This window comes from Miscanthus floridulus, chromosome 13 (genome assembly GCF_019320115.1).
Source record: "Miscanthus floridulus cultivar M001 chromosome 13, ASM1932011v1, whole genome shotgun sequence".
Classification (NCBI taxonomy): domain Eukaryota; kingdom Viridiplantae; phylum Streptophyta; class Magnoliopsida; order Poales; family Poaceae; genus Miscanthus; species Miscanthus floridulus.
In genome coordinates this window covers 7666565-7725904 of record NC_089592.1, presented here as the reverse complement: position 1 = coordinate 7725904, position 59340 = coordinate 7666565, and the positions used below count along the sequence as shown (strand labels likewise).

Genomic DNA, 59340 nt, shown 5'->3' with positions numbered 1-59340 from the left:
GGGTCTAACCCACTAGGAGACGACGCGTGGTCCGATCAATCTGCTCGGAGTCCCGCGCAAGGAATCAAGGCAGACCTAGAGATCAAGCAAGATCCTGGTCGGTTAGAATAGGAATCCTTATCCGGCCACCTATGGCAATTGTAACTGGCTAGGATTAGTTTCTAGATCTGTAACCCTGCCCCCCAGACTATATAAGGTGGGCAGGGAACCCCTTTAAAAAACATCTCTCATTGACATACAGCAATACAATCAGACACAGGACGTAAGTATTATGCCTTCACGGCGGCCGAACCTGGATAAAACCTTGTCTCTGTCTTGCATCACCATCTTGTTTGTAGCTTGCGCATCTATCTGCCGATAATCTACTACCTTGGGCATACCCCTAGGTAGACTGCCGACCATATTTCGTCGATAGTGGCGCGCCAGGTAGGGGGTGTGCGTACTGCTCCCAGAAGAACAAGATGGTCATCATCCCCGGATCCATGGCTACGCCGAACGGCCTCACGTTCACCGTCGGCCAGATCACCTGGACCACTGGCTCCGACAACTTCATCGCCATCACCTCGGAGCAGGCACAGATCCAATCTGCATCGACCACTGCTTCATCAGCGTCGGGCACGGCTTCGACCACGTTGGATCTAGCTCCGGTCACACCAGCATCGTCTTCAGCCGCGCTGATAACCCGTCGTTCGCTTCCTCACTATAAAGGGAGACAGATCGACAACATCGACCTACTCGACTCCATCGATCGGGTCGGCAACAAGCTTGCTAAAACCCTGGCTCTGGTAGATTCAATTCAACCTACCGAGCAGGTAACCACCACCCACAACAGATCTACCTGACCAGCTCAGGCCAGTCGCCCTGCATGACTCGGTACGGATCTCGTGGTCACGTCTACTCTTGAAGGGCGCTCCGTTCGTCACCGACCAACCCCCACAACGGGTCTCCAGCTCTCCGAGTGTGAAGCTTTGATGGAGAATCACCAGGCTCAGCCCTACGGCCTGCGAAACACTGCTTCCAACTACGCGTACAATATACAACGCTGCTTGGATCTGTGTCTTATACATCGACCTCGGCCAAAGACACGCAACTTCGTCAACATTGTCTGGATTGACGAGTATCAAGAAGGATCGGTCCACACAGTTCAAGAGGGTGGCTCAAGCTCCCCGTCCGGCGTCGCATCTAATGCCTCCGTCCACACCGAGCTCCAGCATCATGACAATGTAGGCGTTGAATACGATCTGGATATCCCAGACCACACCCCGGGTTTCCCACGATTCCCATCCTTCCCACCAAGGCGAGGAGACTTGATCAATGTTGTCAGTAATGACGAACCACCGGCAGTTGGCGAAACAGAACAAGAAAGGCTGGCACGCGAAGCACGCAATATTGATTGGTTTAATCGCCGACAAGTCGAAGCCAAGGCAGAAGAGGAGGCACGACGCATAAGGGTCCAGCCACGTGACCTTAACAATGCCTTTGATAGGGTGGGGGACAAGCAGGTCTTCAGGACTCCAAGCGCCAATGTAGCTGTTGCTATGGCGACAATGCAACGACTACCCAATACACCAGAAGTCCAGGTAGTTCGTGATGGTATACAAGCTTACCTGACGGCTGCTATGGCCCAGACCGCAGAGATTGTAAATCAAGCCCGGGCTCCATCCGTCTCAGTTGAATCAAGCCACAGCCGCTAGTACTCAAGTCGCTCACAGCCACCCAACCAACGTGGCTCGCGCAACAACGACCCATTAGACAACCATCAAGGCGGAAACGGTGGTCATGATGGTGGTCGGGACGACAACCTCCGAGACAACCGCGACAATTGCCGTGATAACCACAATCATAGGGTTAACCAGGGTGGCAATCGGGGTCGCCGTGATGGCAATAACGATCTCTTCCATTCCCTCAGAGAACGCGATCTCCGCGATCGCATTAACCGAAGAGCCAACGATCGTGCATCCCACGAAAGCTATCGCCGTATGGAATATGATACTACCCACGACGCTCCGGGTTTGAAGCAGTTTACTCCACACCTTCGCCAAGTCATATGGCCCAAGAACTTCAAGCTTGAAAAACTTTAGAAGTATGACGGCAAGGAGAACCCTGAATTATGGGTCATGCTCTACGAAACCGCATGTAGATCAGCCATGGCTGATGAGCACATCATGTCTAATTACTTCCCAGTTGCCGTCGGCCATGCAGGCCACCAATGGCTGGTCAGCTTGCCGGCGAACTACTTTGATTCTTGGAAAGAGCTCAAGCAAGCATTCATCAACAACTTCATTGCTACTTGCGAGCAACTCGGCAACAAATATGATCTGCAGCGGATTCGAGATCGCAAAGATGAGCCACTGCGCGAGTACGTCTGACGCTTCTCGGAGATGCGCATCAAGGTCCCGTCAATCTCCGACAATGAGGCAATCGAGGCTTTCATCACTGGTCTCCGCTTCCACGATGCCCTAAGGGACAAGCTCCTCCGCAAGAGACCTGAATCAGTTACAGCGCTCCTAGCCACTGCTAAAAAATATGCGGATGTCGATGATGCTAAAAAGATAATCATCGAAGAAGCAGCAAGGGTTCCACGCTCCGACCACCCCCCACACCGTGACTACTACCGCGGCAACCGTGGTCAGAACGACAATTTTGATCATCGCAATCAGCGCAACGATTCCCGCGACCACTGCGGCCAACGTAATCAGCGGCATAATCGCCGTGACGATTACAAGGGCAAGTGTGCTCGAGAAGATGACGGCAAAGTCAACACGGTTAAAAAAGGTGGCGGATGTCGCAACTACGAAGAAGACTATGCCAAAGCATTGAAAGGACCCTGCCAGCTCCATCCCAAGTCAAACCATACCATGGAGAATTGCTGTATTCTCAAATCTATCTACACGCGCCAACAGGCTCCGGATACATCCGACAAGCCTAACGACGTAGGGGAGCAGCGTAACGAGGACAATGATGATGAAGACGCAGATCCCCGTCCCAAGTACGTTAAGCCAACCGACCGCGTCCACACCATCATTGTGGGTAGAGTGTCCATCGAGACCAAACGAGAACGCAAGCTGCTCGCCCGCGCTTGCTTGAACGTGGCCAATGCCGTCAACCTCATCGCCGATCCGTGCCTTCCTCCTTGGTCTCACCGTGAGATTTCCTTCAGCAGAAAGGACCAATGGGTGGCCATACCTGAGCCAGGGTGTTTTCCTCTGGTCCTCGATCCTTGTATCAACAAGGTTCAGTTTGATAGAGTGCTGATTGACGGCGGCAGTTCCATCGATATACTGTTCAAGAACAGTTTGCCAGCCCTGAAGATAACCTAGGCTGATCTCAAGCCATACGAGGCACAGTTCTGGGGTGTTCTCCCCGGACAGAGCTCTACACCTCCCAGGCAGATCACGCTACCTGTGCAATTTGGTACCCCAGACCACTTCCGCACCGACTATGTCAACTTCGTGGTCGCCGACTTCGAAGGCACCTACCATGTTATCCTTGGCAGACCAGCGCTCACCAAGTTCATGGCCATACCTCACTATAGGTATTTGGTGCTCAAGATGCCTACTGAGAAGGGGGTTCTAACTCTCAGGGGCAATGTATACGCAGCTTACACCTACGAGGATGACAGCTTCAAAATAGCAGAGGCTCATGACCTCTCTATTCGCATGGCCGAGACCACTCTCGACGCCAAGAAGACCCCGGCCGACCACCTAGAGATCCCAGAGCTCGAGGCCCCACGCAAGAACATCAAGTCCAAAGAGCACAAAGTGATCCAGCTGGTCGATGGCGATCCTAGCAAAACAGCCCTTATCAGGGCCAACCTGGATCCTAAATAGGAAGACGCGCTCGTCAGGTTCTTGAGAAGCAACGTGAGTGTGTTCGCATGGAAACCTGCTGACATGCCCGGTGTACCTCGGAACCTGATCGAGCACTCCTTAAATGTCGATGGCAAGGCCAAACCCATCAAACAGAATCTACGACGGTTCGCTCGCGACAAAAAGGAGGCTATTAGGGTAGAAGTTACACGGCTTTTAGCAGCCGGATTTATCAAAGAAGTATATCATCCGGAGTGGTTAGCCAACCCGGTTCTTGTACGCAAAAAGAATAATGAATGGAGAATGTGCGTTGATTATACTGATCTCAACAAACACTACCCTAAAGACCCCTTCGGCTTACCTCGCATAGACGAGGTCGTAGATTCAACCGCCGGTTGTGAGCTGCTTTCCTTTCTCTATTGCTACTCTGGTTATCACGAGATCGCTCTCAAAAACGATGACCCGATCAAGACATCCTTCATCACACCCTTCGGCGCCTACTACTACACGACCATGTCGTTCGGGCTCAAGAATGCTGGAGCTACTTACCAACGCGCCATACAGGCCTGCCTCAAAGATGAGATAAAAGACGACCTCATCGAGGCTTATGTTGATGATGTAGTTGTTAAAACCAAGGAAGCATACACCCTTGTTGACAACCTCGAATGTACCTTTGCAGCTCTTAACACATTCCAATGGAAATTAAACCCAAAGAAGTGTATCTTTGGTGTTCCATCTGGTATATTGCTCGGCAACGTCGTTAGTCACGATGGCATACGCCCTAACCCAGAGAAGGTAAAGGCTGTCTTGGACATGAAGCCGCCCAAAAAGGTGAAGGATGTTCAGAAGCTTACCGGATGCATGGCTGCCCTCAGTCGTTTCATATCAAGATTAGGCGAAAAAGGACTACCGTTTTTCAAGCCGCTCAAAGCATCCGAGAAGTTTGAGTGGTTGGAGGAAGCAGACGCTGCCTTTACATAGCTGAAACAGTTCCTTACATCACCTCCGGTCCTCACTGCCCCCAGAGAAGACGAAACCCTCCTACTTTACATTGCGGCAACTAATCGAGTGGTCTCCACTGCCATGGTGGTCGAGCGCGGTGAGCCCGGCCATGTCTACAAGGTACAGCGACCAATCTATTTCATCAGTGAGGTGCTCAATGAATCCAAGACCAGGTACCCACAGATTCAGAAACTGATCTACGCCATATTGATTACATCCCGAAAGTTGAAACACTACTTCGACGGATATCGTGTGGTGGTCATGACCGAGTACCCTCTGGGAGACATCATTCGCAACAAGGATGCGAACGGGTGCATCGTCAAATGGGCAATGGAGCTATGCCCTTTCTCCTTGGAATTTGCAAGCCGTACTACAATCAAGTCTCAGGCACTTATCGATTTCATCGTCGAGTGGACAGACTTAAGCACACCTGCCTCTCAGGGGCCCACCGACTATTGGAAGATGTACTTCGACGGCTCTCTCAACATTGACAATGCAGGAGCGGGAGTCCTTTTCGTATCGCCATCCAAGGAGCAACTCCGATACGTCCTCAGGATTTATTTCCCGGCTTGTAATAACGCCGCCGAGTACAAAGCATGCCTACATGGTCTGCGCATTGCGGTCGAGCTCGGCGTCAAACGTCTCTATGTCTACGGAGACTCGGCTCTGGTCATCAACCAACTCAACAAGGACTGGGATACGACCAGCGAAAAGATGGACGCATACTGCAAATCGATCAGAAAGCTGGAAGGCAAGTTCTACGGCATCGAATACACACATGTGGTCCGGGACAAAAATCAAGCAGCAGATGCGCTGTCAAAGTTAGGATCATCCCGAGCCAAAGTCCCACATGGCATATTTGTTTAAGACCTGCTCATGCCTTCCATCAAAGAAGAAGATCCCACGGTTGACAAGCCTCCAGACCAGCTGTTGGTGGCTACGGTTCCGGCGTCTAACACCACCGAACCAGCTCCGACCACTAAGGAGCCTGACTGGAGAGTACCATTCATCAAGTACCTGACAGATGGTAGCGGTTACACCGATCAGACAGAAAACGAACGCCTGATGCGTCGCAGTAAGCAATATCTGCTCGTCGATGGCAAATTGTGGCGCAAGAACGCGAAGGAGGAAATCTTGATGAAGTGTATAACCCAGGAGGATGGTGAACATCTCTTGAACCAAATCCACTCTGGCTCCTGCGGCAATCACGCAACCTCAAGAACGCTGGTTGGCAAGGCTTTCTAAGCAGGGTTCTATTGGCCGTCAGCCGCAGCCGATGCAGAGAAGCTAGTCCATCATTGTGAAGGTTGTCAGTTCTTCGCCAAGAGAATCCACGCACCAGCACACGAGATTCAGACAATACCAGCCTCTTGGCCCTTTGCATGCTGGGGACTGGATATGATCGGGCCTTTCAAACCGGCCCCTGGGAAATTTACATGCGTCTTTGTGCTGATCGACAAATTTTCCAAGTGGATAGAGTACATGCCCCTGGTCAAGGCATCTTCAGAAAAGGCTGTCGCGTTCATCGACCAGGTCATCCATCGCTTCGGCATACCCAACAGCATCATCACTGATCTGGGTACTCAGTTCACCGGGAACGCTTTTTGGGACTTCTGCGATGAAAGGAGCATAGTAGTAAAATACGTCTCGGTGGTGCACCCTAGAGCTAATGGGCAGGTTGAGCGGGCAAATGGTATGATATTGGACACACTTAAGAAGAGGATGTACAGAGAAAATGACAAAGCTCCTGAAAGATGGCTCAAAGAGTTACCAGCCGTGGTCTGGGGTCTCAGAACCTAGCCCAGTCGCAATACCGGCGTATCACAATACTTTATGGTTTATGGCGCTGAGGCAATGCTCCTAGCAGATATAGCCTTCAGATCAGCACGGGTAGAGAACTTCGACGAAGACAAGGCCAATGAAGTACGGGTGCTAGAAGTGAATAGTGCAGAAGAGAAGCGGCTCGATTCTTGCATACGTACAGCCAAATACCTTGCTGTTTTACGCAGGTACTACAACAAGAACGTCAAGGAGCGGTTCTTCGTGGTCGGGGACCTGGTCCTGAAGTGGAAGACGAATCAGGCTGGTGTCCACAAACTCGCAACCCCATGGGAAGGACCCTTCTTGATCAAGGAGGTTACACGCCCTACATCTTACAGGTTAGCTCACCTAGATGGTACAGACATGCCCAATTCCTGGCACATCGATAAGCTTAGGCATTTCTATGCTTAGCTACTAAGATATGTACTCCTCTTGTACTTTCGATTTAATTCAATAAAGCTATTATGATTTCTCCGACCACTCTAATGTGTCATTTCAAAGTCTATGGTTATTCTAACTCAACCAGTAAAAACCGACCACCATTCCTTTTTGGGTTTTCGGAGCAGGCCCTGTCTCCGATTCCTCCCAACGCGTTCATGGGATCCTCTCTCTACGCTACGGGTGATCGGCAGGTGCTCTCTGGTTTGACTTGTGTGTTTCTATGTGTGCACAATCTACGCACCTCACACCCCGACCATAAGACAAGCCAGGGCCATACAAACCTTTTAGGATGACATGTCGACTAAACTGGTACAACTAAACAGAACGCTAACACGTTCTAACTTAGTTACACCAACACGATATCCGAGCTTAAACACGTTTTCTACAAAACAAACAAGCTTATGGTGATATACAGTTATGTTATTACAAGCTTGCCTGAAAAGGTCCAAGTTTACAATAACACAACTACATCTTCTTCTACAGCTATAGCCTATACTATTGGCTGGTCGGAGAACACGGCACCTGCTGCTTGCTGGGCCTGATATCGTGCAAGGGTCTCGAGGACTCTGGCATTGACCGAGCTGAAGAAGATGGCCCCGCCGATGCCTGGCTGGTCGAGACCGCAGGCTTCGCCGGTTGGCTTGAAAATGATGCCGCTCCCAGCTAATTTGTTGACGGTGTTCCCTGTACGGATGGTGTCGCACTTCCACATAGGTTAATATCGACAATTATTTTCGCCGACAAGTCCAGCTGGTTCATCCGTAGCTCCTCGGCCTTGTCTGGATCTACCTCCTTTGGGTATCTAGCCTCTAGGAGCTTGAGATCGATCAGGGGTAGTGAGCACGTACCATTCTCAGCACATGTGCGCCCATGTACTCTCCTGCCTCCTTCATGAACTCCTGGAACCATCCCCATGCCCTTTGGCATCTCTCGATGAGGCCTAGCTGCGGCGTCCTTGGCAAGTCCTCTGTTAGCGCCGGATCGATGAGGTTAAGGACTGGCAAAATACCCGTTGCCACCTCCTGGCACCGGTTTTTCCAGGTGTCACGATCCTTGGTGATCTCTTGGCATTGCGCCTTCTAGTCGTCACGATTTTTATCACGGCCTCCAGATGCTTCTTCGCATTGATTTTTATAACTGCAAACCGCACATGCTGTTAAGACGCTATATTACGCCAAACTACGGTAGGCAACAAAAATGAGCAAAGGGGTTTGGAAAACTTACCTTTCAGCTCCTCTATCATCTTGGTCGTGTGATCCCGGAACTACGACTGGTCTTGCGCCAGTTTTCTGTTGTCCTCTTTCAGGCGATCACACTCCATGACCGCACGACTGTTCTCCTCTGGGAGACGGACCACTTCGGCTTCTAAGCCTGCACTACAGCTGTTACTACCAACAACGCAACATCACTTGTCAATAGTCGTTATGATTAAATGGCTACTTACTTGTTCTTTCCCGCTCTTTATTACTGAGCTGGATGACCAGGTTCTGGTTCTAGACTCTTGCACCGTCTTTTCATGATTGGTAGCTTCGAGTCGCTGGCGCAAGCATTCCACCTCTACCGTCAGCTCCTTGTTGCTTGCAGCGATCCCTTCGATCTGGTCGAAGCATTTCTTGCGGTACCTTGCGGTCTTCATTAAGTCCTATGTGCAGATAGCTAAGTAAGACAGCTGTGACTAGACAGCAAGATCAGGGGGTCAAGCGAAGCTTACCTGCACCTCCGTAACCAGTCGTTTCGCCGCCCTTTCAACTTTCTTGGTTTCTTCGACCTCCGGGATTTCCTCATGGACAACCCATTGGTCATTCTGCCAACGCGACACATACACATGTTGTAGTTTGTCCTGCAGATGGCCCAGGACCTCCTCCACTTCATCCTCTTTGGGCTCTTCTTCGGGTCTCGGTGCTGGTCCGGCGTCAGCAGCTTCTGCGATCACCAAAGCCTTCCCACGGGTTTCAGCGTCGGTGAATATGGGCTGTGCTCTCACCTTCGGTTGTTGCTCCTCGGTCTGCTCCATCACCCTCGACGCTGAGGTGTTGCCCTTAGTAGGTCTAGCGCTCGGAGCACTCTTGCTCAGCTTAGTTGGTCCCTCGACCACCTGCTTGGGGACTGTTGTCTGACTGCTCCCTTCCTGAGGCCCCGATGGATCTTCTGCTATGGCTTCCTCGGTGGCTGGCTGCTGGGCAGTCTGCTCTGAACTTATTGGTGGAGCCACGCAACTTCCGGCTAGCTGGTTCGGATTTTCTGTGGATGCCGAACTAGTACATCCGAGAAAAGTTCAGAAGGCAACCATATTCAATGCAAATTGCTAACTTATAATAAGGTTACAAATACTTACATGTTAGAAGCGCGGAATGATGTGGCGAAGGCACGTCTCTTTGGCTGCACTTGCTTCATGTGCTGTGTAGGTGACCCCTGGTCTCCCTCTACATCCAGCACTGTCCCTAGGCTTTGGTGCTCGACCCCTTCGCCGCTTGTCCTTCGCGCTGCAGTGGTCGGTGGTGTGCTCGGTCGGGTTATCGCTTCTGTCGGCGGTCGCGTTCCTTGCCCAGGTACTACCGAGGTCGACTCGGCTGCATCCTTCACCAACGTCGATGATGTGGGTCCCATAGGCGCGGATGAGACACCTTGCCCCATCGACTCCAGTTGTTTCCTCCTCTGTCGAGGGACAAGTCGTAAGGTGTCTGCATCCTCTCCCTCCTCTGCATCATCATCCGACTAGGCAAAAATCACCTATCGATGTTTGCTCGCCGGTCTCTCCTCCAGGCCTCCATTGGGCTCGTTGATATTTAGCACCCCCCGGTGAGCAGGGAGGTTGCTGATCTTTTCTTCGACTGTTTGGGGGCAGTCGGCCGCTTACCAGCAGCTAGGGCTGCTGCCTTCTCTCCAGCTCCGAGCACCGCCCAGTCAACGTCCTCATCCTCGATATCGACGCTGGTCTGGGTGGTGGGACCACCTTTTTGTGGCCACTCCACTCTAGGGGGTGGCGACACAAACATTGTCGCTCTATCCCGACCATTGACCTGGGTAACAAAAATGAGTGCACACAGTAAGTTTTCGTTTTTCCTACCATAATATAAAACTACGGGTACAGGGCAAGACGAGTTACCTTTGGGGGAGGTTGGGCAAGCTTGAAAGCGTGCTCGATGTCGCTCAATCTGGCATAATTTGGATCAGCTAAGTTAAATAGCTCTCCAATTCTAGCTTTGACTTCGATTTTGTCAAGCGCTCCCTGCCTCGTCGTCGTCGGGTCCGCGCTACCTTGATATTCATAGCCAGGATGTACTCTCCTCTGGCAGGGCTGGATCCGTCGGCTGATGAAACTCCCGACCACGCTCGGACCATCCAGTTTTTTCTGCGGGATCATTCCAAAAATTTCTAGAATCTGTTCTAGGTGCTCGGGCTTCTCTGACCAACTTGTCCTCTTCTCCGGAATGTACCCCACGTCGCACAGTGTGATCATGTTCAGCTCTTCGCGAATGTAGAACCATTTCTTGTACCACTCATCGAGCGACGTGTTCCATGGGCAGTGCAGGTACTGGGTTTTCATGCCATCACGGAGGTTGGGGTACACACCCCCGGCTGTCTTCAAACCGCCGCTTCCTTTCTTCCGCAGACAGAAAAGATGGCAGAAAAAATCGAAATGGGGCTGGAAGCCGCCATATGCTTCGCAAAGATGTATGAAAGTGGCGACAAGGAGGATCGAGTTGGGATGCAGATTGCAAATCCCAATCTCATAGTAAAGACAGAGCCCCTGAAGAAAAGGATGTACCGGAACCCCAAATCCCCGTTTAAAGAAGTCTTCGAACACCACGATCTCACCTGGTTGTGGATCAGGGTACCCCTCACCCTCCGACGCACGCCATCCTGCAAGCTCCTTGTTGTGGAGTACCCCCATGGTGACGAGGTCTTCAATGGTCTACTCATTGCTTTTCGATTTCCACCATTCCTTCGCCATGACCCCTGCTTTCTTCTGCACATCACTTTTCGCCATGACTCTGGCCTTGCTGGTGAATGGGAAAATGGCGGCAGATTGATTGGTGGCAATTTCAGATGTATTAGGGTTGGCGAGAGGAAGAAGAAAGGTGCGGTTGCGAATGGCAATGGGATTCAGTAAATAGTAATTTACCTATCCTATACTGTATTTAACCAAAGAGTTATGCTATTTTGTCTGCCCAGGATTCTTGGGAGACATGCGCACGCGCCGTAGACGATTGTTTTCACAGCCTCGAGATCTACGCCAATATATGCGCCTCTTCGTTGCCAGTGTGGGAGGGCCCATGCTGACGCACCTACTAACAGGTGCCACGCAACTGTTTGTTTGACAAGACAAAAAGGCAGTATGATATGTTATACCCATCTACTTTTTTGACCAGACGTGTCAGATTGGACTTGACAGAACAAGTAAATAAATAAATATATAAAATAATAGTACAAGTGACATATGGTTTTTTGCCACACTTTTTGTGCTCGGAGACTGTCCAGACCACCATTGTGCTTGGGAACTGTCTAGACCACTTTTGTGCTCGGAGACTGTCCAGACCACTTTTGTTCTCGGAGACTGTCCAGACCACCATTGTGCTTGGGAACTGTCCAGACCACTCTCGTGCTCGGGGACTGCCTCGACCACTCTCTGATCACAGCTCGGGGACTTCGCGTTTCGACTACATGCGACTGGCGACTCGCATACAGTTGGGATATTTTTTCTTCATTTGACCTTGCTACAAGGCTGATATCTCGCCTTCCAGCAAGCTCGGGGACTACATCGGTACGATGCACCTGCCGGTGCATCTCGTATCGCTTGTACGACGAATAGATTTTCAACTTAATTGGGACTTCTTTTTAGACCCTGGCACTACGTGTCTGCGTCACCTACTACCAGGCTCGGGGACTAAGTGGGTACACTTCAGCTTGCGGTGAATGTGTTTATTTTATCGACCCCTACGCTCTGACTGTTGGCCATAACTGCTATTGTACAAGGGTCACTTACATTTCTTTTCAGAAATACAAGTGGGCACACTTGATCAGGAAAGAAATCTTTTTCTTTTTTCTTTAGAGCACCATGCATTCTTCAGACAACTGGAGTCTTTGGCTATAATCGTAGTCTACTGCTCTCTGTTCTGACCAGAATACCGGCACATTCGCTTGGTCAATGTTTCAACCAGTTGGAGATGACATGAAGACGGATCGCATTAGCCGAAGGAGATCGAACGGTGTGTCGCAGCATAATACATGGAGCTCGGGGACTAGCTGTGGGGGTATTAACCCCTATACCCTTACGGCTAGGCTTGGGTCGGCCCGGACCAGGGGGTCTGGCCCACTAGGAGACGACGCGTGGCCCAGTCAATCTGCTCGGAGTCCCGCGCAAGGAATCAAGGTAGACCTGGAGATCAAGCAAGATCCTGGTCGGTTAGAATAGGAATCCTTATCCGGCCACCTATGGCAATTGTAACTGGCTAGGATTAGTTTCCAGATCTGTAACCCTGCCCCCCAGACTATATAAGGCGGCAGGGGACCCCTCTAAAAAACATCTCTCATTGACATACAACAATACAATCAGACGCAGGACGTAGGTATTATGCCTTCACGGCGGCCGAACCTAGATAAAACCTCGTGTTTGTCTTGCATCGCCATCTTGTTTGTAGCTTGCGCATCTGTCTGCCGATAATCTACTACCTTGGGCATACCCCTAGGTAGACTGCCGACCATATTTCGTCGACAAAGGCGTAGACCCTGACGAAATTTCCGGCTGGCTGTCATTTGCACGCACCTTGGGTGGATTAGGCGATGGATGGGGGTTGCTGCTGGTGTTGCCTCCGAGGTCCGGCGACTTGCAGCGCAGACGTGGCGTTGAGGACTCGAAGCGTGTCATCTTGGGGCATAGATCCGAGTGCGGCGTCCTAGGGTGCATCACCGAACGCGCCTACCTACGTTTCCTGCGGGCCGCCCTTTCCCTGCTTCGCCTGCGGGAGGGATGCCCACAGGGGTCAGGAGCCGGGCGAGCGTGGTCCCTGGAGCCGGGCGGGCGCCGTTCCTCCGAGGCCTGGTGGGCCTGCCTAGGATGCATCACGCTGCCTTGCCCCCCCCCCCCGCTCCAGAGTGCTCCAGCTGGTGTCGCCGGCCCCCAGGAACGGGGCTCTGATGCCGTCGGCTTCCGTGCCTGGACTCCGAATGGTCACGCTCCTGCTCCCGCTCCCTGGGAGCGTGCAACAAGCTGCAGATGAGGTGTGAGCTCCAGTTGTCGCCGTGGCGCTTGTGGCGATCGTCGTCGTCGTCATCGCGGTGGCTGTTGTGGACGTCTGCAGGCGGTGGGTTGGGGCGGTCGTGTGGTACCCTCTCGCCATCGACGACGCCGTATCGCCATGTGTAGTCGCGTGGGGGAGTGCGGCCGTTGCTTCCTGGTTGGTCTTCTACCAAGTCAAGGTGCACCAGGACCCTGAAGGTGAGACCATGGCGACCATGAGCAGGCCGGCCATCATGGAAATCAGCTTTCCTGCATGACAAGGTAAGAGAAAAACATTGTTCGTTCGCTGAAATAGGCTCATAAGACAAGTGAACAGGGCCAAACTAGAAGAGACTAATCCCTTTCCCTTTATCCACAACACCTTGCACAGAAACGTCCACCAGAAGATCAGCCACTTCAACTAGGAACTCCTTCCAATCCAACGATGTCATGTACATGAATCTATTCCATTCATCCTCCACCTGGTTCAGCCAGTCAACCTTTGATGAATGGTTGCCAGCATTCCGAGTCTTTCCAGCTTGGAATTGAACTCCGGTCTTCTCTCGATTGGACAAAGTAAGTTCCAGCCTTGGAGCATGGCTGAAATTGAGAGCAGGAGGGCCGAGGGACTGCACACTCATCCAAATAGTTCCCTAAAAGCATATACTATTTATCATCAACTAGAAAATGATTGTTACTAAGACACATTTGTCCTATTGATAGAAAATTCATGCCAACATTTCTATCTAAAATCTCAGAGATACATATCCAAAGTTGCTTAGCAACCACACACCCAAAAAATAGATGATCAGTAGATTCCTGGTCACAGCAAAAAAGACAGGAGGGGTCACCTTTTTTCCTTCTTCATAAATTATCTCTGGTTAAAACCTTATTCTTAGAAAGCAACCAGAGAAAAAAAGTGAACTCTAGGGGGATTTTGAGACTCCAAACAGCTGACACATGAATAGGTTTCACCCTATTAGTTGAACTCCACCAATAGGCCCAACGGCCTATTGGGACCTTGTCTTTGCGCCCTGATCGGGGGCGCCCAACCCTAATACGGTTGGTGGGCCCCTGTCGCATAGCACACATAAAAAGAAGGTGGAGAACAAGGCTCGGACTATGAGGTTCAACGGATCCACCATGATCCCACCTACACTAACCCTAAACCGATCTAAAGCGTGCTGCCAGCGATGGGATGCCCCACCGACACCGTCGCGCCCCACTACAGCGTCACCACCGTACCACTATGGACTCCACCGAGCCGGAGCTACCGCTACACTGGCGTCCAAGATCCAGTGGCGCCATGGATAGAGCGGTGACCTAGACTAAGGTACACCAACTGTTTTTCCCATATAGTAGATGCTCTACCCCGATCTATGGTCTAGAGGTCCACTGTGACCCTAACAATGGTATCAGAGCCAAGGACGGTATCGGGTAGAGCATAGAAAAGAAAGAACACGGATGCAATCCTTTTCGGATTGTAACCCTAACCCTAACCGGGTAAAAGCAAAGAGAAAAGGGACCGGGCATGGCGACGTCACTGGAACCCCGGTCACCATCGCCACCGCGCGGGGAAAAGATGCCGCACCGCCGTTCTCACCGGCGCACGGCAAGAACAGAATAGATCCAGTTCGGATCTGAGGAAAGAAGAAAAGAAAAGTTCCCCAACCCTAACCCTAACTAGGTGAAGGGGAAGAACAATGAACCCGATTCGGATGAACTAACCCATCCTCATCCCAATCGAAATCAAAACCGTGAAAAGAAATCAAAAGAAAAGTGCAAATCCCAAACCCTAACCCGCGCAAACAGCTCGGGGAAGAAGAAAAGGAAGGGCTCTCGGCACTTGAACCCTAACCCTAAATGGGTTAAAGAAAGGAGGAAAAGAAAAGGTTTCGGCCTTAAGATGAACAGAGCCGACCCCTAAATCCAAAAAGAAAAGAAATCAATTGAAAAGCAAACCCTAACCCTAGATCCCCATTCGGATGAACTCCGAAAAGAAAAGAAAGAAGATTAAAATCGGTTCAATCCGAGCACCAGAGAAGAAAAGAAACGAAAACCAAAGAAAGAAGAAGAAGAACAGTCCAAACCCGGCCCCCATCACCGGTTCGGATAAGAGAAACAAGATCCAAATCGGAGAAGAAAGGGGAAAAAGGGGGACGGACCTACCTCGCCGTGCGTCGGGATGGACCTTCGCCGGCGCGGGAGAAGAAGGGACGAGCTGTGGGTAGCGTTTCGCCGGGCCCGGCCAAGGAGGCGCTGTGGCCAGGCCGCTCGACGGCGGCGTGGTCACCCGTTGGCGAGCACGCGCACCGGCGAGGGGCCGGCGACGGCGCCATGGCTGCCCGCTCTGTCGTCCTTGCTCGCGGCTGCTCGATGGCTGCTGTCATCGCTGTGGCTGAGAAGAGAGAGTGAAGAGAGAGAGGGGAAGGAGGCGAAATGAGATTAGGGTTCGGGAGGACGCGGCCGGGGTCGGTTTTTGCTCGCCTCGAAGACGCCGCGCAGCCGTCCGATGGATCCAACGGCGCCGGATGCACAGGCCAGTGAGCGGCCCAGGCGGGCGAGCACACCGGCGCGGCTTTGCCGGCCTAGGCCCAGGTTGCGGCCTAGGTGCGGCAGCGCGCATGGAGAGTAGCTGGGCCGGACTGTTTTGCTGGCCGGGCCGAAAGAATAGTGATCATTTGAGTCAATTTTTGTTTTTCATTTTCCAGTAAAGGTTTTATTTCCTGGAAATTGATTAATGGCTTAAATAAAATAGAAAAAGTAATTTTTCCCTGTGGGTAAAATTCAAGAAATTGAGTATACGTTTTCCGCTGCTAAAGAAAAAGTATATTCTCCAGTGATTTTGAACCGACGTGATATTTAATTGGAGAAAAAGAAAGTTTTTCCAGTAAATGTTTATTTTCTAAAAATTGATTAATGGATTAAAGAAAATAGAAAAAGCAATTTTCCCTGTGGGTAAAATTCAAGAAAAAGAGAGTTTTTCCACAGCTAAAGAAGTTGTTTATTCTCCAGTTTTTTGAACCAATGTGGTATTTAATTAGAGAAAAGAGTTTTGACATGATTATGATGTTGTTATTTTCTGACCAACGTTGTTAATAACAATATCATAATTTTTATGATTTATGCATCAATTCTACTTCTGCCCAACGGTGATGTAGAATTAGTGTATAAGAAAAGATGTTAATTTTAATGATTTATGCATTAATTCTATTTCTGTCCAACGGTGATGTAGAATTAGTGTGTAAGAACAGTTGTGAAAGTTAAAGATTTATGCATTAATTCTATTTCTGCCCAACGGTGATGTAGAATTAGTGTATAAAAATAGTTGTATGTTTTAATTTTGACCAACGTTGGAATCAAGGCATGCAAATGGTGTAAATTTTATGTTAAGAAAAGTTTTGACCTGGTTTTCATCTTGTCTGAGGTGGACTGGGTAGTCACCTCACCGTATTCCACTGAGTGTGTGGCACCGGTGAGGGAGACAAACAAGAATGATGCCGCTTGGGCAACTAAAGAGAGGGATTTTGAATCCCAAAAGATGTCCTATGACTTTGAGCATAGGAAGTGTGTCACTGCCAACCAGAAATGTTTGGCTATGATAAAGAACACGATTGAGCCTGCAATTGTGGGCTCAATCCCAGAGTGTGACACAGTCACTGAGTACCTCGATAGAATAAAGAGTCAGTTCACTGGCTCTTCAAAGACATATGCTATCCAGCTGATAAAGCAGCTGGTGACAGAGTGTTACTCTGATAATGATGGCATAAGAGAGCTTACGATGCGTCGTCGAAATTATGGCACTGTTGTTTAGGCCATATTTCGAGGGGGAGAATAGAAAGACTAGTTATGAATAATATTCTTCCTCCATTAGAGCTCTCAGATTAAGAACAATGCAGAGAATGCATAAAAGGAAAGTATGTAAAGAAAAGATGACAAACGATGCGCAAGAATTTTACAGATTATTCACACAGACATCTATAGTCAGTTTCCTATAAAGAGTGTGGATGGTTATGATTCATTCATAACATTCACAAATGATTACTCCCATTATGGCTATATTTATCCAATCAAAGAAAGAACAGAAGCATTGGATAAATTTAAGATATTAAAGATTAAGATAGTCAGGTCTGACCGTGGGGGAGTACTATGGTCGGCATACCCTAAAAGAATGGCATAGTAGCCCAGTATTCTACACCGGGTGAACCTCAGCAGAATAGAGTAGCTAAAAGAATCAATCGTACCCTGATGGATATGGTGGGCAGCATGATAAGTTACCCCACCTTACAGTTGAGCCTGTGGATGGAGGCGTTAAAAACCGCCATTCATATTCTCAATAGAGTACCAAGTAAGTCGGTGCCCAAAACACCGTATGAGTTGTGGACAGAAAGAGTACCCTCACTAAAGCACTTGCGTGCATGTGGGGGAGCCCTGCTGAGGCTAAAGTATTTAACCCAAACATTGGGAAGTTAGATCCCAAAACAGTAAGTTGCCATTTGTTTGGCTACCCAGAAAAGTCAAAAGGTTTTTATTTTCTACTGTCCAGAGAGACATACAAAGTTTGTAGAAACGAGACACGCTGTCTTCCTAGAGGATGAATTGATGAGGGGAGCATGGTAGCTCGAGAAATTGACCTTGAAGTGAAGCGGGCGTATGCGCCCACTCCAATGATTCGTGAGCCATTTTTCTCACTACCTGCTGTCGTTGCACCGATAGTGCTAGATACTATGGTGCCAGCACCTGTTGTTATCCCACCTGTGGCAACAATGAATGACGATGAGGAACCTGTTCTTTAGGATCCTATAGAACATATTGCCACACATGAGGGGAGCAACAACAGCCTCAAACAGAAGATGTGCCGAATGTGAAGGCCCCTAGAAGGTCTCAAAGATTTAGAAAATCAGCTATTCCTGCTGATTATGAAGTGTACAACACTAAGGAATTTGAAATGGAGGATGATCCCACCTCATTTGAAGAAGCCATGAGAAGTGATCATTCATCAAAGTGGCTTGAGGCCATGGAAGATGAAATGAAATCAATGAATGCCAATAAAGTTTGGGACTTGGAATTAATTCCTAAAGGAGCCAAAACAGTAGGTTGTAAATGGGTCTACAGAACAAAACTTGGCTCTCAAGGGAATATAGAGAGATATAAAGCGTGACTTATGGCAAAAGACTTTATGCAAAGAGAAGGGATTGATTACAATGAGACCTTTTCTCCAGTCTCATGTAAAGTTTCCTTCAGAATCATAATGGCATTAGTGGCACATTACGATTTAGAATTACATCAGATGGTTGTAAAGACATCATTCCTCAACGGGGACTTAGAGGAAAATGTTTACATGGCACAATCGAAAGGTTTTGTCATGGAAGGAAAAGAACGAATGGGATGCCGCCTAAAGAAATCCATTTATGGATTAAAACAAGCTTCAAGACAGTGATACTTGAAGTTTGATCAGTAAATAAAGAATTTTGGGTTTAAAGAGAATGTAGAGGACAATTGTGTCTATACAAAGTTTAAGAATGGGAAGTTTATCTTCCTTGTCCTGTGTGTGGATAATATCTTACTTGCTAGTAGTGATGTTAGTCTACTACTGGAGACAAAGAAGTTTTTGTCCTCAAAATTTGATATGAAAGATCTTGGTGAAGCCTCGTTCGTTCTAGGGATCGAGATTCACCAAGATAGAAGAAAAGGGGTATTAGGACTGTCACAAAAAGCATACATAGAAAGAATCTTAAAGAAATTCAATATGCACAAATGTAGTCCCTCACCTGCTCCTATAGTCAAGGGCGACATATATGGAGATTTTCAATGCCCTCGGAACCAATACGAGCTCAATCAAAAGAAAGTGGTTCCATATGCTTCAGCTGTCGGAAGCTTGCAATATGCTCAAGTATGTACACGCCCTGACTTGGCATTTGCTACCGGGTTACTTGGCAGATTCCAGAGCAATTCTGGAACAGAACAATGGAAATTGGTGAAGAAAGTCTTGCATTATTTGCAAGGAATGAAAGGCCTCATAATGACGTATAGAAGATCTGATTCACTCCATATAGTGGGATATTCAGATTCTGATTATGCGGGAGATGATAGAAAATCCACGTCTGGATATGTATTCACTCTCGCAAGGGGAGCTATTTCATGGAAAAGCTCAAAGCAAACCGTCATTACATCGTCCACAATGTATGACAGTTTGTAACGTGTTATGAGGTAACGGGCAGGTGAACTGGCTAAAGAAGTTCATACCTGGTTTGTAGGTGGTTGGCGACATCTATAGACCACTTAAGTTATACTGCGATAATAATCCGACAGTACAGTATGCTCACAACATTAAGTCAAGTGGTGCTGCCAAACACATTGATGTAAAGTATAATGTTGTGAAAGATAAAGTCCGGGATCAAGTCATAAGTCTTGAGCATATAAGTACAGAAAAGATCCTCGCGGATCCGCTTACAAAAGGCTTACCACCCAACGTGTTCAGAGAACATGGTATTCAGAGAACATGTAGCTAGCATGGGTTTAAGGGAAAGCCTAAAATTCCTGGACAAAAGAAGGCCCAAAGATAAGTATCTATTTCAGAACAGAGTAGTGTGTTGTAGCTGTTAAATCTATCGGCAATGGACCGTGACGATGAGACATGCTCTATGCGCTAATCTGTAATGGAATGAACAAAAGTAAATGATATGAAATTGAAATATAGTTATGAGATCAAGGGGGACAATGTTAGTTGATCTCCACCAATAGGCCCAATGGCCTATTGGGCCCTTGTCTTTGCGCCCTGATCGGGGGCGCCCAACCCTAATACGGTTGGTGGGCCCCTGTTGCATAGCACACATAAAAGGAAGGTGGAGATCAAGGCTCGGACTGCGAGGTTCAACGGAGCCGCTGTGATCCCACCTACACTAACCCTAAACCGATCTAAAGCGTGCTGCCAGCGACGGGATGCCCCACCGACACCGTCGCGTCCCACTGCAGGGTCACCACCGTACCACTACGGACTCCACCGAGCCGGAGCTGCCGCTACACTGGCGTCCAAGATCCAGCGGCGCCATGGACAGAGCGGTGACCTAGACTAAGGTACACCAACTGTTTTCCCCATATAGTAGATGCTCTACCCCGATCTATGGTCTAGAGGTCCACTGTGACCCTAACACACCCCTCTAAAGTTTATGACTCTATAACGGGATTGAGAAGAATATATGCCACTAGAGTTAAATTCCAAATTAAAGAATCTTCTTCTTCAGAAAAGTCTATAGTAGAAGCCAGCAGAAGGACCTCTTGCCAAAGGTTCATGACCCATGAGTCTATCATCTACTCCTCTTCTAAAATTGCACTTGAGATGCGCTATATATCATCAGTGCCAACTGCCAAGTAGGATCCTCAGCACTTCCTTGAATTTTCCAGCTCCACTTGTTTCTGCAGGTTCACACTACTGTACACAGCGCAAGAAAGTCCCCTCCATACATTTTCGCTTCTATATATATATACAGATAGGCATAGACATATACATGGCACAGTTCGTCGACTCTCAGTAATAAGGAACACCGCAGTGTGTGCGGCTTCATTGATATCTTTTGGTGATCCCTCCTCCTTCATCTCTTCGGTTGGTGCTGCAGCAGCCTGCAGGGAAGCTGACGCATGATCTAGAGGAGAGCTAAGGTAATAAGGATTATATTCCATGCATATGCATCGGCCGGTAACCCAATTAATTAAGCATGAAAAACATGCACTCCTCCATAGATTTACAGCTAGTATATATAGTATTTATCTAGTACGTACTTCGGTACTTGTGTGCGTCAAATTGAAGTATAACCCCTGCTGTTGTTTTGGGTCCTGATCAGCAGGTTGGTCGAATCATATCCCTACATCTAGCGAGTAGCGACTTCATGGTGGAGATGGTGTGTTCAGCACTTGTTCAGGAGACCGTGAGCAGAGGCGTCTCCTTTGCGTTGGGCAGACGCGAGGAGAAGGCGTCCCAAGGGTACTAGATGGAGATGCTCGAGATGGCAGTCAGCGAGCTGGAGTTTGCACTTGAGAGGGCCATGGAGCTGCCCATCAGACACCTCTCCTTGCTCCAGCGGAGGAAGATGATCAAGCGTGCCTATGTCGAGGCAATGGAGCTGCTCGACAAGCACAAGCAGCAAGCGATGCCTCCCGGCCAGCCGGCCAGGAATAGCTCCCGCAAGCGATGGTTTAATTGTGCTGGCTTGAGCACAGTTGATGTTGGAAGATTTGAATGGTATGCAGATTGTGCCGGAAGGTTTGTGAGGGACTTGGAGTCTGGTTGTTCACTTCATCACTACACCTTTTGCAACCCTATTGTTAGGCATCTCCTTGAAGGGAAAACTCTCACTTATTATTCGGAGCAAGGAAACCTGCTGCGACATCTCTACATCAAGCCCACGTATTCTGATGAGCGTGGCGTGGAGGCATTGCTAGCATACCGTTATGAGGATAGCACAGTGGCTGAGAAATGTTTCTGTTTGGGGTTGATCCTACGACTAACAGAAAGCACAGACTTAGTTGAGATTGCTATAAAAGGCTTGCAATTACTAGCATCTCAATTCAAACTTGCTGTTGAATATGCAATGGGAGAACTCACCCTACTATCTAATTTACAAGACATTGCCCATTTGCATGGGCCTCTGTGTGAGGGCATTCAAGAATGGCATATCAAGCACACACAAATTTCTCGCCCAGACCCAGCAAGCTGCAAAGGAAGCAGGCACGGACTTTGTGCTAACAACAACGTCTCATCAGAATTAGCAGATATATTCCCAGAGCAAATTATTGATTTGGGTTTCCAATGCTATATATCAGCTCTACAGTCCAAAACACGTAGCTCATTTCATGAGTCCGGAAGAAGCAAAAACAGAGGTTGGAAGCCACCTGTGGTGCTGACAGCTGCCTTCACGCCTCATGCTGTGACTGGGACACAAGATAGTTATGCACTCGAAATCATCGGAGATGCAACAGAGTATAGAAATGCTAGTAGCATACAACAAGTGGTGGAGACAATACAATCACGCGCGGTCAATTGTTTTTCGTGTCAGCCAGAGCTGGCGAAATATGGAATGGATTGGTTCGGTAAACATGGTCTTGCATGGTTTGCGGTGGAAAAGTCAAGCTCTGAAAGAGCACTTGACTTTTCCCACTTTTTGACGTGCTTTAACAGCTGCTGCAGCAGCAGCAACAAAGTCCTCGATAGCTACAATGGCTGGCTGGAGAGAGAGAAAAATATGCCGCCCACAGCCACCGCAGAAAAAGGGCAGCCAAGCAGAGCCACTACCCGAGCAAGTGCAAGGAGAAGTAGAATGAGGTAGCTCCGTGTGCGTGTTAGTTGCCCTACAGCCGAGTGTTACACTCAACTGTTCTCCTGATTCGTACGGTGATGTAAGCCGGAACAAGTGCAAGGAGAAGTAGCCGAGTGCTTACCCCATATTCGGCTTGTTCGGCTTCTTTTTTTAGTCGGAACAGTGTTTTTCTCTCACAACAATTCAGCCAGAACAGTGTTTTTAGCCAGTTTTAGCCAAGTTTCAGACCAGCGAACGGGGCCTAGTGTGGTGTCCAGTTTTTGGACTCATTAATGTAATGTAATATAATGTAATGTAGGTGCTCCGTTACTTGTAACATGCAGATGTCTACTGTTTGAGATATGAAACAACTTTGTGCTGCCAATTAGTAGATATTGGCCCCGTTCGCTTCGCTGAAAAAATAAGCCGAAATATTGTTTCGGCTGATTTGTCGTGAGAGAAAAATACTGTTCCGGCTGAAAAAAACAAGCTGAAAAGTACGGATTATAAGAGAAGTGAACAGGGCCGTTAATCGCCCGCGTTATTATTTATTACTATATGGCTGGCTATACAACTTCAGCCTGTTCGTTTCGGCTGAAACGACCGTGGATTATAAGCCAGAAGTATTGCTGGCTAGTTTGGTGTGAGAGAAAAATACTGTTGCAGCTTATAATCCACGATCGTATATGACCAAACGAACATGCTGCTTGCCATCCCATACAGTATCGGTGCTTGTCTGAGTGAAAGTAAAATACTCCTCTACTTATTATTATATGATAATGATGGATCGGAGCGCGCAGAGCACCCCTGGATGCTGTTCATGTACATTTAGCCATCCACGCTACTCCGCATGTATTTGCGTGGAACTGGCGCCTTGAGTGTGCGGTCTGCTTTGCGCGCTGTTGTGCGGGTCCCGTGGACATCATCCATGGAACAAAGCTATCGCATGAAGCCATTATGGCACCGTTAGCTTCGCTGAAAAAACAAGCCAAAACCCTGTTCTGACTGAAAAAAGAAGAAAAGTATGGATTATAAGAGAAGCGAACAGGGCCATGTGTCCCTTGCACTTCACCTTCTCCACGTTCGGATTTGAAAACTCCACATCCCGAGCCAGGAAGGATTGCGCTTCGCCTTCTGCACGTCCCTTGCGCTTCACCCGTAACCTAATCTCCTCCCTATAAAATGAAAACTCGCATCTAGATCAGCCTCAATTCTTCCTGGCTCCCCGACCGCATCGCTACAACGTCGAGTTGCTCGGCCATGAGGATCTCTTCCTGGAGCCCCGGCTGCATCACTACTGAACGGACCGTGACACCTAAGAGGGGAGTGAATTAGGCAACTTAAAAACTATTTCTAAACTATAGCCTCTAAAACAACCTATTAAAATATATGCAAGAAATAATCTGTATAGATGTACAATTAAGGGTTTGCTAGATATGTTGCTATCTCTACCGCTGAAAGCGCTAGTTTGGTTTTTGATAATTGATGAAACGTAAGTGAACTAACCTCTTGCTCTAAGTGATATATGAGATAGGTTGGTTCACACCAAGGTGGAGCTAGATGGCACTCAAATGTGATGATGATGGCCAAATTGATGATAAATTGCTCCACATTTGGAAAAGAAGAAAGAGAAAAACAAAACCCTATGGGCTCAAGGCAAAGGTATAAAATAGGGTATTTGTTTTGTCAGTCAAGATACAATAGAGTGCGTGATCGGATTTAGGATAGATAACCGTATTATAAAGAGGGAAATCTTTAATTGCAATGGTTATCTAGTGCCACTAAGTGTGAGTCTCATTTGCATATACTTTGCGCTTCGTGACATGGTGAGATGCATGAGAAAGCCTAGGAAAATTCTTTGTGAAAAGCTATCTCAAGTGCTAAAATTAGTTTGGTAACTTTGGGAAGAGATAGCACTTGGTTCGGACATGTTATGCAGTCTAACAAGAATTTCTTGTTCAACCAGCAATGGTGGGTGCCCTGGTTGAGCGATTACTCAACCAGCAATTCTCCCTCCTCAACAAAAATTTCTTGGTCAGGAATAGTGAGTGGGGGACCAGAGAGAGAGAGAGAAAGCGCGTGAGAGGGAGAGCAGTGTGCTGCCACTGTTGACTTCACGTGAGAGGGGAAGCAGCGCTGTGCCAGCGACTGATGTGCGCTGTCGATTAGTTGTTGGCCCGCGTCTGCCACTTTGCCTGAGGGAGAGAGCAAGCGCGGTGCCGTTTGCTGCCATCTCTGCTCGTCCGTTTTCCGTCATTGTTCCTGCGTACGGACACGAGTAGGAGCACGTGCTTGCCCATGAGAAGCGCGTGTTTAGCCGTTGAAGCGAAGGGGACACATGCTAGTGTGAGAGAGGGCGCTGCTTGGCTGTCCGCCCGTTGCCTGTCGTCGTTTCCACCAGTTGAGAGGCTAGCCGGCTGGTAGGTAAGGGGGCTACGGCTGGGGAGCCTTTAAGTTGGCTGCCCCTTCTCCTTTCTCTCACCTCTTCCATTCTTCTAACAAGAGAACAAGAAAAGTGAAGAGCAAGTTCTTCCCTCTCCTCTCTTTCTCTCCAATCTTGGTGCTCATCCTAAGAGAGATCTTGAGAGCTCAAAGTGTTTATCTTGAGTGTGAAGAACATCTCCTCCTTCTCCTCTCCTTCTCCAAAGCTTGGTGCTCATTTGAGAGAGGATTTGGGGGAAACCCTAGTGTGTGCATTTGAGATCGCAAAATTGGTGGCACTAGGTGGTGATTGTGATTGTGAATTTCTTATTACTCTTGGTGATTGCCATCATCTAGACGGTTGGTGATTTGTTGACTGGTGAGAGATTTGGTGATTGTGTCTGCCCCCAATCAAGGTTCTTGTGCCTATTCCTCATGGGAGTTCATGAAAGGCAACTCCAGTGGATTGCTCGTGGCTTGTGGATCCTCTCTTGTGCTTGGTTCTTACGGCGCCCTTGTGTAGGGCTAGGCGTGTGATGCCTATTAGCGCGTGAGCCACCAAGTGAGTGTATCACCACAACGTGGAGTAGGTTGCCGGCAAGCAACTGAACCACGGTGATAAATCTTGTGTCACATTGTCTCATTGGAATTCTATATTGACACTTGCCCGGTTCGGTATATCGCTCTATCACTTGTATTTCTTTTCCTAGTATAATTGTGTAAAGCTTGCTTGCTTACCTTGTGTAGCTAGTTAAATTGTCTAGTTGTAATTAGTTGTAACTAGCTCGCTAGTTAGTGTAGTTGCAACCTAGCTTAATTGTTTGTGTGATATTGACATAGAGATCATAGTGACTAGCTTTGTGTTGGTGGCTTGCTAGTGATAAAAGTAGAGCTAGAGCAAAGTGCTATTTCGCCATCTTATTGTCTAACAATTTGCTCTAGTAATTTTGTAGAATTTTTATTAGGCTATTCACCCTCCTCTAGCCATTTAGGACCTTTCAAGTGGTATCGGAGCCGTGGTCACCGTTTATTGGAGGCTTCACAACCTTCGGTGTTACAATGGCTCAAATCAACCATATGGGGAAGCCACCGTTCTTCGATGGCATGAGCTATGATTATTGGAAGAGGAAGATGAGCACACACTTGAAATCAATGAATAGAAAAGTGTGGGAGGTTGTGGAGAAGGATTTTGCGGTGATTGATCCAACAAATCCAACTCCAAGAGAAGAAGAGAAGCTCCAATTCAATGACATTGCTCTTAGCACTTTATATGATGCATTTGATATTAAAGTGTTTGAGCAAATCAAGGATCTAGAGTTTGCTCATGATGTATGGACAAGATTGGAAGAATCATATGAGGGCACTAAGGCAGTCAAGAGTGCAAAGCTATTCATCCTCAAAGAAAAATTGACAAGCTTCAAGATGCAAGAAAATGAGAGCACACCGGAGATGTTTCACCGATTGCAAGTGATCATCAATGATTTGAAGAGATTAGGTGAGAAAGTGGAGGACAAGGACTTCTCTCATCGGTTCTTGCGATGCTTGCCACCTATATTTGATACCTTGGTCACTATTCTTGTGAGAGATGGCTTGGAGACAATGACCCCAAACCAAGTACTAGGTGATGTAGTCACACAAGACACATACCGTGTGGAAAGGGAGGGGGTTGTCCAAGAAGAAGAGAAGAAGAAGAAAATTGTGGCATTCAAGGCCGGTACTTCGTCATCCAAGAGCAAGGGCAAGGCTAAAAAGGAAGAACCAAGTGATGATGAAGAGTCAAATGCTTGTGATGATGAAGATGAAGATGAAGAAATGGCTCTCTTTGTGCAAAGATTTGGCAAATTCATGAAGAAGAAGGGCTATGGTGAAAGAAAGAGAAGAGATCAATCCAAGAACAAAGAGCAACCAAGAAGATGCTACAAATGCAAGAGCAAAGATCACCTTAGTGATAGTGATGATGAGAAGAAAGAGAAGAAGAAGGACAAGAAAGACAAGATGATGACCTTCAAGAAGAAGAAGAAGCGTCACTCATATTGTGTCACATGGGATAGTGATGCCTCTTCAAGTGATGATGATAGTGATGATGAAAATAAGACAAGCAAGAAGAAGGCGATCGCTACTATTGCCATCAACAACAAGCCTTCTCTATTTGACACTCCATTGACATGCTTTATGGCTAAGGCCACTAAGGTACAATCCGATGATGAGAGTGATAGTGAGAGTAAGGATGATGAGGAGTACTCAAAGGAGGACCTCATGGACATGTTACAAGAGGCTCATTCTTACATGGAGAAGAAGAGAAAGGAATTCAAAGAACTACATAAGAGGCATCAAGCTCTTGAGCAATCCTTTGATGAGCTTAATGCTACTCATGAGAGGATAGTGGAAGCCCATGAGAAGCTTGAAAAAGCTCACTCTTCTCTTATTGTTCAAAAGGAGAAGGAACCTATTGCAACGTACAATGTAGGAGTAACTTGTGATATAATTGATGGATCATTTTATACTCCTATTGTTGTTGCTCCTACTGACCCTTCATGTAGCTCATCCACTACTACTTCATCTATGAGTGATGGTTTCACTTGTGATGCCTCACTAATAGTGGAAATTGAGACTCTCAAAAAGGAGGTCAATGAGCTCACTCACGCTTTAGGCAAGGCCTATGGCGGTGAGGCCCGCTTGCTTAAGTGCTTGGGTGGCCAACATTTTTCTCTCAACAAAGAAGGATTGGGCTATACCCCAAAGAATGGCAAGGCAGTCTTTGCAACTCCCAAAACTAGTTTTGTGAGAGGCAATGGTCGGTTTTGCAATAGATGCAAGCAAGTTGGGCATGTAGAGCAATATTACAAGAACAAGAAAGATGCTTATGTATCCTCTATTAAATTTGATTCTTGTTATTTGCTTACCAAGGGTGTTAATGGTGTGAAAGTTAAGTTCATTGGTGCACCCATTGTGGGCTCAAAGAAGAAAGCTATTTGGGTGCCCAAGAGCCTAGTCACTAACCTTGGAGGACCCAAAAAGGTTTGGGTACCTAAAAAGAATTGATCTTTTCTTGTAGGTCAATTACAAAGCCGGAGGAAGGCATTGGGTGCTTGATAGTGGGTGCACACAACACATGACCGGTGATTCAAGAATGTTCAATTCAATCAACACAAGTGGCAACAATGAGTTTGATAGTATCACATTTGGTGAAAATGGCAAAGGCAAGGTCAAAGGGCTTGATAAGATTGCAATATCCAATGACATGAGCATATCCAATGTGTTGCTAGTTGAATCTCTCAATTTCAATCTATTGTCGGTAGCACAACTATGTGATCTTGGTTTCAAATGAATATTTGGTGTTGATGATGTAGAGATCATAAGTGTAGATGGCTCTAACTTGATATTCAAATGATTTAGATATGAGAATCTATACTTGGTTGATTTCAATGCTAGTGAAATACAACTCTCAACATGTTTGTTCACCAAGTCTAGCATGGGTTGGTTATGGCATAGAAGATTGGGACATGTTGGAATGAAACAATTGAATAGGCTTGTCAAACATGATCTAGTAAAGGGCTTGAAAGATGTGGTGTTTGAGAAGGATAGATTGTGTAGCTCTTGTCAAGCCAGAAAGCAATTTGGAAACACTCATCCTAACAAGAGCATGATGAGCACTAGTAAAGCATTTGAGTTGTTGGACATGGATTTGTTTGGACCAACATCATACACAAGTATTGGTGGTAACAAGTATGGCTTTGTGATAGTGGATGACTATACTAGATACACATGGGTCTTTTTTCTTGTTGAAAAAGTGAAGTATTTGATGTATTCAAGTCATTTGTCAAGAGAAGTCAAATGAGTTTGATACTAGAATCAAGAAAGTTGTCACACCCAATTTTAAGGATAAAATGGAGTGCAAAATCTTATGTGCGCCCAGAGATCAGTCACACACATAAGCCGACAAATTATGAATAGTATCATCAAAAATGTTTATTACATCACGAATAAGACAGAGTTATCACATAAATATAGCTGAAATAATAAAAAGATCTCTCGTGGAAGCTCCATTTTGACAGGGACGTCGACTGGTTGACCACAAGTCTAGTAGTCCTCAGGAAAATCATCATACCCAAAGTCATCTATTACCCATCCGGGATTTTTATCCAAATAATGAAAGTAAACAAGCGTAAGTACATGTCGTACTCAACAAGTGTAACATGGGGTTCATGAGGCTCAAAGGCTAGACACAGGTTTAACAGCATTCATCTTTTAGTTGTCACAATTTTAGCTTATGAGTAGCAGCAAGTTGTTTCAATTCCCAAAGTAAAACACATGATCAAATGTAAACATGAATAATGAATAGCATAAACAAATGTTACTTAGTGTTCATCTATTCCATAAGGGTTCCAAGGCCGCTCGTGACCGTGAGCACGGCTGATATACCAGTTTTACACTCTGTAGAGGTTGTACACTTTCACTGTGAGTCGTGATACCCATATGCCCGGGTTTATAACTCCCAAAACACTTCCAAGGTGAGCAGGCAGGGGTCACTATGAAGCCTTTCAAAGGTTCGTCTAACAAGTTAGGGCCATTAGATTCATTCGGCAAACAGATATAGAGCCCCCCTTTCCCGGTGGCACATTGACACGCAGCCTATACACACGAGGATAGAGGCCGCTCTATACCCGATTCGGCAAGCCATTCTTACGCCAATGAAGGTAACCACTAACAAGCTAGAAAAGGTCCTCATACTGAGCTAAAGCCAGAGCCATGTAGCCCTCACAGCTGTACTGTAAGTCCCGGATGATCACTTACAGATAAGTCCTTAGGGAGAGGAATCTGAAGCATTTAGAAAGTAGCTAAACACTCCAGCCCCCTGTTTCCATGTTGCTAAAAAGTCATATTTTAATGTTTATTGCATATACCATTAGTCAAGTCACAAGATCATGGTTTAATTGAGCACTAGCAAAGCTACCCAAATGCATAACCCATAGGTGACAAGGTAATAGTTCAATTCTAGGAAATCGCTATCAAGGTGACACATGCAATATGAATTTAATGAATTAAAGTGAATAGGAAACATGGATGATCCCATGCTATACTTGCCTTGAGCAAAGTACTCCTACTGGTCCCGCTCGTCAAAGTCGTACCCTTGATCTCCAACGAACTGCTCACCGTCTATACTCGATAACCACAGCAACATACAAGCATCCAGGAGCAATCATGCAAAGCAAACAAGGCTATAGATTAGAACAGTACACCAACAGTATAAAATCAAGATGAAAAGTTTGGAAAACAGATCTACGTCTTGCTACGAACACACAGACGCGAAGATCATGAAAATCAGAGCTAAAACGGAAAAGTTATGAATTAAACAAGATTTCCTATAGGAAAATAATAGATTAAATCTAAGCTCGAATTTTAAAAGTTGGAAACCTACTTTACAGTAGCATGAACATGTAGATCACTTAATTATGAACCTAACGCAACTTGAACGGATCAAATCGGAGTTAAAATGAAGATTTTACGGCTAAAACAAGTTGAATGGCAAAACTGTAAATAGCTGAAAACGTATTTCAATCTAACCGAACGAAAATACGCGTTCTGAAGAAGGAAACGGAATCTGTGAAAGCGTTTTGGACTGCAGGTTAACACTGAAATATTTATACGGATGTATTTGCAAAATCGGCAGCGAAAGGGTATCTCCGGTTTTGGGCCATTGGATTAGAAATCGACGGCTGAAAATCAATCCGGCGGGGAGAGAGAGGAAGGGGCGCCAGAACAGTGCCACGGCGGCGCCATGGCCGGCCAACCGAAGCACTCGGTTCACGGCCTCCAGTGCACTATTCGATGAAAGAAAGGTACCGGGAGATAGAGGAGGGAAAGGGGATCTCACCCGTACCGGAATACGCGAGCGGAAGGCAGCAAAGGCGGCGCGGCGCTCAGTGGACGGCGGCGGTTGACGACGGCGCTCGAGCGAGGTGTGGCTGCGACTACTCGGGCAAAAAAACGAGCGTCAGATGAGATTGAAAAGGAGGAGGAGGCTCGGCACTACTTATGGGCGCGAGTCCCTTGGGCGTCACGGCACCACGGGTCGTGGCAGAGGCGGACTTTGGCACCGGTGCGGAGGAGGAGTCCGACCGGGTTATGAGCTAGAAGAAGGGGGCGGGTCTGACTGGCGGGCTGGGCCGGCGCCTTGCTGGGCCAATGGCCTCCAGCGCGGGAAAGAATGGGCCAGCACCAGAGCAAGGCCGAGCGGGCCTCAACGGGAAAGAAAAAGGCCACGGGAAAAACAGGCCTACGGGCCAAAACAGAGGAAAAAGAAAGAAATTTAAGTTTTTCCTTTTTCTAATTTTTCCAAAGCCATTCCAAATGAAATTTCAACTCGATTTAGAATACAACTTCAAACCAAGCATTTAGAAATAATATGCAGCAGTATGAATGCACATTCATGGTTGTTGACCTTATATTTGGTTTTACTTTTAATAAAATTATTATTTCCCAAATTCAAATGCCCATAAAATGCTTAATAAATCAATTTCCCCTATTTTAAAATGTTGTAAAATTTAGGGTGTTACAATTCTACCCCCCCTTAAAATGAATCTCGTCCTCGAGATTCGGACGACGCTTACTCAAATAACTGTGGGTATGTTTTCCTCAGATCCTCTTCTCTTTCCCAAGTAGCCTCATCTTCTGTATACTGATTCCACTGAACCTTACACATCTTTATAACTCGGCTCCTTGTAACTCTTTCTGCCGTCTCCAAAATCCTTACCGAAAACTCCTCATATGTGAGATCTTCCTTAACTGTAAGCTCCTCTAACAGTATCTGCTCCTCAGGTACACGTAAACACTTCTTTAGCTGAGACACATGGAACACATCGTGTACACCTAACAAACTCTTGGGCAATTCCAACTGATAAGCTACCTCTCCACGTCGCTCTAAAATCTTGAAAGGTCCAATATACCTTGGTGCTAACTTCCCTTTCATGTTAAACCTTCTCACACTTCTCATAGGTGACACCTTCAAGTACACATAATCACCTACTTCGAAAACCAATTCTCTTCTTCTAGTGTCGGCATAGCTCTTTTGTCGAGACTGAGCCACTCTCAAGTTATCTCTGATCATCCTTACTTGCTCTTCTGCGTCTCTCAAAACATCTGGCCCAAACACTTGAGTTTCTCCCGTTTGGTTCCAAAACAACGGGGTTCTACACTTTCGTCCATACAAAGCTTCGAAAGGTGCCATATTGAGACTTTTCTGATAACTGTTGTTGTACGAGAACTCTGCATAAGGCAAACTCTTGTCCTAACTTGTACCATACTGCAACGCACAAGCTCTCAACATATCCTCCAATATCTGATTAATTCTCCCAGTTTGTCCATCTATCTGAGGATGATATGATGTACTAAAATTCAACATGGTTCCCAATGAACTATGTACATGCTGCCAAAAATGAGATGTAAATTGGGTACCTCGATCAGACACAATTTTCTTGGGCACTCCATGTAGACATACTATTCTCTCCATATATAACTGAGCTAACCTCGGTCCATTATAAGTAGTCTTGACCGGTATAAAGTGAGCAACTTTAGTTAACCAATCTACTATTACCCAGATTGAATCATATCCTCTCTGCGTACGTGGTAACCCAACTATAAAATCCATACCAACTTCTTTCCACTTCCACTCAGGTATCTTCATTGGTTGTAGCAATCCTGCAGGTCTTTGATGTTCAGTTTTGACTCTCTGACATGTATCACACAAAGCAACATATTCAGCAACATCTCTTTTGAGTCCGTACCACCAATACTTCTCTTTTAGATCTAAATACATCTTGGTACTTCCAGGATGAATAGAATAAGCAGACTCATGGGCCTCACGAAGAATTGCCTCTCGTATAGCCTTATCCTCAGGCACACATAGTCTTTTCCCAAACCAAAGAGTTCCATTGTCATCCATACGGAATCTCTTTCAACTTCGCATCCTGTAACTGTCCCTTATGTATTTCTTGCTCCAATTTAGGCTCCAACACCAACTCCACTGCATTAGTGACAAAGCCTAAATTCAGTTGCTCCAACTCAGCACATAACTCACTCGACATCGATGTCACTTGCACCTCATTGGCATAACTCTTCCTACTAAGAACATCGGCAACAACATTCGCCTTTCTAGGATGATAGTGTACCTCTAGATCATAATCTTTGATCAACTCTAACCATCGACGCTGCCTCATATTCAGATCTGTTTGAGTGAAAATGTACTTCAGACTCTTGTGATCAGTATAAATGTCACTCTTATGCCCAATAAGATAGTGCCTCCATATCTTCAAAGCATGAACCACTGCTGCTAACTCCAAGTCATGAGTAGGATAATTTAACTCATGCTTTCTCAACTGCCGGGATGCATAAGCCACTACTCTGCCTTCTTGCATAAGAACATATCCAAGTCCTTGACGAGATGCATCACAATAGATAGAAAAACTCTTGTTCAAATCAGGCAAAATCAACACTGGGGCTGTAGTCAACCTCTTCTTCAACTCTTCAAAATTAGCCTGGCACTTCTCAGACCACACAAACTTGGCATTTTTCTCCAACAAGGCTGTCATAGGCTTAGCAAGCTTAGAGAAACCTTCTATGAACCTTCTATAGTATCCAGCTAATCCTAAGAAACTACGAATCTCTCCCACATCTGTCGGTGGTTTCCAATTCAATACATCTTTCACCTTGGTTGGATCTACTGCGATTCCACCATTAGAGACAACATGGCCTAGGAAAGAAACTTCCTTCAACTAGAATTCACACTTGCTTCGCTTAGCATACAACTTGTGTTCTCTGAGCTTCTGCAAGACCAACCTCAGATGTTCAGCATGCTCTTCTTCTGTTTTGGAGAATATCAATATATCATCGATGAATACCACCACAAACTTATCCAAAAACTCCATGAACACCTTGTTCATCAAATACATAAAGTAGGCAGGTGCATTGGTCAAACCAAAGGACATAACGGTATACTCATACAACCCATACCTCGTAGTAAAAGTTGTCTTGGGTATGTCAGTTGCACGAATTTTCAACTGATGGTAACCAGAACGAAGATCAATCTTAGAGAAAACACAAGCACCTCTCAACTGATCAAACAAGTCATTGATTCTAGGCAACGGATACTTGTTCTTGATAGTAACCTCATTGAGTGACCGATAGTCAACACACATCCTCTGAGTACCATCCTTCTTGTCAACAAATATAACCGGTGCCCCCCAAGGTGACGAACTAGGTCGTATAAAACCTTTCTCTTGTAACTCCTTTATTTGTTTCTTAAGTTCTTCTAATTCATTAACCCCCATTCTATATGGACGCTTAGCTATAGGTGCAGTTCTAGGTAATAATTCAATAATAAACTCAATGTCACGGTCAGGTGGCATACCTGGCAAATCATCGGGGAACACATCTGGAAATTCAGCCACCACTGGGTCCTCCTTGTTGCCGCTATCATCAAGCTGGTTCACGGTGGCTGTCGGCTGTGCTTGTATTACAACATCAACACTGATTCTTTCTCCACTTGGTGCGGTCACAACAACTACCTTCTCTTTACACTGAATCACTGCTTGTTGTTGCTTCATCCAGTCCATACCCAGAATCACATCTATACCAGATGCTCTCAACACAATGGGGCTCACTTTAAACTCTACCCCCCTTAAGAATAGACTAGTTGGAAGACAACGATATGAAGCTTGCATACTTCCACCCGGTGAGTTTACTAATATGGGGTTTTGCATGGCACATAATGGTATGCTATGATTTCTAACAAATGCTTGCGATATAAATGAATGTGAAGCTCCAGAATCGAAAAGAACAGTGGCGGGGGTTGAGTTGGCGTTGAACGTACCGAGCATGACTTCTAGTTTTGCAAGCGCCGTCTCAGTAGACACATGGTTCACCTTTCCTGTGTTGGGTGCTGGCTTCTAATAGCTGTTCTGCCTTTGGGGGGTTTGCTGGTTGGGCTTCTCAGGGCAATTATAAGACATGTGACCTTCTTTCCCACAATGGAAACACTTGCTGGGAGTGCTAGGGGCACTAGTCTTCATGGGAGTGTTGTTAGACGCTCCCTGGCGTGGTGTCTGCTGACCACTCTGCTGCTGAGGACATTGATTGGCATTCTGCTGCTGGTTCTGGTTGTGCTAAGGATACTGACCACGATTCCACTAACTGGATGGTCCCTAAAACCTCTGCTGGAATCCTTGCTGAGGATTGGTACGCGGATGAGTATTGCTCCCAGAGGCCTGTCCCTGAAGCCTCCTCTTCTTGGCCTCCATCTCCTTGCACTTGTTGTCAATAACAATAGCGCGATTCACCAGCGTCTGAAAGTTGGGGTACGTGTTTGACATAAGTTGTAGTTGCAAACCATCATACAGACCCTTGAGAAAGCGGCGTTGCTTGTCAGCATCATTAGCAACTTCATTCGGAGCATAACGTGACAACTGGGCAAACTTGTCACGGTACTCAGCGACGGACATGGATCCCTGCTTTAGTGCTCTGAATTCCTCCTGCTTGAGTTCTATCAATCCCTCTGGTATGTGATAAGATCTGAAATTCTCCTTGAACTCCTGCCAGGTGACAGGAGGAGCATTGGCGGGACGTCCATACTCGAATGACTCCCACCAGTCTTGTGCTTCTCCCTGGAGCTGTCCTGAAGCGTACAACACCTTCTGTTGATTATCACATTGTGCTATGTTGAGCTGTCTCTCTACTGCACGAAGTCAATCATCTGCTTCGAGTGGATCAGTGGCACGAGAGAACATCGGGGGACGTCCCTTCAGGAATTCTCCACGCTTATCACGCGGTGCTCCACCAACCTGTTGGTTCTGCTGATTCTGCACTAACGCTTGCATGATCTATGTCTGTACTGCCAAGAGTTGCTCAATAGACGGTGGTGGTGGTGGTGGATGTGGGGGAACACCTCCACGACCTCAGCCTCTTCCTCTTCCAGACATCTGTTATCAAATATTCAAAATTTATAAATTTCCAAGTTAGAATACATTCTGAAAATTTTCTGGACGAGTCTCAACATCAGCAGTTCTGTAAAACAGTCATATCTCGAGTTCCATAAATCCAAATAGGGTGTACTTTATATAGTTGGAAAGCTTACGAAATTTTCTACAACTTGTATTCAGACCACTTTCCCAGATTCTGTCGTTAGATTACTTAAAAACAGGATAAAATCGAAACTGCTCCCAGATCCCAGACGGTGCAGAAACTTTAACTTGAAACAGAGATATCTCACGAACCAGATCAGATATAGGGGTGATTCCAGAGGTATTGGAAAGATACTTAAGTCTAGTTACTCCCATAAAAATTTCATAATTTTTGGTCGTGTGTATTTTAATTGGCATTGAGATAATGACAGACTGCTCCGAGAAATAGATTCCGAGAGAACATGATGTAACTAACCCAACTATTTATTTATTGACCCAAACCTTAATATTCTTAAATATGAAACTTACGGACATGCCCACAAAGTTCCAGCACACATTACAAAGACCCAACTCACACATAAACATAATAACAAATCAACTAAACACACCAATGTTCACACCACACTAATAGACTCGACTAGACTCAACTTGACTCGTTCTACTATCGTCTTATTACATATAAGGGGACTCCAACATCTAGGGGCGATACTTATGGGGAAGCTCCTCATACATCTTTGGCAAATTTAGGCACACCCTTTGTTCGTCTATCACTTGCCGGTGCCTCTTGATAGTTTCCTGCTACGCCTTCAATTGATCCTCAAGTCGGCGAATCTTCGCCATGGACTCATAGCCAAAGTGCACCATCACCTGGGTGTTGGCGAGGGAGGAATCAATATTGGTCTTCCTTCATGTCCTCGAATCGGCGACCACAGAGGCCTATGCAAGCTTCAGCGGCTGCATCCTCTATGCCGTCCTCCATGGTAGCACGGTGACCATGATGCGCATAGTTTGAATCCAGCTGATATGCGCCTTTCTGTTCATCCTTGATAGTGATGCACACCCTAGTCTTCCAATAGGTATCTTCAAGAGGGTGTGTATGTTCCTCGCAGACGTATTCCATAGCTGCATCCCAGTCGCTGTAGTAGGTCTGAAGCATGCTCATGAGTCGGTGATGTGAAACAGAGGATTCACATCCCGGCTTATACCACGCCTTTATTGTCCACCCTAGGGGCGGGATCGGCTCATCTTCTTCAGCAACGTCTTCCTCATCATCATCGGACAAGTGGACGACCTCAACTTCTTGGGGTTCCTCCTGGACTGGCTCAGGTGTGGACTCTGGCGTTGGTGGTGTTGGCGAATCAAATTCCTGTTCCTGGGGTTCTTCCTCCTCAAGCTCCATAGACAAACCTTGAGGCGGGTAGTACCCTCCAGTGCTGATGCGGGCAGTCTTGTGGGCACGAGGCATCTACAGAATTAGATTTAGTTAGGTTAGATTAGAAGCAACAATTTTCATAATAGATTAAGACAAAAGAAGCATAAAACTTTAGCAAATAACAAGGGTGAGATAGAAAGCATGAAATGAGTGAAGCAAAAGAAGCTAAAACGACCATTGCTAACTAGGCTTGCGTCTCTTATGCAGCTAGAAGTTTAAGGTGTTCCCAAAATCAACATTAAAAAGGTCATCCTCGATTTCTAGCATGAAATCCAAAAGTGGAATTTCTTCCTCCTTCGATGGTTCGGGAGATGGGATAGCTAAGGTTTGTATTGGACTTTGTATAGGCTCGGGCTCAGGCTCAACTATCTGAGGTTCCTCCTTGAGTAGCTTCTCTTCCACTTCTTCAGGGAATTCGTCGTGTATACCAGTGTAGGCGGTGTTCTCTATGATTTTGTCAATAATATTCCTTCCATTACTAGCAGAGACATGCAAGAACGAACCTCCTGAAGCTATGTCAAGAAACTACTCGGTTTCCTTACTAAGACCCATGTAAAAATGTTGAAGAATATGGTCATGAATAGCAAGGTCAGGGCCAGTGGTGATGAGGCTATTAAAACGAACCCACGACGTGCCAAGAGATTCTTTTTCTTTTTGTTTAAAATATAGAACCTCTAATCGAAGGCTGACCACTCTAGAGATGGGAAAGAAAGATAAGAAAAATCTAGAACATAAAGTTTCCCAATCTCCTTGCAAACTTCCAACGGTTTGATTATACCAATGTTCAGCTATTCCCGTCAAAGAGAAAGGAAATAGCTTCCATCTTAGAGTTTGATCTGACATGCCAGCAATATGCAAGCATGCACAGGTCTGTTCAAACTCTCGTAGGTGAAAGTATGGGTTCTCATCGCCTTCTCTCGAGAAGGATTGTTCCCGAATCATTTTTATTAAACACGGGCGCAGCTCATAGCCAGGTGTTAGGATAGGCTTTGAAGATTTTGGTGGCTCTAGGCATGCACTCGTAGGTGCAGCATATTTATAAATAGGCGTGGTGTCCATATTAAAAAGAAATAAAACAAAATATACAAGGTTAAGATAGGTTCGATGTTAACACAGCAACCGTTTCCCCGGCAACGGCGCTAGAAAAGCTTGTTGACACCTGTGGTGGCATGTAGAAAAATCCGCAAGCGCACCGATATTGTAGTAGCTTTTCGAATGAATATTATGAGTTATCGTATCCACAGGGAAATGTGTGGGATTAGCTGCGAACCAACTTAACCAGGGACAGAAACAAGGTTAAGGATAAATAGGAGTGTAGAGAGGACTTCTATGGCTTTTAACTTCTAACTTAAGTTAGCTTTGTATTCTAGTGTTCACCTTGGGACATTACTAACGAAGAGCATAGCTAAATATACCTCTTCCATCACAACCGGGTCCTGCTAGTCCTACAGACGGGAGGTGGGTTATAAATGACCAACGTAACTGTCACTCATGCGGTCTACCACACGTTCCGGAATGCCGGAGGCATCCACAAGTAACCAAGAGTCTAAGCACCATGCTTACACTAATGATTACTACTTTAACCTAGGAGCTTAACATGGATTAAAGCATTCAAACGAGTTGTGATCCTAGTGAACACGAAAGAACAAAACTACTTTAAATCAAAAATTAATTACCAGAGTTATCTTGAATGCAGGCTCGAATAGACCCTGAATCCGGCAAGGTACAAGTTGTAGAGATAGCACCGACAAGCCTGGTACTTCCTTCAACTCTTCCCTTACTCTCTAACTCACTATTTTCTATGTACAAAGAATAGATCCTAACCTAGCGGACTATTCTTCTCTTCAATTGTGATGCCTTCTGGAGGGGATCTGGAGGTCCTTTTATAGGGGTCACCCAGCACCCTATGGGCCCATGAATCCATGGCACGGCTCCATCTCGACTCTCCAATCCAAACTGACTTCGAAGCACGGTGGAGATTGATCCTCAAGGTCGATGGAGAGTCCACGTCAGAGGGAAGGCTGACAGGAGGGGGCCATAGGTCGGCCGACCTAAGGTGGGTCGGCCAACCCCCTCTGGTCTCCTCTGCTATCGATCTTTGGCGGTAAGTCTCCAACGGTGGATGTGAGGCTAGTGGAGTCGGTTCCTTTGCGGATCATCGTGATTTTCTGACGTATTATGGCCAACTTTGGTGCGTTTTCTTTATAAATCAGCCTGCATGCCAATATTCACCAAAACTTATGGAATTCGTTAGTTTAAACCTCTATTTCCTATGTTGGTGATTGATTTTAAGGATAAATGCAAGCTAAATTGATGGTTTATTTTTGCTGTAGCGACTATCAACAGTGTCCTTAGCATGCGTATGTAGTAATAATTATACTAGAGACGGTTGTTTCTAAGGCATGCCTGTAGTAAGGAAATATTACAGGTGCTTATTCTTAGCATGCGTCTGTAGTAGATGTGTACTTACAGACGCTGCTAGTCTACACGCGTCTATAGTGTTTTCCTTACTACAAACGCGTCTGTAGCCTACACCCGTCTGTAGCCCATAGCATAGACACATAGAGCTAGCTATACATACACAAATCTCATAGATATATATACACAGATCTCACAATATATACACATCAGATCAGCAGATCTCACACAAATGACATATATACACAGATCACACCTCTTCACTTAGTAAGATCAATAGTACAATGCTTTGTTCATCTCACAAACGCCACATATCACAGATTCACATGTAGCTCCAAACTCACACACAACTCCAAACTCTAATCCTATTCATCATATTGTTTATTTGCAGAATAAAACTCACCTTTTTGTCGATGATCTGCGACACAATGAACATGGCGATCTTCTCTCTAATGTCCTCCAAGTTGATTGGAGTGGTCAGCACTTGAATTCCTGTAAAAGAGCAGTAGCCATAAGATGAAGCTGCACATATAAAGTTTACTTGCATTGCATTTGAAACAACTCTCAGAATGATACATCTAACTACTATGAAAAAGGCTATTCTAGCTAGCACACAAACTAAGTTCAGACTAATATATATGCAGACATGACAGCAGCAGCACAACTGTGCACAAGGCTATATTCCAGCAACAACAAATCACTAACTAAGAACAGCAGCAGCAGCAGTAGTAAACATCAGCAGCAAACATCACTGATTTTCAAGCAGTAAGTAGAGAAGCCACATGTAAAGCTCATATGAATTCAACATTCAAAGGAACCAGTAAAAGCTCATATGAATTGAAGCAGTAAGTAGAGAAGGCACATGTAAAAGCTCATATGAGCTCTTGATGACACAAACAACACTGATTTTCAAGTAGTAAGTAGAGAAGATTGACTAAAACTAACATTTTGCACCTCTGTTGTGGTTGTGAAAAATGTAGAATTCACAAATTCTATATGAGTCACTAGTTCAGTCTCCTTGTTTCAGTAGGCTCATGAAAGTTGTTCAGTAGCCTTAGGCAGGTTCTTCTCAAATATTTCCTATGTGTTACTTTCTATTTACCTATTTAGATGCATGTTACCTATTTAGCTATATACACACATACACATACACAGCCTAGCTAGCTGGGTTATTGGCAGTGGTTACACAATAGCATAAGGTGGCTACACTTTCTCCTAGACAGATGCAAAGTTTACCATCCAGATCCGGCACAGGACCTAGCCACAAGACAGGGATGCTGAGCCTTGAGGTTTTCAGCTTTGGAGGATCCTAGTGTATCGCATTCAACTTCAAAGAACACCTAATAAGTAAATAGATCTGCCATACCTCAAGGTCATCCAAGTTGGTCTGTCCCACCGCAAGCATCAAGTTGTGGGCCACATAGAACCCACATGTGTTGTCCAGAGGTTGCTGTTGGCACTGCGAACATATCAAACACATGGTTAATAATGGAATTGAAACACTACTTCACATTTGGAAGTGAAGCACTACTTACTGCAATTTTGGTGGCATGGGTCAACTTCACATTTCTTGGCTTGTTCTTCGCCTTGGGTTGGGAATTGCCAAAAGCCCTACACATACATGAGTTGTTGTCACATTTTTTTGACTTTCAATAACATAATTAAGAAAGAAATACATGGGTCAATAGTAGATTAGAAAATACTCACTCATCTATCACAGATTTCAACCCACTCAAATCCGTCTTCCTGCCTCTTTTGGAGTCAAGGTACAACACCTTCTGCCACTTGGGAATGATGATGACAGCAATCTAGTACCCACCATAGTTATGCGCAAACATCGCATAGTCTTTCTTGGCATGTTTCCTTATGCCTTTTTCTAGATACCCCATGCTATAACCTCTATCACTGGTCATGGAGCTTTATTGACAATGGTTCTGGATCAAGAAGGCCAACCGGCATAGAATTGCACCTAGCTTCTACAATCAGACATCTAGGAATAAAGAAGCATACAAAAGCAATTTAGCAAGCAAATATATGAAGAGCATCCCTAGCTAAAAATGAACGAGTCTAAAATAGAAGAAATTGTACTTACAGTGTCAAGCAATGAAGAATGGATATATGCAATGCATCAAAGTGTGAAGAGGTCAAACAAATCTTCTAATCCCACAATGAAAGCCTCAGTTTCTGATTCATGCCACCGCTTGATTGTCACACCCAATTTTAAGAACAAAAGAGGATGTATAAAAGTCTTATGTGCACCCCAGGAACGGTCGCATAAGTGGACAAATTGTAAATTGTACCAACACAATGTTTATTACATAGCGAATAAATATTCATCACATAGTCTCAAACATAGATATAATAGCTACTAAGATAACTCTCTTGCGGAAGCTCCAACAGGGACGTCAACTGGTGAACACCAAGCCTAATACTCATCACGGTAATCTTCAATCCAATCTTGATCTGTTACCCATCCGGGATTTTTCCAACATAAAAGATAAAGCAAGGCATAAGTACATGTCGTACTCAACAAGATATTTAAGGGTTCATGAGGCTCAAATAGCTGACACTGGTTTACTGCGGTTAGCATTTAAGTCATCATCAAGTTTAGCATTTATTATCAACAAGGTAGTACCATAATTCCCATAACACATGATCATTATACTGAGACATCAATTAGCTTAAAGGCAACTTAGTTAAGCACAATTAATCAAGAGCTCATTTATGGTGTAAGAATCCCTTGGCCGCTCGTGACCGTGAGCACGGCTAGTATACTAGTTTATAAACTCTACGCAGAGGTGTACACTTTCACTGTGAGTCATGGTTTTACGAATGCATGGGTTAATTACGTCCAGACACCGAAAACCACATAAAGCTACTCAGAAGTTCGTCTAACCGGGAAGGGCCGCAGGGTCATCGGATATAGGAAACCCCCTTCCAATAAAAGGCCGCTTCCATAGCAAGGCACAACAGGACAGAGGTTGTCCTATACCCAACTCGCAGTATCCTCTAAGCCTGCTAGAAATGGTCTCCCAAGCAACTAAAGCCAGAGCCATGTAGCCCTCACAGCTATACTTTAAGTCCTGGATGATCACTTACAAACAAGTCCTTGAGAAGAGGGAATTAAACCCTCATGTCATTGCTAACAAGTCATCTTAAATTGTTTAAAGCTCAATTATCAGTCAAGTATCAAGATTATGGTTATTGTTTAGCGCTAGCATAACACTACCCAAGTGCATAAATCCAGGTTTCAAGGTATTCAAGATCAAATTCTAGGAAATCCTACCATATGTAGCAAGGAAGACACATGCATATGTATTTTAGTGAGCATCATGAATAGGACAACAAGGAAGGTCCTTAGTTATACTTGCCTTGATTAAAGTCCTCCTGAAAGTCTTGCTGGTCTTGCTGGTCGTAGAAGTGCTCTTGATCACCAACGTAAACCTCACCGTCTATACTCGATCAACAACACCAAAGCAGCAACATACAATCATCCGAGCAATCATACAAGAGGCAAACAAATAGATTTAATTAGAACAGTACACCAACAGAGACAAACAGTAATAAAAAGTTTACAAAACTATTCTACACGTAGCTATGATCACATAGACGCAAAGATCACGAAAAACGGAGCTATAACGAGAAAGTTATGATTAAAACAAGTTTCCCTATTAAAGAAATAGATTAAATCTAAACTCAGAATTTAAATTCAAAAACATGGTGAAAAAATATATGAACAGATAGGTCTCGAAAAGACGAATCTAACACAGGTTGAACGGTCCAATTTGGAGTTAAAACGAATAAGTTATGAGCATTTAACGGCGGTGGCAAAACTGTAATTAGATGGATCTTTAATTTGAATCTGTAAATCAGAAAATACGTTTTCAAAAAGAGAACACGTATTCTCTGGAATACGCCTTGGACTGCGGGTTCTATTACTAAAAACGGCAGGGTCTCTTTAACAACAATGCCAACCGAAGGGGTACGGGGGTTTGTCAGCCGCTAGATCCAATCTGGACGGCCCAGATTAAATCGGGGGAGAGGGAGGCGGCACTGCCGGCCGGAACGGAGGTAGACCGTGGTGGCGGCCATTGCCGACGGCGAGAACCTTGCCGGCGTTGCTGGTTAGGGCAATTCCGGTCACCAAACTAGGCGGGGCCGGTACCAAATGAAAGAGGGGAACATGGCGGACTCACCGGTGACGAAGATGGTGTCCGGGGATGACAGAGAGCGACGTGCGGCTACGAATGGCGGATGGAGAAGACCTGTGCACGGTGACGTCACGAGATAAGCAAAATTGAACCAAAATAAATGACGCGAGGAGTTCACGATGACGATGCGAGACTCGTTCGCGTCTTACGACAGCTCCGAAGATGACAAAGCGGCGGAATTAAACTCGGTGGCGGCCAAATAGGGTTGCGGCTGCACTCGAGCTTAGAAAACGATGGCGGAGGCTTGCGAGAGGGCAAAGGATCAAAGCAGATGCGGTCTTTGGAGCTTTATAGGGCGAAGGCGTAGCACGGACGCTCAGCGCGCGAATCGGTGCCTGGGTCGGTGTCCGGCTCGTCATCGAGTCGGAGGAGGAAGGCGACTGACGGGTGCGGTCAGCCTGACGGCGAGTCAGAGAGGAGAAGGGGACGGGCTAGCGCTGCAGTACGGGCCATGGCCATCCAGCCCAAGAAGAAAGGGAAGGTCGGCTGCTGCACTGGGCCTGCTGGGCTGGCAGAGGAAGAAAAAGGGGCCGGCAGGGCCAGAAGCCTGGGCAGAGAGAAAATGTGGGTTCTTTTCTTTTTTTCAAGCATTTTGAATCCTTTTCAAATGAATTTGAATTCCCCTTTTGAAACCAAACAAAACCAAATCAATTCAACACAAAATATGCACCAGCATGAATGCTCAAGCATGTATTCTAACTTTGATGTTGATTTTATTCTTATAATTTGTTATTTAGCCTATGTTTAAATGCTCACACAAGTAAAAGTAAATCAATTTAACCAATTTAAATCTATCCAAATTTTAGGGTGTTACAATTCTACCCCCCTTAAGAGAATCTCATCCTCGAGATTAGGCTATGCTTACTCAAACAACTGCGGGTATGTCTTTCTCAATTCATCTTCTCTTTCCCAAGTTGCCTCTGCTTCCGAATACCGATTCCACTGAACCTTGCACATCCTAATTGTTCTGCTTCTTGTAACTTTCTCAGCTATATCCAAAATCTTAATTGGAAACTCCTCATATGTCAGATCATCCTTAACAGCAAGTTCCTCTAATGGTATTTGCTCCTCAGGCACACGCAAGCACTTCTTAAGTTGAGACACATGGAACACATCATGCACTCCTGATAAACTATCAGGCAATTCCAACTAATAAGCCACTTCTCCACGTCTCTTTAGAATTTTGAAAGGACCAACATATCTTGGTGCTAACTTTCCTTTCATGTTAAACCTTTTTACACTCCTCATTGGTGACACCTTCAAGTACACATAATCTCCTTCTTCAAAAACTAATTCTCTCCTTCGATTATCTGCATAACTCTTCTGACGGGTTTGTGCCACTCTCAGATTCTCTCTAATCTTTCTCACCTGCTCTTCAGCGTTTCTAAGCACATCTGGTCCAAATACTTGACTTTCACCTGTTTGATTCCAAAATAAGGGTGTTCTACACTTACGCCCATACAAAGCTTCAAACAGTGACATCTTGAGACTCTGTTGATAGCTGTTGTTGTATGAGAACTCTGTATAAGACAAACTCTTATCCCAACTAGTACTATACTGCAATGTACATGCTCTCAACATGTCTTCTAGTATCTGATTAAGTCTTTCTGTTTGCCCATCTGTCTGAGGATGATAAGCAGTACTGAAGTTCAACGCTGTACCTAAAGAACTGTGGATTTGCTTCCAAAAGTGAGAGGTAAACTGTGATCCTCTATCAGACACAATTTTCTTTGGAACCCCATGCAGACACACTATTCTTTCCATGTATAGCTCAGCTAATTTTGGCCCATTGTAAGTAGTCTTAACAGGTAGAAAGTGAGCAACTTTAGTCAATCGATCCACAATTACCCATATCGAATCATAACCTTTCTGGGTACGGGGTAATCCTACTATGAAATCCATACCAACTTCTTCCTACTTCCACTCTGGGATCTTCATCGGTTGCAACAATCGTGTAGGTCTTTGGTGCTCAGCTTTCACTCTCTGACAAGTGTCACACAAAGCTACATACTCAGCCACATCTCTCTTTAATCCATACCACCAATACTTTTCTTTAAGATCTAGATACATCTTAGTACTTCCAGGATGAATAGAGTAAGCTGACTCATGTGCCTCCTGTAGAATTGCATCACGAATAGATTTCACTTCAGGCACACAGATTCTTTTCCCAAACCACAAAGTACCATCCTCATCTATAGTGAATCCGGGTGCTTTCCCAATCACTACATTCTCTGCGATCTCTTTTAACTTCTCATCCTCTAACTGACCTTTACGTATCTCCTGCTCTAACGTAGGAGTCACTTCTACCTCCATAACATTTGCAACTATACCAAGATTCAAGTGTTTCAACTCTTCACATAACTTCTCTGACTCAGGTCCCTTTTTAAAACTATAGTCATATCTCTTCCTGCTAAGAGCATTGGCCACAACGTTTGCCTTACCAGGATGATAGTGCACTTCTAGATCATAATCCTTGATTAGTTCCAATCAACGACGTTGTCTCAAATTCAGATCCGTCTGAGTGAATATGTACTTCAAACTCTTATGATCGGTAAAGATATCACTCTTATGCCCAATCAGATAGTCTCTAGATTTTTAATGCATGAACCACAACCGCTAACTCCAAATCATGAGTAGGATAATTCAACTCATGTTTCCTCAGCTGTCTAGATGCATAAGCAACAACTCTACCCTCTTGCATAAGAACACATCCCAATCCTTGACGAGATGCATCACAATAGATAGAGAACTTCTTATTTAGATCAGGCAAAATCAGCACTGGAGCTGTTGTCAACCGCTTCTTTAATTCTTCAAAACTAGCTTGACACTTACTAGACCACTCAAACTTAGCATTCTTCTCTAGCAGGGCTGTCATGGGTTTAGCAAGCTTGGAGAAACCTTCAATGAATCTTCGATAACAACCAGCTAAACCAAGAAAGCTACGAATCTCACTTACATCAGTAGGTGGCTTCCAATTCAGTACATCCTTCACCTTGCCTGGGTCCACTGCTATACCACCATTAGAAACAACAAGTCCAAGAAAAGAGACTTCTCTTAACCAGAATTCACACTTACTACGCTTAGCATATAACTTATGCTCTCTAAGCTTCTGCAGCACCAATCTCAGATGTTCAGCATGATCATCTTCAGTCTTAGAGAATACCAATATATCGTCAATGAATACTACCACAAACTTATCAAGATACTCCATAAACACCTTATCCATCATGTACATAAAGTAGGCAGGTGCATTGGTCAAACCAAACGACATAACTGTATACTCATATAACCCATACCTCGTGGTAAAAGCTGTTTTTGGTATATCAGTATTCCAAATCTTCAACTGATGATAACCAGAACGCAGATCAATCTTAGAAAACACACAAGCACCTCTCAACTGGTCAAACAAGTCATCAATTCTAGGCAACGGGTACTTGTTCTTGATAGTTACCTCATTAAGAGATCGATAATCCACACACATACGTTGTGTTCCATCCTTCTTGTCAACAAAGATCACAGACGCTCCCCAAGGTGATGCACTAGGACGTATGAAACCTTTCTCTGACAACTCTTTCAATTGTTTCTTAAGTTCTTCTAATTCGTTAACCCCCATTCTATATGGTCTCTTAGCTATAGGTGCAGTACCAGGTAATAATTCAATTATAAACTCAATGTCACGGTCAGGTGGCATACCTGGCAAATCCTCGGGGAAGACATCTGGGAACTCCTCCACAACACGGTCCTGGGAATTAGCATCATCATCCAGTTGATTCACTGTTGCTGTTGGTGGTGGTTGCACTATCACGCCAACATTGATTCGATCTCCCTGTGGTGTTGTCACTACTACAACTCTCTCCTGACACTGAATCACAGCTCGGTGTTCTTTCATCCAATCCATACCCAGGATCACATCGATCCCAAAAGTTCTCAACACAATAGGACTGACTGTGAAGTCTACCCCCCTTAAGGTAAGACTTGCTGAAGGGCAACAATGTGCAGCTGGTATTGATCCCCCCGGTGAATTTACTAGCATTTGAGTCTTCATTGCAATTAAAGGTATGCTATGCGTTCTAACAAATGCTTGTGAAATGAAAGAATGCGAAGCTCCAGAGTCAAAAAGAACATTAGCGGGGATAGAGTTGATGTTGAACGTACCCATTATAACTTCTGGTGCTCCATCCACAGTCTCAGGCGCCAAATGGTTCACTCTTCCAGTGTTGTACGCGGGCTTCTGGTTGCTATTCTGCCTCTGAGGTGTCTGTTGATTCGGCTTCTGAGGGCAATGGTTAGCATAATGTCCCACATCTCCTCACCGAAAACACCTATTGGGGGTACTAGGTGCACTGCTCTTCATCGAGGTGCTGTTGGGCATTCCCTGGTGTGGAGTCTGATTGCCCCCTTGCGGCGGAGTACGCTGGTTCCAATTCTACTGTTGGTTCTGAGAGCGTTGTGGAAACTGACCACGGTTCCACTAACTGACTGGACCTTGATACCTCTGCTGATTATTGTAGCGCGGGCGTGTGTTGCTTCCGGAGGCCTGTCCCTTCATCTTTCTCTTCCTGTCCCTCTCCAATCGCATATTGTCAAGCACAATAGCGTGATTCACCAACTGCTGGAAATTAGCATACGTGTTACCAGCCAACTGCAACCTGAGATCATAGTAAATTCCCTTGAGGAAGAGACGTTGCTTGTCTGTATCCTCCCTCACGTCATTAGGAGCATAGCGAGCCAACTGAGCAAACTTGTCGTGATACTCACTGACAGACATAGAACCCATCCTGAGAGATCTGAATTCCTCCTGCTTGAGCTCTAACAAACCATCTGGAATATGGTGTGCCTTGAAATCCCTCACAAATTCTAGCCAAGTGATAGCAGGAGCATTGTTGGGACGAGCAGACTGATATGACTCCCACCAAGTCTGAGCTACTCCCTGAAGCTGTCCTGATGCATACAACACCTTTTGTTGATCATCACACTGAGCGATGTTGAGTTGTTTCTCCACTGCGCGTAGCCAATCATCTGCCTCCAAGGGGTCAGCGGCATGAGAGAAAACTGGAGGATGTCCTTGCATGAATTCCCTCCACTTGTCTCTCGGTGGTGGAGGTGCTGGTGCTCCAATAGGTTGGTTCTGAAAGAACTGCATCATGGACTGCATGAACTGTCCTTGCATCGCCAACACCTCTGCTGCGGTCATGGGTGGTGGTGGGGGTGGTGGAGCACCTCTCCCACGTTCTCTACCTCTTCCACGGCCAAACATCTGTATTCCAACATGAAACATCACCAATATGTAAGAGATAAGCAATTCTGAAAATTTCTGGACGTGATGCAGAATCAGTAGATCAGACAAACTGTCATAACTCGAGATCCAGATATACAAATAAGATGATCGTTATACGGTTCGAAAGCTTAAGAAATTATCTACAACTTTCATTTAGACCATATTTTCTGATTCTGACGTTAAGTTAATCAAAAGCTGACCACAACAGAATCTGGTTTCAGATTCCAGACAGAACAGAGACTTCAGCTTGAAACAGTTATAACTTTTAATCCAAAACTGATAATGGGGTGGTTCTTGCGGCATTGGAAAGGTACAGAGGTCTATTTATTCCCACAAAAATTTCATAGACATTGCACGAACAGGTAGCAAGTTATGACCAGAACACCACTGACTGCTTCAGAAAACAGCAAGCAAAGAGACAGGATAGACTAACCCAAACCATATATTATAGCACTTTTTACCTTAATATTTTTAACTAAGGAACTCGTGGACATGCCCACAAACTTCCAGCACTCATCACAAAGATCCAAACCACACATAAATCACAATAATAATCCAGCAAGCACACCAATAGTTCACAAACACTTAAAAGACTCGACTCGACTCACGATACTAAAAACGTGCCTATTACAATGGTTTCATAATCTTAAGGGGCGGCGTTCTTCTTGGTGGAGGGCTCATCTAACTTCTCAAACAGCTTGGGACGGCCTAACTCAGCGTTAAGGCCATCAATCTCTTTCTGGTATTCTTTGATCATGTCTAGTGCCTTCATCAGCTCTCCTTCTAATGCTCCCACCTTATTTGTAAGTTCACGGTTTAACTCAACGGTGGCCTCAAGAGTCTTCGATCCTTTTACCACGACCTCTATGGTCCAACTATTTTCCTTTGGAAGATAGCATGGGTAATACAAAAGTCCATCGTCCTTCTTATCATCAGAGAGACGGCCACGGTAGTAGGCAAGTGCAATGGAAGCAGCATCCTCCATGCTTCTTTCCGCGGTAGCTCGACTTACACGGTGGGTGACAACTGCATCTATCTTGCGAGTATTCGGAGTTCTGATCAGCAACCGAGTATCCCAAGATGAACCAATCAGAGGGTGACTGTGCTCTGTAGTGTGATACTCTAGAGTGGCTTGCAGGTCTGGATAATAGTACTCCAACATCAATGTCAGCAAGTCATGATAGAAGGCATTGTCATCAGGCTTCTTGATGCTTGACTTGTCAGTCCAACCTATACGAGGCAGTGGCTGGAGTACTCCATCTTCATCATCGTTGGTCAAGTCAATGGCCTCCACACGTGCTGGGGATTGAGCTATCGGAGTTGAAGAAGAATGGACCTCTTCTCCAACCTCAATCTTCCAGTTCTTCCTCTGGACGTCCTCTCTAGGCTCCATTGGCTCATACATAGCACGCTGTGGTTGAAAGCATCCAACGTACAAGCGGGCAGACTTGCGGTCACGTGTCATCTACAGAAGTTTCAAATTAATTAGAATAGAATCAATTGATTTTATAATAGAATAAGGCAAAAGAAGCACAAAAACTTAGCAAATAGCAAGATTGAGGTGGAAAGCATGAAACAAGTGAAGCAAATGAAGCTAAAAACGACCATTCTAGCTAGGCTTGCGTCCTACAGTCAACAGTGCTCTGATACCAATCTGTCACACTCAATTTTAAGAACAAAAGAGGATGTATAAAAGTCTTATGTGCACCCCAGGAACGGTCGCACACATAAGTGGACAAATTGCAAATTGTACCAACACAATGTTTATTACATAGCGAATAAATATTCATCACATAGTCTCAAACATAGATATAATAGCTACTAAGATAACTCTTTTGCGGAAGCTCCAACAGGGATGTCAACTGGTGAACACCAAGCCTAATACTCATCACGGTAATCTTCAATCCAATCTTGATCTGTTACCCATCCGAGATTTTTCCAACATAAAAGATAAAGCAAGGCATAAGTACATGTCATACTCAACAAGATAACTAAGGGTTCATGGGGCTCAAATAGCTGACACTGGTTTACTGCGGTTAGCATTTAAGTCATCATCAAGTTTAGCATTTATTATCAACAAGGTAGTACCATAATTCCCATAACACATGATCATTATACTGAGACATCAATTAGCTTAAAGGCAACTTAGTTAAGCACAATTAATCAAGAGCTCATTTATGGTGTAAGAATCCCTTGGCCGCTCGTGACCGTGAGCACGGCTAGTATACCAGTTTATAAACTCTGTGCAGAGGTGTACACTTTCACTGTGAGTCATGGTTTTACGAATGCATGGGTTAATTACGTCCAGACACCGAAAACCACATAAAGCTACCCAGAAGTTCGTCTAACCGGGAAGGGCCGCAGGGTCATCGGATATAGAACCCCCCTTCCAATAAAAGGCCGCTTCCATAGCAAGGCACAACAGGACAGAGGCTGTCCTATACCCAACTCGTAGTATCCTCTAAGCCTGCTAGAAAAGGTCTCCCAAGCAACTAAAGCCAGAGCCATGTAGCCCTCATAGCTGTACTTTAAGTCCCGGATGATCACTTACAAACAAGTCCTTGAGAAGAGGGAATTAAACCCTCATGTCATTGCTAACAAGTCATCTTAAATTGTTTAAAGCTCAATTATCAGTCAAGTATCAAGATCATGGTTATTGTTTAGCGCTAGCATAACACTACCCAAGTGCATAAATCCAGGTTTCAAGGTATTCAAGATCAAATTCTAGGAAATCCTACCATAGGTAGCAAGGAAGACACATGCATATGTATTTTAGTGAGCATCATGAATAGGACAACAAGGAAGGTCCTTAGTTATACTTGCCTTGATCAAAGTCCTCTAGAAAGTCTTGCTGGTCGTAGAAGTGCTCTTGAGCACCAACATAAACCTCACCGTCTATACTCGATCAACAACACCAAAGCAGCAACATACAATCATCCGAGCAATCATACACGAGGCAAACACATAGATTTAATTAGAATAGTACACCAACAGAGACAAACAGTAATAAAAAGTTTACAAAACTATTCTACACGTAGCTATGATCACACAGACGCAAAGATCATGAAAAACAGAGCTATAACGAGAAAGTTATGATTAAAACAAGTTTCCCTATTAAAGAAATAGATTAAATCTAAACTCAGAATTTAAAGTTCAAAAACATGGTGAAAAATTATATGAACAGATAGGTCTCGAAAAGACGAATCTAACGCAAGTTGAACGGTCCAATTTGGAGTTAAAACGAATAAGTTATGAGCATTTAACGACGGTGGCAAAACTGTAATTAGATGGATCTTTAATTTGAATCTGTAAATCGGAAAATACGTTTTCAAAAAGAGAACACGTATTCTCTGGAATACGCCTTGGACTGCGGGTTCTATTACTAAAAACGGCAGGGTCTCTTTAACAACAATGCCAACCGAAGGGGTACGGGGGTTTGTCAGCCGCTGGATCCAATCTGGACGGCCCAGATTAAATCGGGGGAGAGGGAGGCGGCACTGCCGGCCGGAACGGAGGCAGACCACGGCGGCGGCCATTGCCGACGGCGAGAACCTCACCGGCGTTGCTGGTTAGGGCGATTCCAGTCACCAAACTAGGTGGAGCTGGTACCAAATGAAAGAGGGGAACACGGCGGACTCACCAGCGACGAAGATGGTGTCCGGGGATGACAGAGAGAGACGTGCGGCTGCGGATGGCGGATGGAGAAGACCTGTGCACGGTTACGTCACGAGATAAGCAAAATTGAACCAAAATAAATGACGCGTGGAGTTCACGATGACGATGCGAGACTCGTTCGCGTCTTACGGCGGCTCCGAAGATGACGGAGCAGCGGAATTAAACTCGGTGGCGGCCGAATAGGGTTGCGGCTGCACTCGAGCTCGGAAAATGATGGCGGCGGCTTGCGAGAGGGCAAAGGATCAAAGCGGACGCGGTCTTTGGAGCTTTATAGGGCGAAGGCGTAGCACGGACGCTCATCGCGTGAATCGGTGCCTGGGTCGGTGTCCGGCTCATCATCGAGTCGGAGGAGGAAGGCGACTGACGGGTGGGGTCGGCCTAACGGCGAGTCAGAGATGAGAAAGGTACGGGCTGGCGCTGCAGTACGGGCCATGGCCATCTAGCCCAAGAAGAAAGGGAAGGTCGGCTGCTGCGCTGGGCCTGCTGGGCTGGCAGAGGAAGAAAAAGGGGCCAGCGGGGCCAGAAGCCTGGGCAGAGAGAAAATGAGGGTTCTTTTCTTTTTTTTTTCAAGCATTTTGAATCCTTTTCAAATGAATTTGAATTCCCCTTTTGAAACCAAACAAAACCAAATCAATTCAACACAAAATTTGCACCAGCATGAATGCTCAAGCATGTATTCTAACTTTGATGTTGATTTTATTCTTATAATTTATTATTTAGCCTATGTTTAAATGCTCACACAAGTAAAAGTAAATCAATTTAACCAATTTAAATCTATCCAAATTTTAGGGTGTTACATTGATCATAGTAACTATACCGGCCTTTCTATTCTCTACACATGCTTTCATGTAGTGGGCATGAAGAGCACGACACCCAGGTCCTGCCTTCTCAACTTCTATTGCTGATAGCATTGGCTGTCCAAATTTGAACTTGGCGTTGCCCTGTATCCATACAGAAGCCACAGGGGCACTCTTAGACGATTTGGTGGGTTCCTCCTCCTGCTGCTGCTTGACACCCACCTACAGTCCATTTTGCTGACACTCTTGGCTGCTCTATGGGCTCGCGAAGATTCGGCTGGAGCACGTGTGGACTTAGTTGGCTTCTTGGCTTCCACAGACTCCTTGGAAGCACTCTTTTCTTTAGTAGAGGCACTCTTCACTTTCTCATCTTGTGAGGATGAAACATTGGGTACCACAAGGTCATTTAGATTGCTTTTGGCTGACCCAGGTAGTGGAGGTCTTGATGATCTTGGAGAAGAGAGCACCTTCAGTGATACCATAATGCAACCCCTCCTACACTGGATCCTCTTGAATAGAGCCTCTCCAAGAGTTGTTATCTCATCACTTGGGGGCGGAGTCAGCACAAAGCCCATCAACATGTACAGCGACATATCCATCCTCTACTGGAATTGAATATAGCTCAGTTTGCTGTGGGAACACCCGACCCCTTGCTGCCTCCATCTGATAACCTCCAGGGTTGATTACAAGTGTACACGCTGTTGGCTCTGTAAGAAGGTCCATAGAATCTGGATTTGGAATTACACCAAGTCTGTCCAACTGTACATTACAGACTGCATCTGACGCTGAGGCCCAACTGCTCTTCCGACCACCTACAGAGGTAGGGGTGTTGGAAGGCAACCTAAAATGCACTCCTTGTTCACGTAGCATGGCCATGATATCTTGAGTGACCTTCTTGGTAACTTCTTGTGTCACTGGGCTTCGAACTTCTTCTTTAATGGCTTCCACATCCACATTTGAACGCTTCCTCTTTCTGTACATGCTGGAGTACTCCGGCCAATACTTCCAACCACTGTAACTAGACACACCACGCATGCCCCATGTCTATTCTGGGCGGCCCAAGACCTCTGTGAGCACATCTGTTTCCCTGACCAAAGTAAGCCCTGAAGATCTTTCAACCAACGAATGTCAGCACTACCGCCTGACTTAGCCAATTTACTCCGTGCATTCAGCCGATTCCTAGGGCGACCAGTAGGAAATTTGTCCCAAGGATTACTGATGCCTTCAGCGGCTAAGTCCCTGTCCTCCTGCTCCCACTTTTCTGCTTTCCCAGCATACCCTGTTGTCCCTAGGCAGTGGTCATGCACGTTCCTCTCCCGAAGCTTCTTGTATCTCTCACTTGTTTCCTTTGCTTCTTCGCTCTCCTTCAGTGTCACAAAATCTGCCCAATCTTGAGGTGAAATGTATGGGTGGTTCACCGTGGCATCCAACCCTTTGCTGATGTAATAGTGTACTAGCTCGCTTTTGTGGGTTCTCTAACTTTTGGCTACCATCTGCATCATCTTCTTAAACACCATAGCCTTCAATGCATCTAGAAACTCCAATCTAGGCTAGACACACTCATCAAATAATTGCCGCTTGTCATCTCCACTTAGGTCATTGAATGAAGGCATGACCAAGGATATCCTTTGTCTAGCAATCAGACCAGCAAGCCTCCTCATTCTTATCTGCACCCTCTTCTCTTTGGGCATCCCAGCCGGAGTGAGCTCCGTGACAACTATCTTGTCCTCTGGCCACTTTGTGACTGTCCTCTTTCTCCGGGGTCGACATGGAGGTTCAGATGGCTGCAGCACTGCATTAACAACTCTCTCTTCCTCCTCTACAGTAGCATCTCTATGTTGGTCCTCTGCATTAGCATCTTTCTCTTCCTCCTCTGCATTTGTATCACTGTGTTTCTCCTCTTCACTATTAGTTGTTTCGTCGGCAGTTGATGATGCACATTCGTTGTCAGATTCCTATAAAACAAATTTGAGTAAGGTCCTTAGTGACCATGATAGAGCTCTGCCATCTAACAGTAAGTAGTGTTAGTATATCACAAAGCTAAAGCTTACCATTCTGATAGAGATATGTACGTAGTCAACAGCTAGCACTCACAAGTCACAACTAACACCAATGACCAGCCTTTGTTCTTTGTCAGATTCCTAGAAATAGCAAGCAAAAGAAGTAACTTAGTAGTACAACAGTAGTAGTACTTGGTAAAAGAATATAACTTGTCCAGATATCTCTGTGTCTATTATCTAAATAGACAGTTTGTGCCTAGAACCAGAATAGAATTTTCCTAGTCTGACCAATATAAGCAGACATGCGACAAAAATTGACAAAAAATTTATATAATTTTAGTTAGTACGTACTTAGTAGTTCATCCATTGCCCCACCTAAGTTATTAGTTCAGCTACTTTACTGTCCAAATAAAGCAGGAACATTTCGATAAGAGGAAACTGAACTTAATTTGATAAGATCATCTTAGATTTGATTATAGGGTATATCTAATAGCAAAGCCAAACTGTCTATAGGATTAGTCAAAATATTGTGATGCCTTTGAAAGCACACCTACAGCTATGTATATAAGAATTTACATAGAAGCTACAAAAATAGAGCACAGACAATATCACCTTAGTTGTCGTCGGTTTAGATATCCAAGCACATGGCTGTAACCTTTTAGAGCACAAGGATGGACATAATAGATAAATGTATTATAAGCAGTGTTTCTAACCACTATATAAGCATAAGATAGATCACAAGGGTCATAATATTATATTATTGACCAAAAGAATCACAACTATGCCAAATTATTCAGTCTAGAACAAGTGTTCAGCAAGTAGTACAAGTTAGCTGCCAACATATAATAATTTTACTATTATTAGAGGAATCTCAAGATATATATGCAGACAACATATAGTATTTTAGTAGAGCAGATATATATAGCAGCTTTTCAATAAGCATAATTTATATGATTGCAGCTGGAAATATAATAAATCACTAAATAAATATAGCTACTTTGTTATCTACTTAATTGTTACAGCTTGTAAGAATCTATTAAATCACTGAAAAATATAGCTACTTGATTGTTACAACTTGAGATAAATCATCACTTCTATGGTATGAAAATCTAGCTGCTTCAGATCACCAATAGCTAACTCATGAATAGGATGTTTCCTAAAGCTAAATATAGCTATTAATTATTAATTGCTCTCAGTTGTGTTCTCATACTAAAAAAAGCATATAGAATGTGATAGGGGTAGCAGCAGTAGAATGCATGTAGTACTGTCACTGCAACTACTCATGTATTAGTTTCAGTTCAGTGCTGAACTGCTACTTGTAGTATTGTGATGAGCATTCTAAACTTAAAGCTCACAAAGCATTGGCCTTAACCTAACCAACCTCAGTACAAAGCTTTTTGATCTAAATTCATTTACAGGCAAGACATGTTTCCTGGCACCAGCAGCATGATTTAATTGTCGCATAGGAGAAAGCTATTTCATTATGTAAAGAAACCATAAGAGACATACAGGTCTTTCACAGACCACAAAAAAACAATTCCTCCTTCATTTTCAGTAAACTACTAGTGAAATAATTTCCATCCTACTATGATTATCAATATTGTGGTTTCAGGCAGTTAAAAACTAGAGTGAGCAACTATCGATGTTTTACCACCGATAGCCTGCCACGGGGGTACCCGTGACAGTTGTTCGGGCTTCGGCGAATAGCGGAATTCGGCGGTTACGCAAAGAGACTCACGATTTATACTGGTTCAGGCCCTCGACTTGGTCGAGTAATAACCTTACGTCTAGTTTTGGCGTTAGCCTGTTTGCGTTGTATTGCTTTCAGTATCGAGTATGCGTTCTTCTTCTCTTTACAATGGGTACCCTCACCAGCCCTTTATAGTCCAGGTGCTGAGAGGCGTTGTTTGTGTCTTACTCGGATACAAGGTCAGAGTCCTAATCTACGCTTCGGGCGCCTTTCCTTGTATAGTTTGAGTTGGAGTTTCGGTCTTGCACGTTGCTTTGCTCCGTGTTCTTCTTGGCGATTGGGTTGTGGGCCTTGTTATCAAGACCCACCTCCCTGTAGTATGGTCTATGGGGGGCCTGTAGGGTTCCCCATCGACAAGCCCCCGAGCATTTCATGATTGAGCTTCAAGGGCCGAGTCGTTGTAGGCTTGATCCGGGTTCTTCTTGAAGTGAAATCTTGAGATCGTCTTCTTTGATTCTTCTTTTGGCTGATGTGCACTTTTGCTTGATGTCCTCCGAGTTCTTTTTCCTTTGAGTGCAGCGAGTGCAATTTTGCAAAAAAATGCACTCATTGAGTGTAGCCCCCGAGCCTCTTGTTTTTTGGTACAAAAAGCTGGAGGGTCAAAAAAAAAATTTGAGTGCAGCGAGTGTAGCCCCCGAGCCTCTTGTTTTTTGGTACAAAAAGCTGGAGGGTCAAAAAATTTGAAAATATGTTTTTCTATGGTAGGTACTTGCAGCCCCCGAGCCTTCTCCGGGTTCTTTTCTGTTGAAAAGAAGCCAGAAGAAGGGTCTTGATTTGTACTCCTTTGGTCTTTGTCTTTTGCTGGTCACGGATGGGTTTTGTATAGCCATGAGTGAGCGTCTTCTTTTACTTTTTGTCAGGAATCTTGCTTTTGGGCACTATTCACCTTTGTTGCTTTGCTCTTTTGTTCTTTTCCTCTTTCTTTCTTGTGATCTTTAGCCTTGTTTGCCTCTGGTTTGCTAAAAATACCTTCTTTGTTGGTTGTGGTTCTGCCTTGAGTAGGAAAATTCTTCTTCAATTCTTTCTTCATTCGTAGATATGCTGGTGTGTGAGGTTGAGCAGCCCCCGGGCTTATGCTTGCTTGGTAATGAACATGCTGCTCTATCTGTTCTTCTTTTTCCGGGCTGCCGCTGCTGCCGCCACTGGGTTCCTTGTTTCAATATTTAAGAATCTTGTCTCTATCTTATGTCTGAGTTGATCCGGTCCTGTTTGGCCGTCTGTAACCTTTGTATTTGTCTTTGATCAATGAGATGTATAATTTTTCCCTGTCCGAGTTCTTTTTCAACTGTAATCCTTTGACACTGTAATTTTGTATGTGATCCTTCATACGTCTCCAAGTTGTTTGTTCGGCTGCTTATTGTTGCTGTCATTCTGGTTGTTGGAGAATTCAATGTGTCTTCACGGTTTGTATTGCTGCTGTGGAATATTCTCTTGGATATGCTTTATCCTGTACTATGGTTGTTCTGGGTATGTACTGTTCCCTCGTGATGGTCTAGTCACATCTGATTTTTTACTGAAGTCCTGGTTCTGCAGTGGTTCACATGGTTGTCCTTTTGGAGTTCTTTTTTCTTCCATGAGTCTGGCGTATGTGCATCTGAGTTGTGCTATAAATATGGCCTGTTGCTGATACCCTGCTGTGCAGTTTTTCCTTCTTCTTTTTGTAGTCATGGATGTTATAGTTTGGGAGCTCGACGAGCCCCCGGGCCTATTCTCTCTCTTCTGTTTTCTTCTGCTAGTAAATGGTGTAGGTCTTGTGATAGAGACTAGTAGCAGGCTAGTCTCGAGGTGGTATTTAGCTGTAAGGGATATTGAGGCAA

At 45.2% G+C, this 59340-nt stretch overlaps 2 protein-coding genes and 2 pseudogenes across 2 annotated transcripts; 2 read left to right on the top strand and 2 right to left on the bottom strand.

The window, feature by feature from the left end:
• The first annotated feature begins 20682 nt into the window (after positions 1 to 20682).
• On the top strand, positions 20683 to 22678 carry LOC136502005 (uncharacterized; annotated as a pseudogene).
• Positions 22679 to 26066: 3388 nt separating this feature from the next.
• On the top strand, positions 26067 to 27577 carry LOC136499368 (uncharacterized). The gene is made up of 2 exons (XM_066495051.1): positions 26067 to 27470; positions 27548 to 27577. The coding sequence occupies exons 1-2, from the start codon at positions 26067 to 26069 to the stop codon at positions 27575 to 27577; spliced, it is 1434 nt and encodes a 477-aa protein (XP_066351148.1).
• A 7629-nt stretch (positions 27578 to 35206) lies between these two features.
• Positions 35207 to 36694, bottom strand: LOC136499367 (uncharacterized). Its single transcript, XM_066495049.1, has 3 exons — positions 36672 to 36694; positions 35871 to 35980; positions 35207 to 35676 (listed from the first exon to the last, which is right to left on the bottom strand). Exons 1-3 carry the CDS (start codon positions 36692 to 36694, stop codon positions 35207 to 35209), a joined length of 603 nt encoding a protein of 200 aa, XP_066351146.1.
• Positions 36695 to 41515: 4821 nt separating this feature from the next.
• LOC136499366 (uncharacterized) lies at positions 41516 to 58553 on the bottom strand (annotated as a pseudogene).
• Positions 58554 to 59340: the final 787 nt, after the last annotated feature.

Bases quoted from the DNA above. Each gene is read 5' to 3' on its own strand.
- LOC136499368 (XM_066495051.1), top strand. From the start codon at position 26,067: ATGGCTCAAATCAACCATATGGGGAAGCCACCGTTCTTCGATGGCATG. The intron at 27,471-27,547 runs GTAGGAGTAACT...CCCTTCATGTAG, and splicing joins AACCTATTGCAACGTACAAT to CTCATCCACTACTACTTCAT.
- LOC136499367 (XM_066495049.1), bottom strand. From the start codon at position 36,694: ATGTATGAGGAGCTTCCCCATAA. The intron at 35,981-36,671 runs GTATCGCCCCTA...ATTTGATAACAG, and splicing joins TATGAGGAGCTTCCCCATAA to ATGTCTGGAAGAGGAAGAGG. The intron at 35,677-35,870 runs GTTAGTGCAGAA...TGTACGCTTCAG, and splicing joins CAGACATAGATCATGCAAGC to GACAGCTCCAGGGAGAAGCA.